Raw genomic sequence first — 72,089 nt, 5'->3', positions numbered from 1 at the left:
GTGCTGGGGCCCTCCTGGGGTCCCCTGTACCTGTTCTCTACCAGTGTTTTCATGGCAAAGGTACCGCCATGAAACCGCTGGCGGAGAAGGGGGTCGGAATCCCCCCTGCCTACAGTGCTGCCCTGGCAGATTAAGACCACCTCCAGACCCCTGGGATCTCCGATCCTGGTGGAGCTGGCTGTTCCCTGGCAGTCTGACCACCTGGGTTGTGATGTGGTGTTCGGACTTACACATTGGCGACGGTCCGACTGCCATCCACGAATTCCAGAAACAGTTACCTCAGATCCACAATGCAAAAGTTTGAATGCACCCATTGGAGTGGTTGAGCCCATCTTTAATGGTATGAGATCTGGAAATATCAGGAGAGATAGATATACAGATAGATAGATAGATAGATAGATAGATAGATAGATAGATAGATAGATAGATAGATAGATAGATAGATAGATAGATAGATAGATACCACCTCAGTCCCAGTATCTAGAACTTCACTGATGCCTCCAGCTGTGGACTCATGTTGCCCAAGCTGGGAAATTCCTTAAAATTTAGACAGCAGACTGAGTCATTGACTTCCCACAATGTTCCCTCTCTTAAGAGACTGACCACAGTGTTTGAACTACCTTCAGCTGAGAGCTACAGGAAACACCATGAGCGCTGGTTAAGAAGATATGCCTTGGGTGGGAGTTGAGAAGTAGATGGTTGAATATTTCAAAGGTAGTTGGTGGGGTTTCAAGAATGATGGAGTTGGCTGCTTCAGAATCCATGAATGATTGAAATTTGCAAAATACACAATGTAAATACAAAATGTCAGCACTTTTTAAGTTTTGCTCTAATTGTAAAGCAAAGAATACAAAAAAGTGATGGGTGGGACAGGTCTTTCCTCAACCGGAAAATAAGAAACCCAAGATGGTTCACCTTGGGCTTTGGGTTTTCAGTTGCTTGTTTCCTCATTTGGAAAGGACCAAAACTAATTTGCATATGGATTGGTCTATTACGAGGTGGCACGATGAGCAAAAAAATGATGGACTAGCAGGTGGAATCGAGTAATTATGAGTGGCTGCGATTCATTTAAAAATTCCATTAATCATTTTTTTGTATTTTTATTGTGATGCCCTAAGTGTGAGGAGTGCTGAGATGTAGGTCCAGTGATCACTGTGCCAATGAAACCAAGCTGCACCTTACTGAAGAGGCCAAGTGAGGCCCAAACTGGTCTTGAATTACTTTCTGTTTGGTTTGGAAAGGACCTTGCTTGGCTATACGGGCAGGACTGTTTCTTTTGGAGCTGGTTTGTATATGGCTGGATCTACTCTGAGGTAGCATGGTGAGCATAAAATGATGGGCTGGGATGGGGCCCGAGTAGGTATCAGCAGCTGAGATTCATTCATGTGTTCCATACATAACTTTTTTGTATTTTTATTGTGATGGCCTAAGAGTGATGGGTATGTCCAGACGTGGGTTCAGTGCTTACTGTGCATTGAAACTAAGGTCTACCCAATTAGACCAAAACCAATCTTCGGTTGTTTGTGTTCTGGTACAGAGAGGACCTGGCTCAGTAATTTTGGATAAACTGTTCTTATTGAAATAGGATCAAGGTTAATTTGCATATGGTTGATTCTGATATGAGGTGGAATGGTGGCCAAAACGGCAATGGACTGGGATATGGCCCAGTATAATTAACAATGGCTGACATTAATTTAAGCATTATGTTATATATTAACCAATCCTGGTGATTGGAATCTGGAATGTTGGATGGTGGAACCACCTCCAGATTCCATCTGTTAGTAGTTGGCCCGGGCTTTGTTATGCGAGATCTAGTTTACCGTCTCTATAAATAAATGTACCTTACATGTCCTTCGTGTGGGTGTCTCATTTAGGGAAGGACATTATATTGGCGACGAGCAAAAATACTGAAAAGAATACTTCAGCCTTGTGAATGTTGGAGGTACAGATAGCACAGTGAGCAGTGATCAGAAGATTTTGTGATCGGAGGACTCGCATGGTGAACGGCACATTTGATCGGGTGATGAATGGTGAATTTGGAACCGTCCACACCCAGCAACCAACATAAAGAAAAACAAGCATTTGCAATGCAATGGGTCTCGCATTTGCTCAAGTTAGAGCTATTAGCGTTGTAAACTCCTAAATGGACTTTTCTTGCCACACAAACTGATAATGAAAAGTAAAACAGTTTCACATATGTGAACCGACGGTCACCATGTGAAGGAGACACAGGAAAGGAAACAGAAATTCGCTTGCAGTGAAACATATCTGCAAAAGTGCAATTATCCATGTAACTGGCAAAAGTAGAATTATCCATGAAACCAGCAAAAGTAGAATTATCCATGTAACAGGGTCGATGTCATGCAAATCTCTCAACTACTGCCAGGCGAGATCGCGCTGCGTAGGAAATAAAAAGAAACAGTAGTGCAAAAGCCATTCGGAAAACATGGAGCCTTGTATGTTTTAGTAGTTTACCGGTGCTGTAGAGGAGGGCTAAACACTGGATAAGGCTTGACTTATGCATGCCGTTTACTAATGAACTCAAGTGAATTTTAAAAGGCAAGCCCACGAACCAACCAAACTGATGGGCGTGACGTGGGAGTGGTTACAAGCTCACAGAGAGATTAAAACAGGGGCCAGAGCACTTGCGCACACTCGACCGTACAAAGGTGAAGTTTATGTTGTATTTTATGTTTGGTGAGGCAAAGTAACGGAATGTGACTGGTAATGCGAGCGGGTCACGAGGCTCCTTTGTTCAAGCATTGTAGGAGTTGAAAGCACGTGACGGGTATCTCACAGCAACTAGAGAGTAACACATGTAAAAACAGAAGCGACTTAATGGCAATGCTCACTTTCTAAACTGCAAGTAAGGGACGCAAGGAACAACAAGGCGTCAAATGGTGCTGAGTAATCAAAATTGGAACGATATTGTGATGTGCACAAAGATATCTAGAGTGTGAGCATACACAGCATCCCATCAACTTCTTAAGTTAAAATATTCTGAGAAACAGATTCTCAATTTAAAAAGTAAGAAAATACACCACGGTGATTCACACACCATTGCAGTCACTGAAAATTTTTAATTTTGATCATTCGCACACCAGTGGAAACTCTTACAATAAAATACTGCAAATGATTTGGGCACCATTGGGGACACTAAATAAATATATTGTATTCAGTGGTTTACACAGCATTGTGAACTCCAACAACAAAATATTGACAGTGATTCACACACCAATTTACATATCATTACAATGTATGCAGTAAATTTCAGTCCTTTGAAAATGGATTGCATAAATACCCCTCTACACCTCTTACCAACACCAGGTGATCAAATATTAAAATGGAGACAGGGGAAGGATGGATTTGAGACATATGTAGAAGCGATAGGTGGTAACATATACACAGATAAAAGGACATTAGCTATTTTGAAGCATTATTTAGGTGCAGAAGGTGGGTGGGTTGTTTATCATTTTTCCCCATTATCTGTTGAAGAATAAAGTGATGAGGATGTAGATGTGTATGAAGCAGCGATAAAACAATTGAACAATTATACATTAAAAAGTCAATGAAGTAGTTGCACAGCATACATTTTTTTAAGCAGGGGTCAACTTCCTAAATCAATTGATGGTTTTGTAAATGATTTAAGGATTTAAGCAGTTAAGTGCAACTATGTTTGATTTCAAGATCAAATGATACGAGACCAGTTACTACATAAGATAGCTTACACAAACTTAAAAGAAAAACTATTATCAGTTGAGGATTTAAAGTTAAACAAAGCTATAAACATAGCACATTGCTTTGAAGAGAAGAAAATAGGTATGAAAGAACTGGCAGCAAAAAATACAGCTGATGAATAAAAAAACAAATATGGAAGAGAAGTTGGCAGGAAAAGTGAAATTTAAAACTCAAACTACAGTGCAAACTATGGAATGAAAAGAAATTACACATTTTAAATGTGGCTTAGCAAGTCATCAAACTAATGATAAAGCATGTCCAGCTATAGGACAAGTATGCAGATTATGCAGGAATAATGGATGTTATGTTCGGATGTGTGGAAATAGGAACAACACTAGAGGAAGTGGAGAAGAATTAATTACACCAAAAATGAATTATAAAAAGGAAGTTAGTCATGAACTTGATGATGAATCAGAAGAATATGTATTAAGGGCCAGATGTAGGTTGAAACCAATTTGCGAGTTGCAAATTGCGAGTCCAAGCGACTCGCAATTTGCAACTCGCAAACTGGTATGCAGAAAGGTGTCTCAGACACCTTCTGCGACTCGCTATGGGGTCGCACAGACCCACCTCATAAATATTTATGAGGTGGGTCGCAGTTTGCGACCCCATAGCGAGTCTAGGCACTCACGGGGATGGTGGCCTGCTGGAGACAGCAGACCACCATGTCCGTGACTGCTTTTCAATAAAGCAGTTTTTTTTTCTCTTTGCAGCCCGTTTTCCTTAAAGGAAAACGAGCTGCAAATAGAAAAAATACCGAAACCTTTTTGTTTCGGTTTTTTTCAGAGTAGGCAGTGGTCCATAGGACCACTGCCTGCTCTGAAAAAATATTACTGTGAGCATTCACAAAGGGGAAGGGGTCCCATGGGGACCCCTTCCCGTTTGTGAATGAGTTACCATCCACTTCAAGTGGATGGTAACTGCGAGTTGATTTGCGACCGCTTTCGCGGTCACAAATCAACTCTACATTGCGGTGCGACTCGCAAATAGGTAGGGAACACCCCTTCCTATTTGCGAGTCTAAAACACATTTTGCGAGTCGGTACCGACTAGCAAAATGTGTTTCAGCATCGCGTAGGGGCTTTTGCGCCTCGCAAACGCCGTTTTTCGCCGTTTGCGATGCGCAAAAGCCTTCCTACATCTGGCCCTAAGTGTATATGAAAATAATGAAAAGAAAAATGATGCTCCTTTTTGAGTGTTTAACATTGGAGGAAGGGAAATAACAGTACTGTCAGAATCAGGTGCCAGACCTACTTTGATTGGTGACGAGTGGTTAAAGGAATTTCCAGAGTACAGTTGTCACCACCTGATATTGAATTAGTAGGAAATGGCAATAAACCTATTGATGTACTAGATTATTTCCCATCTAAATTTAGTTTCAAAGGCAAATCAAATGAAACAAAAATCTCCTGCTTATTGGGTTGGCCACAACAGAAGGACTTAATGATCACACTTGACCCATATCGTCTAGATCAAGTGTTAGGGTATGATAACTGAATTTTACAAATTACTGAAGAAAAAACAACAGAATTGGAAAAATTATTTCCTAACGTTTTGTTCAGCACATTTGGGATACCTAAAAAATATTGTACATAAAATTGTATTAAAACAGAATACCATAACAAAGGTACACAAGGTTAGGAATACACCTTTGGCAAGCAGAGGAGCACTGAAAAAAGAACTGGAAACTTTGTCAACAGGAGATAATAGAGGAAATCAAGTAATCAGAATGTGTGTCTCCTGTGGTGGTTGTGCACAAACCCAATGGAAAAGTTAGACTTTGTGTAGATCTAGGAGACCGAAATGATTGTGTATGGGTAGATCACCATCCATTATCCAATATTGGAGACATGTTTACAATGTTAAAAGGCGCGTCTGTATTGTCAACGCTGGACTTATCTAGTGCGTGCCATCAAATAGCATTGCATGAAGACAGCAAACAAAACAAACAATTCATTACACCTGAAGGAGTTTATACATACAAAAGGATGTCCTTTGGTTTGGTTTCAGCATCCTCAATATTTCAAAGAGTTATGCACAAGTTATTTAAAAATGAAAAAAATGTTTTATATTTTCAGGATGACATTCTAGATTTGGAAACACAAAACAGGAACATGCAGAAATCTTGTATAGGGTGTTAAATGGATAATGGGCTAACTGACAAAGGAGAAATGCAGATTTGAGATGGAAACTGTTGATTATTTTGATCATAGCATTAACAAACATTGAATTTCACCGAAACGTAGAGTGGTTAGAGCAATAGAATAAGTCAGTGAATGTCAAAATAAAGATCAACTCAGGTCAATTTTAAGACTGGCAGAATACTAGGTCAAGTTTATTCCATTGTCCCACCTTCGCTGCGTGAAGCCCTCATTGTTACCATATTGAAGCCAGGTAAAGACCCGTGCCTGTGCGACTCATATAGGCCATTATCGCTTATCAACATAGATAATAAGATACTAGCGAAGCTAATTGCGACTCGACTGCAGCCCCTGCTCCAACCTCTGTTGCTACCGGACCAATCTGGTTTTGTGCCTGGCCATTCGACCTTATATAACCTCCGTACTTTCTTTGCGGTGACCCGAATGGTGAACCCTGATGATCACGCTGCGGCTGTGTTCCTTGACGCCACAAAGGCATTCGACTCCCTCGAGTGGCTGTACATGTTCGGCCTATTGAAATGGTTGGGACTGAGCCCTAGATTCATCCAATTAATCTGCTTATTGTACTCGGGTCCAGTGGCGAGATTGAGAATCTGTATCAAGAGGAACTCGACAGGGTTGCCCCCTCTCACCACTGCTATTCTTGGTGGTGATGGAGCCACTGCCCGCTTGCTTGAGACAACATCATAACCACAGGGGATTGGCATTCAGACAATGCCCAGTCCTGGTCTCTATGTATGCCGATGATGTTGCACTATACGTGCGGGATCCACAGCTTCATCTTGACATACTGATAGACGAGATTGTACGCTTTGGTCAGCTCTCTAGGATTACAATACACTGGTCCAAGTCAGTGGTTCTGCCCCTGTCGGCCGCTCTGACACAGTATAGCTGAAAACACCCCTTGAGATGGGCTCAGAGCCCAGTGCGCTATCTGGGCATTTGGCTCAGCAGGGAGGTGGATGAGTTGTGGTCGGCCAATTATGGCAAGGCCATTATGTGGCTGGAGGACAAAGTGGCGGCCTGGCACTCCCTTCCGCTCTCGCTGACTGGCCATATTGCCATAGCGTGGATGGTAATCCTTCCCAAATGTCTTTACTTGTTTATCAATATTCCCCTCGCTCTCACGTCCAATTTCCTGAGGCGGCATTGTTCTTCACTCATAACTCTGGTCTGGGCGAGTAGACAGCCCAGAATAGGATAGGAAAAGCTAATGCAACTGTTTGAACTGGGCGGTCTGGCTGTCCCGGCTCTGGAACTTTATTATAACTGTGCACAGGCACATTTTGCACATTTTTGGATACACCCCATAAAATATCTACTGCATCTGGCTCCGGAACACGATTCTGTTTGGCACAACAGGCTCTCTGAAGTGATTTACGGGCCACCCAGGCCTAGGGCGTGGAGAGTTGACACAGTTGCGTGCACAGCGTGGGCTTGGCGGGTGCTCCTGTGGGGTGCTGGGGCTGAGGAGCCCTTTGCACCCTCGACACCGGTGCGGGATATTGTGAACCTATGAACATTTGAGAGCGGACGGATCTACGAGCATCTGCGCAACATGAGTATGGCTACTCTGGGGTCTTGGTATCCGGAGGGCATACTCATCTCCCCGGAAGCTGTGCTTTGCGAGCCGCATGATACTGCGCTACAGCGTTTAACTTACCTACGAATCAGAGTGCTTTTGCAGGGCTAGATATCCTGGCTTCCCTGGGGCGCCCTTGGCATGTCACGCCCTGGAGCTGGTGTACAAGTCCCCGTCCCCTCGTAAACTTATCACAGGCCTGTATGTATGCATGCAGACAACTGCGCCCTCGACAAGGCCCAAGGCCAGAGCACAGTGGGAGGTGGACATGGGTGAGAGTCTTCCGGATGATGTGTGGTGTTATTGCTGTGTGCATATCCGAGAGGTTTCCCCCAATTACATATTGCGCCTAATACATTTTAAATTCTTGCACCGCTTGTACTATATGCCGAGGCACCTTAAGAGGATGGGAATCCGGTCAGTTGCTAGATGCCATAGATGTGCAACACCAGAGGAAAATGTCCTACACCTGGCGTGGAGCTGGGGGGCGTTGCAGGGATACTGGATGAATGCGCTGGATGCGATTGGGGAGATGGTCGGGCTCGACCTGGCACGATCTCCCAAATTTGCTCTCTTGGGGTATGTCAGGGAGATTCCCCCCGAACACAGGAGATTAGTGGGGCTGCTGTTGGTGCTGGCAAAGCGCAGAGTGGTGATGTGTTGGGGTAAGAGACAGACACCCGGCTGTCGAGATTGGCTGCGCGATGCCACATACTGCCAGGAACAACTAATGGCCTAGGGTGAATTGATGCTGTCTAGCTCCCGGCCACAAGATATATGGACGCCTCTGCGATCCTACCTTGACTCTCAGTCATAGTGATGTGAGATGGCAGTAGTCACATAGGATCAGATCTGACTGCGATGCCCCATCGATGTTGCGAACCAACACCATACCCCTTTAAGTAGGACGATATAGCTGCAAGGACTCCTCTACTCCATTTCCCTTTCTCTCTTCCTTCCTTCCTCCTTCTGTTCTTTCTTCCCTTCTATTGTTTACCGGTGCAGACGGTGACATGTATGGTTGAGCTATATGACTCTTTTCTGCTTACGTTTTACCTACGCGACCCTATGCTACATGGTTAGACACTGGTAATTGAACAAGGGTGGCTATAGGACCACAAGTTGATTGTAATATATGAACATGAGGCGTGCTTAATATAAATTGCTCACTGTGCGTTTTGACCGATGTCCTGGGACTGTCTTGTTATGTTTTACTTCAATTTAATAAAAAGTAATACAAAAAATTCAAAAACATTTCACAAAAAGTTTATTCCATTGTTCTCAAGTAAGACAGTAAATATGAGAAATTTGATGAAAAAGAACCAACAGTTTGTGTAGGATGGAAAGTGAATTACTGAATTCAGAAGACTAAAAAATGAGATTGCTTCAGCTCCTTCGTAGGCAACATTTGACACCAGGTGTGAATCAAATATTGTAACAGATGCAAGTAATGTGGAATTAGGAGCAGTGCTTTTTCAAGCTCATAAAAGTGAAGTGGTCACCAAAGTGTTTGCATCTAGGCCTTTGAGAGGTGCTGAGTTTAAGTACTCCACAATGGAGGAAGAAACTTTAGCCTGCTGGTGGGGAATTGAGTATTTAAAAAAATATGTATATGGTACCAGATTTAGGATGAGAACTGATCATAGGCCACTAGTAGATTTGTTTACTACAAAAGGATGTCGAAAGGCAATACATAAGAATTGCTAGGTGGCAGTATAAATTGCAGGAATTTAATTTTAAAGTTGAATATATACCAGGAGCGTAGAGCACTTTGGCAGAATCTTTATCTAGGCTACCTGAAGTTGAAGAAGAAATTGGTATCAAAGATATCGACACGGATAGGATTATATATTCAGCAGCAGCCACAGCAAATGTCAAGGGGGGTGGAGGAGATGGAGAAACAACAGGAACGGGGGAACAAATAATAGTTAAAAAAACACTTACCCTTCTCAATGCCATCTCCTGCCGCCTCCCTCCTCTGCTGTTCTGGTGCCCCAGCATTCACTGGGACACCAGCACAGGCTCCCCAGCAATCCTGGCACTGCTTGCATGCTAAACCTAGCATGAGAGCAGCATCAGAATTGGTCTGAGTGGCCTGCACTGCCACTTAGACATTGCCCTGGGGTCTGTGCAGTTTCTCCAGCCTGGCTATTAAACACTGTCTGGTTGGAGAAACCTAAGTGTGCATGTGTGTATGGTCTTCCTAAGACGGCCGGCCAAACACACATGCACACTTACTGCACTCCATTCCCCCGGACCCTCTCCCCTCCCACAGCTTAGTCCCACGCCTGAAAAAATCCAGAAGTTGTTAGAATACATGAAGTCAAAGTGGCATTTGATTCGGATGAACAATATTTGCCACATTTGTGTGTGGCTCATGAGTTGCCTGAACAATACAAGATGCTGCTGCATGATGACCAATTGGCAGTTCTGGAAGGATTTAAACAAACCGTTCTGGACTTAGCTCTTGAAGGGCATCCAGGAATGAATATTATGAAAAGGAGGGTTAGAAGTGAAGTTTGGTGGCCAGCTATTGATAGATGCATTGAAGATAAAGTCAGATCTTGTATTGAGTGCGCTGTTAGTGACAAGTCTCAAAAGACAATTAGTTATGAGAAATTGCTGGAATGAAGACCAAGTAGGGTATGGGAAACAATATTGTTGGATATAGCTGGACCAATGTCTATTGGGAGCAATGAAATATTTGCTATTGTGATGATAGATCAGTTATCTCAATGGCAGAGGTCAAATTTGTACATCAGGGGCCTCATTACGACCCTGGTGGCCATGAGACCGCCAGGGCTGCGGTGGAGGTCAGACCACCGCCAAAGCAGCAGTCCGGCCTCCACATTATGATCGTGGTATAGCCGCCATAGTCGGACCACTGACACTGCCATGTTGCCGACAGGCTGGTGGTGCTGGCGGTCTCAAACCGCCAGGACAGCGCTGCCCTGGGATTTACGAGTCCCCTTTCTGCCAGCCATTGCATGGCGGTAGCCCCGCCATGCAAAGGCTGGCGGAAAGGGGGTGCCAGGGCCCCTATGGACAGCCCCATTGTGCTTTTCACTGCCTGAATTACAGGCAGTGACAAGCTTGATGGGTGCTGTCGCACCTGATGCACCGCCACATTGCCGCCGGATCAATTATGAGCTGGTGTCAATGTTAAGGCCCTGTTCCCGGCTGAGCCGGCGGGCAGAAATGCTGTTTCCGCCCACCGGCCCAGCATGCAACTCTTAATAGGGCCGGCGGGCAGAAAACCAGCTTGGCGGTCTTCCGTGCGAATGAGGACCCAGGTAACTACAGGAGCAGTGATACAATTTTTTCATGAAGTCATTGAAAGAGAAGGATTTCCAAAATTTTTAATAGAGTAAAATTAGTTTCCAATGAAATTAAATCATACTTGAAGAATCATGGGATCTAACATATATACCTGCTTCAGTGTACTATCTACAAAGTAATGGAATTGTGGAAAGGTGGATTCTGATACTAAAAGAAGGAATACAATTGGCAATGAGTAATGGAACAAATTGAAAACATAGCATTAAAGAATTATTGTGGTGTTATATGGACACACCTAGCGCTGATGGAGATATATCTCCTTTTGAGAAAATGAGAGGCATAAAGGCAATCTGCAATTTGAATTAGACTTGGATGTTGGACATAGTAGACAAAGTAAAATGTGGAGGAGAATGTTGGGTCAAACAAAAAGGGTGTAAAAATAAAGAATGTGATGAAAGTAATCAGAGATTTAGTTTGGTGGAAAGAGATTGGGTACAAGTGAAAAAAGAGAGGGTGGTGAAATCAGGTGAATCAACATTTTTCCTCCCTCTGGAAGTAATCAGAGTAGGCAATCAGGTAGTAAAAGTATCTGATGCTGATGTTTGTAACATGAACAAGGTTGTTAAGGTACCAAGATACTTGTGGCCAGAGGATTATAACAGAAAAAATGGGTGTATGAAAACAGAAATTAAATGTGATCTCAGCAATGGACAAAAAAAGAGAGAAACTGGCCAACATAGTAGACAAAAACGTATATGGCATAAACACTACTACATGTCAAATTTATAGAGTCTAAACTTATAGATAAATGTATAAAATGCAAAGACAAATAAACGTCAAGAATATTTGAAACATATTGAAGAATTAATTAAATATAGATTGTAATGAGTTTAGATTGACATTTATCTAATGTACATTAGTTATGTAATAGTGTATAGATCAACATACATAATTAACTAGTTAATCATTTATTATTTTGTTTTGAGCATTTATTTATTACCATTGTGGTATTTTGACAAAGATGAATGTGTTATATATCGATCAATCCCAGTGTATGGAATCTGGAACGATGGATAGTGGAACAACCTCCAGATTCCATACAGCAGCAGTTGGCCCGGGCTTCTTGTTATGCAAGATCTAATTTATGGTCCCTATAAATAAATATTACTTACATTGCCTTTTGTGTGGAGCATCTTATTTAAGGGATAACGTTATGCATTACATTCATCACTTTTTGTGTATTTTTAAGCGCAATGGCATGCCTAGTAGAGGGACCCATACTCACAGTGTCTCTTGAACTGATCTACACCAGACTGAAAAGGCCCAATTAGGCCCAAACTGGGCTTTGGTTGCTTGTGTTCCGGGTTGGAGAAGACCAGGCTTGGCAGTTCTGGCTGGACTGTTCCTACTGGAGTAGGACAAAGGCTGATTTGCATATGATTGAATCTAATCTGAGCTGGCATGGTGAGCAAAACAAAGCTGGATTGGGAAGTGGCACAAGCAATTACCAGTGGTTGAGATTAATTCAAGCAATCCATCTATCACTTTTTTTATTTTCACCATGACACTTTAAATGCAACATGTATGTCCAGATGGTGGACCCTCACTCACTGTGCCACTGGAACAAAGCTGCACCCGTCTGAAGAAGTCTAACAGTGCCCAACCTGGACTTGGGTTCCTTGTCTTCCAGATCAGAGACGACCATGCTTGACAGTTTTGGCTGGTCTCTTCCTATTGGAACAGGACCAAGGCTAATTTGCCTATGGTTGGATGTAATCTGAGGTAGCATGGTGAGCAAAAAAACAACGGACATGGATATAGAACAAGTAATTACCAGTGGCTGGAACTAATTCAAGCTTTCCATCAATAATTTTTTGAATTTTCATTTTAATGGCCTAAGTGGGATCGGTTTGCTGAGAAGTGGGTCCCATGCTCACTATGCCTGTGGAACCAAGCTGCACCAGTTTAGCGGCCCACGTAGGCTGAATAACCCAGTCTTGGGTTACTTGTGTTGCTGTTCTGAGAGAACCTGGTTTGGAAGTTTGGGCTGGAATGTCCTATTTTAGTAGGACCAAGGCTGATTTGCATATGGTTAGGTCTAATCAGAGGTAGCAGGGTGGGAAAAATACAATGAACTGGGATGCAGCCCTGAGTAATTACCAGCGGCTGAGATTAATTAAAGCTTTCCATCTATCTTGTCTACCATCAGACCATCATCCTGAGCAAGTGTCAGAGTCACCAGATGCTCGGGGTCTGTGCACGTTCCCAACACTTCCACCACAAGATAGCTCCAATACTTTGATTAGATTAATCACAGAGTCTAAGAGAGTCCAAGTGGAGAAAAGGGGGTTAGGACGGGAACAGCTGGGAAGGAGACCTGTAGGAAGCAAAAGGTTAAAACACAACATCAAAATTGCATCTCATGAAATCAGTACCATGCTACAACTCTAAGCTTCGTCTTTTCCCAAAAAAAACATGAACAACCCTAGAATAGTCCTAAAACTGACTAGGCTTTAGATGACCAAATACCTGAGGAGGAAACAGGAAAAGTTAAATAGGACTTTCAGATTCAAGTACTTTCTTTAGCATGAGAATCAGGAAACACTCTGAGCAATTTCTAAACAACCATATGAATCTCCTTTCAAGAATACATATCAGGAACACACAGCATTACATCTAGAACTCTGGTATTGTTGTGTTCATCTCAGAAAAAACATTGGAAAGTGAATTGCGCACATTGCATATTTTTATATGAGTATTAAACACCATAAAGGATTGTGCACCATGAAATCACACAATGTAGATTCAAGGAATAAATCACGCAACGTGTCAACTTGAAATGCTACCAAAAATGTCTTAGAATGGTAGCGCACAGTAATTTACATTATTTATACACAAGGAAAGAATTGCGCGTCTTGCCGATTCAAATGCCACCATACAAATGCCAAGAAATGGTAGCGCACAATGAACAACATGAAAAGCTCTCAGGGAAAAAATCGCGCGTCTTGTCGATTCAAATGCCACCATGCAAATGCCAAGAAATGGTAGCGCACAATGAATAACATGAAAAAACACTCAAAGAAAGAATCGCGCGTTTCGCCGATTCGAATGCCACCATGTAAATGTCAAGAAAAGGTAGCAAGCAATGAACAACAAAATTAAATTCTCATGAAACGAGTTGCACGTCTTGCCAACTCGTAAAACATCATGTAAATGTCAAGAAATATCAGCGCGCAATGAACAACAATGTAATAACGAAGTCAAATCTTTATGGAATAAATTGCGCATCCTCCCTATTTGCAAACCACCATACTAATGTCAAAAAATGGCAACGCACAAGTAATCTGTTATTCATTTAAGAATTAAAATCAAGAATATGAAAATTCTCAATTACGGTGTTGGGAAAATGTCCAAACACCGTCTTACTGCCTGGAAACAGTGATGACCAATGAGAGATGAGTGCATAAGCCTGGAAAATCCAAATAGGCTGCCGGGACAGGAGCTCAGGAAGAAGCTGCTGCTCTGCACCGGGACCTCTGAATAGTGAGCACTGGAAGTTGGGCTGACTCTCTTTTATAGAGTCTTGGCCCAGCCTAGAACCACGCCCAGGCATGTTGCAGGGAAAGTCTTTAGAATGCCCTGGAAAGGGACCACACCCTAACACACTCTGAATGTCTGCAGCAATACATTGCAAATGTACAGTATTTATAAGCACCATAAAAATGAATCTTTTGGATGGAATTCTGCAATGCAAAAGGTTAAACAATAACATATCATCACAATGCATAAATTACATTATCTTGCGAGTGTTGGGTTTTTACATTCTAGATGCCCGTAGAGCACGCACTGTCCTGGTGTTGACAGTACTCCCCTCTCCCAGGCGCGCTCTAGGGACTGGTTTATCTGGATTGAGACGATGAAAGCGTCTCACAAGTACTGGAGCATGAACATCAGATGCGGAAACCCATGAATTACTTTCAGGGCCATAACCTTTCCTTGAGATTAAGGGCCAGATGTAGCAAAGTCCCAAATTGCGACTTGCAATTTGCGAGTCCCTGCGACTCGCAAATTGCAAGTCGCAATTTGGGATGCAGAAAGGTGTCTCAGACACCTTCTGCTACTCGCAATGGGGTCGCAAAGCCCCACCTCATTAATATTAATGAGGTGGGTCGCAATTTGCGACCCCATTGTGAGTGTGGGCACTCACGGGGATGGTGGCCTGCTGGAGACAGCAGACCACCATGTCCGTGACTGCTTTTAAATAAAGCAGTTTTTTTTTTCAAAGTGCAACCCGTTTTCCTCACTGTGAATGTCTGCAGCAATACATTGCAAATGTACAGTATTTATAAGCACCATAAAAACGAATCTTTTGGATGGAATTCTGCAATGCAAAAGGTTAAACAATAACATATTATCACAATGCATAAATTACATTATCTTGCGAGTGTTGGGTTTTTGCATTCTAGATGCCCGTAGAGCGCGCACTGTCCTGGTGTTGACAGCAAGAGAGAGAAAGGCAGAATAGAGAAAGACAAAAATCTGTGGCAAAGAGAGCAAGGAAGGATGAACAAATTATGTAAAATTGAGAAAAGAGACAGGAATAGCACAGTGGTGGACGGAAGAGGTCTGCGGTGGAATCAAGAGCAGTCAGCATTGGCATTCAGCTCTTCCAGGCTTTAGATTAGACCTGCCAAGTCATTGCTCTTTAATTTTTTTTCTAACTATGAATTTATGTAATGTGAGTTTCACAACACTAACCTGTCACCTCAAGTCCACTCCAACATGCAAATATTCATGAGGACTGGGTTGGAGTAGTCTGCAGAAGTTTATGTTATTTGTTTGGCATTAAGTAGGAGGCTGAACACTTAGGTGGTTTCAGACCATGAAACGAGGGCCGGGGCCCGCTGATCGTAATGGGCTTTAAAGCAGAGCTCAGAGGTCCCATTCTTCCTGTAGGGTAAATGGACCAGATGCCTGTGGTGTTTGGGAGAACTCTTGGAAATAGGTCATAATACTAAGCTACATCTAAAAAGTGGGATCTTCAGGCTGCTAAAACCTTAATGATATTTCAGAGTGGAGTTGACTGGCTGAAGTTAAGCACTGAGGGACAGGTGAATCCCGCTCATCTGCCCTTGATGGTCAACTAAGGACAGGAGGGGTTGATCCATGGAAAATCCTCAGGACATCCAAATAAAAAACACACAATGAATCTATATTAAAATAACTTACATGCAATAGATCAAAATGAACCTAAACAACTTAGAAACTAGAAGCCTTTTAATGTGTTTAGGTATAATAAAAATGCATCAGGGGGCCATAAATTGTAAAAGGTGGGTAAAGAATTCATGAAGCAATAGGCTCAGGTTCAGCTGCAGTAGATCCCTAGGTTCAACTGAGCTTAATCCATGCCAGATTTCCAAAATAACCGCTGACTAAAAGAGAAACAGACCATTGCTACAATGTGGGTGGGGCACAGGAGAAGTAGTTCCTATAGCAAGTAATGTTTTTCTCCTGTGGAGAAAGAAATAGAAAGGAAATTGCACCATTGAACAAAGGAGCTGCTATTTCGCAATGACTAACTGTACAATATGCACAAATACACAGATTTAAAAAAGTAATCAAACATTTTCCTGGTTATGCCTGGGAAACTGTGACTGGTGCAGGTTTTAGACATAATATGGAAACTTTTCTGAATTCTGGAAAGCCATAAATCTTCACATGTGAAATTTGGGCTTAACAGAGCCTCTTCTGCAATCCATCCAGCGGTCCAATCAGCTAAAAGGAAGACGTAAGAAAGCCACAAACCAGTACAGAGAAGTCACAGAAACACCCGTATTAGTTGTTGGCAACATCTCCAAGAGTGATCCCACTAGCGACTGTGTGTCTTGAAGTCTCGCTCGGTCTGTTAAGAAGAAGAGGAGCTCCCAGTCACTCTTCCCAAGTAACACCAGTGGCAAAATGATGTGACTTGTGCCAACGGTTGCACAAAGAGAAGAGAAGATTTTGTGTGGCGCCCAGGCACAAAAGAAAAACACGGCAGAAAATTGAGCTTTAAAAGTAAGTACCCTGTTAGACATGTGGTAGACCATGTGTATTGAATTGTATTGATATTTGTGTATTAGATCCTGGCACTAATGTAGCACCTTTATTCCTTCACTGAGTTAGGTGTTCGATTTGGGGCTGACAAGGTTTTTATTGACCATCTCAGTGTAAGCTGGATAGTGCACACAAAGTTGGTAGAGTACGTGGAACTAGTGTGGTCTAACTAGGAAAACTTGTTTCAAGAAAAAAAAAAGTTGCTGCAGAAAGTGCAGCTATAAAGCCAGTACAGATGCCAGTAGTAATTACAAGTAGATAACAAAGCTCGATGTGTAGACCTCTTGAATGACATTGGGATTTGAAGACTGGCTTCCTGTCACTGGTGTGGCTGTAGTACAGGAGAGTCTGTGTATGCTTTGGTGCAAGGCATATCTTCACCTGCAGGATCACATTGGCTGCTTCAGTGGAGCCAGATCCTTCATGACTAGAAGGTAGAGTGCAAGGATGTGGTAAGACTCATGAAGGAAGTATTCATGTTGAGTGTAAGGCCCTAAGAGGTGCTCCCGATTTGTCATCAAGACTGCATGCACACACGATTGTGCCATGAAGAATAGCTAAGGATAGCTTAGTACTGTTTGAGTACGTAACATCGCTGTTCCTTTTCACGTGTGTGATGTTCCACACTGGTGCAAAAATTGTTGTTTTGTCTGAAGCTGTGCAAGACAGAGCCTGAGTTCTTGGTTGCACAGTGAATGCACACAAACTATCTTGCTGTATACTCCTACTCACCGTATTTGTTGTTGTTGTGATGACAGACACGTGACGTTTTTCCTAAATTTCCTCCCTACGGCGAGCCAAAAATCTAGTGTTAATTTTGCCGGGCTGACAACCTACAGCCCTGAGCTGTGTGAGGTCATCAGCTCGGCAAAGACACAGAATCAAGGAGGAGTCTCCACCCCCTAATGACGTAGGGGTAAAGTTAGGTCCGGGCGTTTTAGAATCAAGCCCTGTTGTGCTAGCCCTCCACGCCAATCACATGGAGAGCATTTTCATCCTACCCTTTCAAAACATTGGAAACGTGTACCAAAACACTGAGAAGACTCACGTTGAAACGTTGGTAGAAAATAATCACTTCGAGACCAAACAACAAACTGTGTAAACAGTTTAAGAAATAATTCAACAGTTTTGGACGCATCAGCATCACTGTGATAATATGTTCATGTTTTCTTTTCTGAAATCTCTATTTGGACTGTCCGCGCTGCGTGACAATCATGGCACTTTTAAACCTATCTTCTTGATGGCCACTTGTATCTGTTTACTAGCTCAAGACGGCCACGTGCTGTGCAATGCATAGAGCAGAATGTCAGCCCAGCTCTTCTGTGTTTGAGTTCTTATCCAGGCCACGCCCACACATCTACACTCCCTAGAGAGGGCAGAGTCCTGTCCTGCAGACAGCGTATATACCCTGAGTGTGGATGTCTCCCAGCTGGACTGTAGGGATGCAAGAGAGGAGGAACGAATAGAGCGCACGTTCCTAGGCTTCCCGACAATAGGTGAGTGTTTTGAAAATGTGCACGCAGTAGGCCGAAAACAATGAGCAGAACTTGATATAAATAACTAACTAGGGGCTATATGTACGAAAGCTTTTTTCCATAGACACAGAATGGGTAAAATCATTTGGTACATCTGGCCCTAGCTATTTAGAAAACCAGGCTAAATCGTGTTTGTGAGCATACTGGACTTCTGGATGTCCTTCTTTCATTGCTACCAATATGTTTCCAACTGTTCGCCCTTCAGACGAAGTGCTCCTGAAAATTGTAGATACTACTACATTAAAATATTGTAACGTATGTTGAACTCTGCAATGAAAAATAAGGTCAGTGAGTCGGAGATCGATGGCATGAATAATTTGCCTCAAATCGCTTGGATAAATCATTGGGAAGCTCCAAAAAGCAGAATAATTTATTGCACTCTCTAATCACCAAGGAGTTAAAATGAGAGGCTGGAGATCGCACGTATATTGGAAACATTTTCCACAGAGACAACTGTAGTGCTATATTACTGTGAGCTTATGCATTGCAGTCATTGTGGGCTTTATGGTCTTGTTGAAAAATGCGTAATTAAGAGCCTTACAGCTGGGTTAAGAAGTTTTTAGGATCCGTATGAGTGCTTTATACTAACCAGTTTCAGTTTTTCACTGCCCACCTGTGCCAGCTGCTAACCACCGATGTCAGCTTCTCACACACTGCCCACCAGAAAAGTTGTGGTCAAGACCATGCCCATTCAATACATGGCCTCTTTTCTGGAATTAAGAAGGCCCAGTGCTATGCAATTGCTTTAGCCAATTTGTTCTAAAGTGTTTAAGGTATTTTTTCTTTGTTCCTAATTAGTATTCGCTTTTGAACAGGGCACGAGAGCCTCTCTGTTACTACTGTACTGTTCCTGTACATTTCTAGCACTCAAGGCTTGCTCTGCAGTTATTTTGATTGATGCCATGCCTTTATATTGTACAGGGTGTGTACAATCCGTGTGTGGCATACTGTGCAAGCACATTGTGCTTTCCCAGTTTATGTGTATATTGTCTGTAAAGTATAGTGTAAATACATGTCAATTTTGTTCCCTTTATTCAGTGGATTTTGTATATGTGGCTAGCATATACATTCTGCACACTCAATCACGCTGCATCATTTTGTCCTAATTTTGTTAAATAAGATTTGCACAGGAGATGGCAACTAGCCTCGCAAAAAATTCTGTGCCCCTCTAACATGCTCCCCACCACGCCCAGCCCCACCACTCTCAAACTACACCAGCCGCCACTGGTTCAGACCCGCATCAAGGACACCCGATTCGTATTGCTTTCTTGAATATGTTTAAGTTAGTGAGTTTCCTCATCAGTAGACTGTTGCAATGTTTACCGGTCTGAACCGGAGAAACAGCCCCAGTCATGGCATTTCCTGAAACATGAATCAACAAATAATAGGGCTTCTTTAGATCTGTAAAATAGGACTAAATCTTCAGTTAGTAGATGGAGAGCGAGTGCGGCGCATTCACCAGTGAATGCCTGATGTGCAATGCTGAGTGTCATAAAAGAGGTCCACTTGGCTACTGGGACCTAGCCTCATCTGTGGAAGGAGGAGATATTGGGGGTCATATTACGACCCTGGCGGCCGGCGGTAAGCTGGCAGTAACACCGCCAACAGGCTGGCGGTGTTCCGCCAGCTATTATGACCGTGGCGCAATAGCCACGGCCATACCGCCGGCCCCTCCAACATACCCCCAGGGCAGCGGTGCAAGCACCACTGCCCTTGGGATTATGAGTCCCCGACCGCCAGCCTGTCCGTGACGGTAAACACCGCCATGGAAAGGCTGGCGGTAAGGGGACTTGGGGTGCCCCTGGGGGCCCCTGCACTGCCCATGCACTTGGCATGGGCAGTGCAGAGGCCCCCAGGCATAGCCCCGTCGCGCATTTCACTGCCCGAATTTCGGCAGTGAAATGCGCGACGGGTGCTACTGAACCCGCTGCACATCAGCATTGCCACCGGCTCTATTACGAGCCGGCAGCAATGTTGATGTGACTTTTCCGCTGGGACAGCGGACGGTAACACTGTTACCGTCCGCTGACCCAGCGGAAAAGTCATAATAGGGAGCCAGGAATACCGCCGGCAATGGCGGTATTCTGGCTCCCGCAGCCTCGGCGGTCTTTTTGAAAGACCGCTGAGGTTGTAATGAGGCCCATAGTCCTAATCGCAATCGAAGTGGAGTCGATTTGTCGCCGTATTCTGGATCCATTCCATCTGTTCGAGATCATATTCAGGAATACCTAACTACCATTGCCTTGCCTAGATGGAGAACAGGAGGCCAAGCATCTAGAGGAGACTCATAAAGGAGAAAATTTCCTTTAAGGTCCTAAGCAAGCAGAATTATCATTTAACACATGTAGCAAAGTGTGAAAAAATGTTGACTGACTCATCCCAGTCTACGCGTTCAGGCATCCCTGTCACAGGTGGGGCCCTGCATAAACGTGTTGTGATCTGCATAGGACTTGTCAAATAATTGGCAATTCAAAAAAGAAAGATGTAATTTCTTTTTTACTTAAGTGTCAGACTACAGTGATTAAATGTATTTACACTTCCTGTGAAAACGGATTAAAAGTAAAAAGCTGAATTAGCAGAAAGTAGAAAAAAATACTGCCATCACTGGCTAGTGAACCCATTATGGATGCCATTGGTATAGCATGGATAAAGATTGAGGGCGAGGACAGCATCCACAAACAATGGAAGTGTTTTGCCACCATTCCAGCGGTTGGAGGGTGGAAATCAGTTCACTGTACTGAGGAGGATATAAAGGGCTTCAAAAATTCAGGAACTGCTGATTAGTTCTTCCTGAACCTAGAAACCTGCCTACAAGGATACATTGTCCAGGAGGAGATGCCTAATGTGATCCCAGGGTGTGAGGTGCCCAGAAGTGCCAGTCTACTGAAGGAAGTTTAGCTGGTCTTGACCCAATGACTATGTGGTCTTCCGGTCTCCAGTGACAAATCCAGCTGCAAGAAATATTCACCACTTTGTCACTATAGACATGCACCAGTTGCCTCGGCCTCCAGAGCTGCATCTGCAGTACACAAGTGTAGGAAAGTAGCCTCTTTCTAACTTGGTTACCCTCACTTTTTGCCCTGTTTGTCACTATGTTTGACTGTGTCTACTGGGTTCCTGCTAACCAGGACCCCAGTAGTTTTGCTCTCTCCTCTAAATTTGGTTGCTGGTAACTTTTTCTTCCCACAATTGGCTTACTGGTCCCCCCATGTAAGTCCCTAGTATATGGTACCTAGGTACCCAGGGCATTGGGATTCCAGGGGATCCCTATGGGCTGCAGCAGTTATTCTGTCACCCATAGGGAGCCCATGCAAAGGGTTCTGCAGGCCTGCCATTGCAGCCTGCGTGAAACGGGTGTATGCACCCATTTTCACTACAGGTCACTACACCAGGTCACTATAAGTCACCCCTATGATAGGCCCTCTCACCCTTGAGGGCAGGGTGCAGGTACCTGTGTGTGAGGGCACCCCTGCATTAGCACAGGCGCCCTCACAAACTCCAGATCCATTTTCCTGGACTTTGTGAGTGCGGGGACGCCATTTTACGCATGTACTGGACATAGGTCACTACCTATGTCCAGCTACATAATGGTAACTCCGAACCTAGGCATGTTTGGTATCAAACATGTCGGAATCATACCCCAATACTGTTGCAAGTATTGGAAGTATGATTCCATGCACTCTGGGGGATTCTTAGAGGACCCCCAGCATTGCTATCACCAGTCTTACAGGGTTTTCCGGGCTGCCCAACTGCTGCCACCCCACAGACAGGTTTCTGCCCTCCTGCTGCTTGATCTGATCAAGCCCAGTAAGGCCGAACAAAGGATTTCCTTTGGGATAGGGAGGTAACACCCTCTCCCTTTGAAATAGGTGTGACTGGCTTGGGAGGGGTAGCCTCCCCAAGCCACTGGTTTGCTTTGAAGGAGATATTTGGTGCCCTCAGTGCATAAACCAGTCCACACCGGCTCAGGGACCCCAGTTTATGCTCTGGCACGAAACTGTACAATGGAAAGGGGACTGGCCACTCCCCTGTCCATCACCACCCCAGGGGTGGTACCCAGAGCTCCTCCAGAGGGTCCCTGGGTTCTGCCACCTTGTTTCCAAGGTTGGCAGGGAACTCTGGGAGAATCTGTGGGGCCAGGCCAGACTGGTGATGTCAGAGCCCCCTCCTGATAGGTGCTTACCTGGTTAGGTGACCAATCCCCCTTTCAGGGCTTTTTAGGGTCTCTCTCTTGGGTGGGTCCTGAGATTCGGCTTGCAAGATTCCAGCAGGACTCCCCTGCAACCTCTGCTTTGACGTCAGGCCTCCGGAACTGCGACTGGAACATCCAGGACCCGACAAGCTGCTTCCCAGAAGAACGGACTCTTCAGCAACATTGTTTCCAGGGCTCCTGCCAGCTTTGCAACATTTCCCTCGCCGTGCATCCTCAGAAGACTGCAACTCTTCAGCCTGCACAAGAAGAAGAAGGAATCTCCCTTGGAGTGAAGGAGTCACTTCCCTGCAACTGCATACACCTACAACAGGCAGCGACCGGCTGTGTGGATCCCCTCTCCTGCTGAGCTGCATGGATCCTGCATCAGGGGTTGTGGTCCAGAGTAGTCCCCTTAGTCTTCACTGCCAGCTGTCCAACTTTGATGGAGGTAAGCCTTTGCGTTCCCACACAGGACAGTACCCCCTTGCACTGCATCTCTTGCAGCTGTCTAGGCTTATTTGCATCTCCTCCAAGGGATCTTCAGACGACATATAGCTCCAGCACCCAGCACTCCATCTGGCAAAGCACAGCCTCCTGTGTGAATCTCCTGCGACGTGGGATCCTCTTTTGTAGTGCTGCATGGGCTTCGTCTGCGACTCCTGTGTCCCCATCCTGTGGGACTCCTGTGGGAGCTGCCTCTGCTCCTGTGGACTCCCTGCAATGCTGAGGGTCCCCTGTGAATCCCACTCCTGGGTCGAGAGCTCCTGGGCCTTGCTGTTCCCTGGCATCACCTCTTTTCCACTAACTGCAAGTTTGCCTTTGCCAAGGCTTGTTGGTGGAATTCCTGCACCAATACCGATCTGCAATCTTCCCTCCGGCGTGGGGCTTCATCTGCATCAATCAGGAACTCTTTTCCGGCTCTAGGGCTGCAGTGCTGACCTGTTCTTCATCAACTCCTACATCCACAGCTGGGTGGGTAGTAGCTCATACTCCTACTGAACTCCACTATGACTCTTGGACTTGGTCCCCTCTCTCCACAGGTCTTCTTTCTTCAGGATTCCACTGCTGGTTTTCTTGCAGTCTTCTCTGGTTGTCTTGTTTTTCTTCTTTTCCTCCTTTTGGGTGATTTGGGGAAAATCCAGTGTTTTACGCCTGCATTCCTGGTCGCTGGGGGTACTGTGTTACTTAGCTTTGTGGTTTTCTGATATCCCATCTCCCCTCTACACATTTTACTTACCTAGGTGGTGGTACCTTGTTCGCATTCAATTTTTTTAGTATATGGTTTGTGCTTTCCCTAGGGTCACTATTTGTTATTGCTATTTGCACTGTTCTTTCACCTTTTCTATGCCTGTTTCTGATTACTAGTGTATATATTTAGTGTATTACTTACCCCCTAAGGGTGGGTTACCTCTCTATTATTTTGTGGTGATTTGTTCCAAAAATAAAGTACCTTTATTATTGTACAACTGAGTGTTTTCTTTCATGTGTGTAGGTGCTGTGTGACTACAGTGGTATTGCATGAGCTTTACATGTCTCCTAGATGAGCCTTGGCTGATCATCTACAGCTACCTTTAGAGAGCCTGGCTTCCAGACACTGCCTACACTTTACTAAGAGGGGATACCTGGACCTGGTATAATGTGTAAGTACCAAAGGTACCCACCACACACCAGGCCAGCTCCCTACAACGAGCTTCCGGCCTCCACTGGTCTCTTGGACCGCACCTGCCAAAGATTTGAATCTGCCTAAGTTGCCTCCGGGGCCACACACACATACTCCTTGGCCACAACTGCTGCAATTGGCCGTTCACCTGCATCGGCCTACAGGGCCTCAACTGCCCAAAAGTGGACCTACCTACATCAGCCTCCAGAGCTGCAATATGCTGTGATGGCCATCTCCATGTGCTGTCCCGACTGCATGATGTGTAAAAGAATGAGGTCTAGGACCCAAATCTCTGCTCAGAAGCCCGTGGTCATTGCAATTAAATGTTGGTGCACCGCATACCACATTTCATTAGAAATTGCATGGGTTATACAACCCTGTAACTGAACCCCCTTTTGAAATGTATAATATTTGAGAATATTTTGCAAGTTGAAATACTTTTCGCTTAACATAGAAGATGAGCTCTGGATGGAATAATAGTTTGATCGATTTTTGAGCTGTGAGCTCTTGACCCCCAGGCTACCGACCTGAGAAGTCTGTAACTGCTCACACTGGCCCCCATTCCCCTCAGCCCCCACTTGAGTCAAGGTCAGAAAGGGTTATACTTGGCCCAGTATGTACTGCCATAGTGGAACAGACCCCAACACGCCAGTGGCAAATGACCTCAACCACCACAGTTCTGGCCCAGTAGCCCCTCTCTGCCTAGTGGTTGCGCAAATGGGGTCTGACAACTCGACTGCTGTGGTCTGACAACTTGATAGCTAAACAGGTAATGGAATAAGTACTCAGGAAGGTGCCACAATAGGAGCCATGATGCTCACCCCTCTGTTCCTATGATCGACACTAGCAGCCGAACACTCCATGTGAACACTGTACCCCATGACAACCTCACTAGAGGCACACCTGGCGCACAGATATCACAATCTGTGAAATAGCAAGAGTATCATTAACCCAAGTGCTAGCAAGGAACATGGCCTCCTCTTCACTTTTAATTGCAAAAGACTTCCATAATTTGACTGCAGTGGGCCCTCACACCAAGGGGAGCCATGCCACTGCACCAGCGGCACAGTTTATAGCTAGGATCTTAACCACAGTTTGTCTCTTTTTACCAGTGTCCACCAAACCTTAGACCTGATTTAACATTGTATTAAAGTTCATAGTTCTTCCAGAGTGGAGCTGCTTTGTATCAATGTTCACATTAACTCCTTGGGACTCCTTGTACTCGTGCTTACATTTGCACAGTCGCTGTGATGATCCGTAACAATATTCACTGAAACTTCCTTGGCTGAGTAACTTTGTATCATTGCCACATTTCTTTTTCAGGGTGGTTTGCTTGTATCAATTTTCATACTTCCTGAAAGGCTAAGTCACTTTACCTGAGTGTTAACATTTCTTCAGGACTGAGATACTTTCCTGTAAATGGTTACACCCAGGCTAGCTTCTTTATAGCAAACTCCATATCCAAATGCCAGCCTCTATATTTCCATAGCTCAGTCACCCCCGTATTTGGACACCAACTCTCCATCTCTCTACTGGTTCTTTTCCTAATACAACCTAGCGTTCTGATGTAATTGTGAACTTTCATGCAACGCTTTACAACACTCCTTAATATGTACATAAATAGGTAACCTTATTTTATTTCCATTAGTTTTCATTAGTTTTTTATTTACCCATGGACTTCCCTCCTCTGACCGTAGGGAATTCAGATTGTTCACACACATTTGCTGGAAATGAAAACAAATACTGATCCTCGTAGATTGCACACTCCACACTTCCCTTCCAGGCTTCCTGATGATCCACAGTCCAGAGAGGACAACATTGCTTTTAAACAGTGCTTCCTTTGAGTCAATGGTTGCAGGTGGGGCCCACCAATACTCTTTGTTTGGGGACTGGCATTTATCTTTCTTCATCAGACTTTGACCCAGAGCAAGAGAGAGAGAAAAAGACAGAAGGCTAAAAGCCGGAAGAAGGATCAAGAGAAAGACAAGCAGCATAAGGCAGAATCAAGACCAGGCAGTTTTGGTATTTGACACCCGACGTTTAGTAATTCCAGCAGCGGGCCTCTGAGCAAAAGTTTGGGCTTGGCACTTATTCTTTCAGGGAGAGAACACTATAGTGGGGTTATCCTTTTTAAGGTTCAAGCTTGAACAACGTACAGACTCAAATATGGGTTTTCTATTAAGCTGAGGAGGATTAATCCATAACATCATGGACATCTTCATATAAGGTGAGAAGGGAACTCATGGGTACTTAACAGCTACTCAGGAGACCCATTAAATTAGTACCTGACCTAGCATATTGGTGGTGCCATGCTCCATGGTGCCTATGAACTAAGTAGGACTGTGTATCTGGTCAACATAAACATCAAGGTATAAGGACTCAGTCTGCACATACCATCTGGAAATGTTGACAAGGTCTCTAGCTAGCTCACCGTGCCCCATCTGAACCCCTTAACACACCAGGGTACCAGTTTTTGCACCTCAAACATGACTACTCAGGCTCCCAAGGAAATCATAGAAACAGATCTACCCTTTTGTTGTCACTTAGAGTACCCAGGATTAGACACAGGAAAAGATTTGAAAATGTGTTTTAGAGCATTTATTGCAACAGTCTTATTCTTGTATAAAACACATGAGCTGCGATTATTAAGCAAGCAAGACAAAGCATGGTAACCAGCATTACAAAGAAGGTGAAAAAGATAAACAGTTTGACCATGGTTTTGTGACTGTGTTGGTCTGCTCCTATCTGTAACTACCTACTTTGCTGAGAGCATAGTGGGAGCCCCCTCTGCAGGATCTATTGGGAAAATTCCCCCTTATACCTGGTTAAGATGTACAGGGAAGCCATGAAGCCTGTCTAATGCAGTGCAGGCTATTGGCCCTGTGAAAGATAGAGGTAAGATTTGGGATCGGCATCAGAGTCAGCCAAACTGCATCTCGGGCACTGCATGCCACGTTCCAGGATAAACCCAGCAGAAGTGCTCCTTTGCCACATATGGTGCAGAGGCAGTTTTTATAACACAAGCACCATCCATGTCACACAGTGTCAGAGGTGGAAGTTCTTCACTGTGATATGTCTACTAATACGGAGCTGTCTCCACGGACACTCAGAATGTTTAGGCATCATGTTCCGTGTGCTCAGCCTTGGATAGAGTTTACAGACTAGATGGCAGCAATGCTTATTGGGAACAAGCAACATGTACAATGATTTTACAGTACATTATCACATAAACGAAAAGCCATGTAAAAGGTTATTGGCGGAAAAGTAATGCTAAGTTAAAAGTGTGCATTTAGAAAAGGATTCTTTAAGCAGGCACTAGCATGCTTTACTACAAACCTTTATGACAAATTTAGTGTAATTCTGTTCTACTGTTTTATTCTGCATCACTTCCTAAAGTTTTCTATGGGAATTATTATGGGAAAATGGCCCTCACTTGCTGGACCACCCTGAAGCTTTCCCAGGAGGAGCTGGGGTGGATGAATGTTTTTTTGGGAATGTTTTGGGAAGATTCATAACAAAGCAACACAGATATTAGCAAAACAAAAAAAAGTGTTCCTATGAAAACTCTGACCTAACTATAAGTGCATATTACTTGTAGTAAGTTTACACTTGTAAATCTTGATGCAGGAAGCTCCACTGCCAGATGGTAGGGGGTGGAGGCAGGAAAGTGTACACCACATATTACAAATGAAAATTGGGAATAGTAAAAAAGTGTAGAGTTACATCTATGTTTAGTTGTAATAAATGCTTGACTAAATATACTATTCACGTTTGAGAATAGACCTCATGATGATTTACATTTTGGTGTGTGCTCATTATGTTCTCAACAATTACTTGGTTGCTGCACAACCACCAACATGTTTCAATTGTTCCAGAGACTTTCATGTTGTTAGTCATAGGTGCAGTATTAACTAGTTTATCACCAGTGGCTTTAGGGCTAGTAGCAATGTGTCTAGGGTCCCTCTCTTCCTTATGGTAATGTATAGAGTCCTGTGGTTAATACTTAACATTGTGGAGTGTTCAATAGACTAAATGCTAACGTAATGATATTGACGTTAATACCTGGGTATGAATACTAAGCTAAAAATTGGTAGGGCTGCTGGAATAAATATATTAGGAGTCACTGAGGTTTATGAAAAGGCCACGTTTAACAGGTGTTTAATGGGAAGCTATCCAAACTTTCCCTACCGATTTCACACCCAGCATTCATGACCATTTATTAACATCAATATCAAACTTCAATCCCTCATTACAAGTTAGGCGGCATAGGTGAAGTGTTTACCACATATGGTAAATACTACCACCTTGGAGATAGGGATCTACCACATTTGGTAAACACCTCTTATTCCGACTTTTTAATTTCAAAATGAGGCTCAGCCTGCGGTATCAGCATTTAACACACCTGATAGACCTCGCCAGGCTTGCCCGGCTGGATTTCTCAAGGAAAAAGTGGTAGGGATGGGACAATTATCACACAACTCATAATTACAGAATTTAGCCCCGCATTTATAATCAGGGCAATAGTCACTGAGTATCTCTGAGCCTAAACCTAACTAAATAATAGTGCCTGCTTAAGGGACAGATTTAAAGTTGGGTGATAACATAAAAAACATAGAAGAGCAGTAGTATTGCAATGTGTTGTTCTCATCTGCAGGTAGTAGCGTGACCCTACTCAGTGCCCAGCAATACGCTTGGGAACAATGGCATTAATACTGCAGATCTAAATGTTGTGTGTGCGTATATGTACTAAAACACACATACCAGCGGATTGGCCAAACTGACCTTTTTAAGGAATTTTAATTTTGTCTCATAACAAACATTATTTCTGTTCTAAATCAATCTTTTCTTTACAGAGTATAAAAAATACGGAACTTTTCCTAAAACATATTTATTTTGAAGGCATTTTATGAGACCAAGCCTAAAAATACTGAATTCTCCAAAGTAGAAATTATACATTCTTATAAAAACATTTCTCATGTGTCAAATCTACACAGGAGTTTTACATTCTACAACTTTCTATTGAAGTTAATACATTATTGTATTTTGCACATTATTTGCAAGAGGCTCACCTTGAAGATAAATCATTGTTTGGTCACTGCTGAAAACTGCATAATTATTATTGTATGTCTACCTGTTAGTACATAAAGTAGTTTATTTGTTGCTTCTCAACAAAGTTTTAACCAACTAGGCTTTGTGTTTAATCTGTCATTTTCAGGTGATGACAAAATACAATTTCCAAGGAGACTGTCCCCTTCCTTAGAGGCTGGAATCCGCGGCAATGGAGTCAGACGTGACTTATGCTGATCTGAAATTCAACTCCGATGTGGTGCAAACAGCGAAGCCAAAATCAGGTAAAGGTAAATGGTATGATGATGGAATGCAGAGCTCCCCAGCCTGTGGGGAGCCTTCTGAGTAGGTGATTGTCTGTGAAACAGGCAACAGATCTAGAAATATCACATCATGGTATGCAGCGCTGGTGTTTGTATGTGATGGTTATGTTATGTTATTTTTATTTGTACCGCGCACAGCTGCCCCAGCAAAGGGTGTGTGTTTCTCATTGTTTTCTAAGATTTGTGTGTGCAAGTGTATGTGTCAGTGTGTGTGTGTGCGTGTGTGTGCGTGCATGTGTGTGTGCATGTGGGAGAGTGAATGAGAGAGAGAGTGTGTGGTTGTGATGATGCTTGTGCTGGTGTGTGTTGATATAGAATATGGCCTTATTTAGAGTCTGGCAGACAGGTAACTCTTTCAAAATTTGGCAGCTAGCCGCACCAACATATTACAATTGGTGTAGGGGATAATGCACTTGTAACGCAGCTGATAGAACATCTACTATGTTTGTGACGGAGCATCCCTTCCACCAAACTTGAAATAAGGCCTTAAATCTCAAATTACACAGAAAACAAGCCGTAAGAAAAATACTTCCCTGATGTCAGCCATGAAGGGATACCCACAACCAATTATAAAGTAAGGTAAAATCTAAATGCTCTGGGTGGGACCAACACAAGATTACAGGAAGGAGCCATTGAAGTACGAGCAAGGAGTTGAAATAGAGAAGTAGACCATAAAATCATGAATAAGGGCAGACCCAATGGCCAGTCTAAGAATATGTTAAAATATTAGATACATTATTGTTTGTAGGAGGCAGCTAAAGCTGTCTGTAGTGCCAATGTAAAAAGGAAGTTAAAACTCATGACTAAAATGAGGTCTGCCCTTTCCCCTACTAGTCTGACCTGAAAGTGACTCATGCTCTAGCTGTCTCCAATAAAGAGGAAGGAGTACAAATCGACATGCAAATGTCTCTGTGATCATTGTCTGCACTAATTATGTTTTATAAATGCAAAAAAGGGAAAAATTTGAAACTATTCCAGTGTGCCTTCTAAGCAATAAATATGTGGGTTGGGGACATCCAGTGCCTGACTCATAAACCCATCTGGGCATATATATTCAATGTATATAAGTACACAAATGGTGTAACATGATTGCAAATTGATTTGAATTTCACAAAGGTAAATTTGCATTCATAAAGGGATTTCTTCATGGGTAATATTTCCCAACTATGGGCCAGATGTAGCAAAGGGTTTGCGCCTCGCAAACAGCGAAAATCGCGCAAAAGCCTCTTTGCTATTCAGAAATGCATATTGCGAGTCGGGACCGACTCGCAATATGCATTTCAGAATCGCAAATAGGAAGGGGTGTTCCCTTCCTATTTGCGATTCGGAGTGAATGCATATGCGGTCGCAAATGGAGTCGCAGTTACCATCCACTTGAAGTGGATGGTAACCCACTCGCAAATTGGAAGGGGTCCCTATGGGACCCCTTCCACTTTGTGAATGGACCCACTCCCTGCCCTGAAAAAATACCGAAACTAAAGTTTTTTTTATTTTTTTTAAGTGCAGCTCGTTTTCCTTTAAGGAAAATGGGCTACACTTAAAAAAAAAAAACGGCTTTATTTAAAGCAGTCACGAACATGGAGGTCTGCTGACGACAGCAGGCCTCCATGTTTGCGAGTGCCTAGACTCGCTATGGGGCTGCAATTAGCGACCCACCTCTTGAATATTAATGAGGTGGGTCATTGCGACCCCATAGCGAGTCGCAGTCGGTGTCTGAGACACCGTACTGCATACCAATTTGCGAGTTGCAAATTGCGAGTCGCAGGGACTCGCAATTTGCAAGTGGCAAATTGGCGTTTTGCTACATCTGGCCCTGAGTTATAATATTATGCTTGATTAAATATTATTGCATCTTGTAATTGGTTGGTTGAATTAGTCCTCTCAAGACAGGTGTGACAAAATTCACTTTCTTCTGTGGACTGGGTGCATAGGCGGGAGGACTTCTACAAATAATCTATGTGGGGAGAAAATCATTTTTAAAAAGTGCAGTTGTAATAATGTGAAGGCATTGTCACATGTTCAGCTGTGCACTATATGCAATGTCCCTATGCTGAACTGATTTTGCACGGACATCAACGGACAATCATCCATACTTTTCCAGCGTGTTTCTGGAAAGCTGCAACTGTGGCAAGTAGGCTTACATAAGTTCTCTTTAAAACGCCAAGAATTCTAAAAAATTGAAAATCAAGACACAGACACAGTAGTAAGCACCCCTGTGCAGATTTATACATATTGTAAATGATTTCCTGTATAGGGAGGGAAGGAGAGAGTGGGAGAAAGAGAGAGAGAGTTATTTTTATAGAATGTAAATTCCGTTAAAAGTGAACCCACTGTTGCACATAGGGAGAGTTCTTGGCCTATTCAAGGCTGTATATAATCCATTGCTATTTCTCATGCCATCTTCTAGAGTAACTAGAGCTGCTTCATATGCCACCCTTTCACTCTGGCCTCATCTTTCCCTCCGAGCAATGTTCCTCGCCTTCTGGTACCTGAGCTACAAAACAGGTTTTCAAATTGGAATGCGAGTTTTAGTTGGTCCTCTGCAAGCATTCCATCCTCAGGATCAGATATATATTTGAAAGCATCAAGGGGAGGTGGTTAAAGCTTCACCCTTAAAGTCACCTCTTTCTCTATTCAGGAGGGGTGTTGAACAGAATTTCAGGCTTATATCATCCATCCCTGGTGATGGATTAAGAGAAAGAAGGAAAAAATTATGGGAGGAATGTCTGAATTAATCATGGTAATTAGTTGGGTGACGTTCTTACTTCTTGATCTGTTTTTTACTAACTGTTCTCCTCCAGAAAGGGAAGAAGCACATGTAAATCAGCCTTGGGCCTGGTCCAATAGGAATATTCCAGCTTGAAATACTATCCCACATTCCCTCCAAACGGAAACACAACCAACACCATTCATGTTTTTGCCTCATTGGGGCTCTTCAGTTAGGTAAAGTTTGAAACCTGTGTAACCGACAACTTGTCAGACAATTCACACTTGGTGCTATATTTATAAAACCAAAAAAAGTAGAGGGTGGAATGATTAACCTCAGCCACTGTTAAATACTCAGGGTGGTATTTTTATACGCTCTGTACCACTCCTGACAGGGAGCTACCAAATTAAAATCAGTCCCGGTCCTGCTTCAATAGGAACAGTCCAATACTAATCACCTGGCCAGGGTGAATCTGAATGGGAATGCATGTCAACCATAATGGGTTTACCCTTGCTGGACACAGTGAGTGAGAGGACCCATTCTCTGCACGTCTAGCGCACTTAAAAAGTCACACTGGGAGAACCAAAATAGTGATGGGTGTAATACTTTATTTAATCATAACCACTGGTAATGACTCTGGTGGCATTTCACTCCATTATAGTGAGGTTAAGGGCTTTTTTGTTGATTCCGCCTCTTCCTTTATTGGGGAAGTGGGTTGAGACAGTTCAGATGCCACCCATGCCTTGGCATGGCGATGACATAATCTGTTTATGTGGCATCCCAAAAAAACAGTGCAATCAGTCACTATTGGCAAAGCTATTGTGGCAGTGCTTGTTTAATATTTTTCATTAGTATTGGTGTAAGAGGTAAATTAATCACCTACATGCAGATACCACCTGGTAGTTTTACTTATGTCTAGCGCTTCTACTACATTACTGCCAATCACCTTACTGCCATGTTTAACCTGCTTGTAGAAACTGGCACCTTTCCTCGGGTCGGTAAGGAGTCCACAGTGGATCCTCTTGTAAAAAACCTTCAGTCAATACCATGCCCTTAAAAACTACAGGTCTAGATCCCTGTTGCTGCTCCTGCTAAAATGATGGAGAAAACCCAAATCAGGAGATGAGTGGAATATGGAACAAAACAACCCGTTGGACACATTCCAATTGAGTTTTAGAGGGAGCCATAGTAAGGAGTCTACATTAGTGGCGGTCACCAATGATTGGGGGTGCTGGATTGAGGGGCCTCTGACATCCTGATCCTGTTGTACCTCTCAACAGCATTTGAAAATGTGTCCTTTTCTGTACTAGTGGCCTGCCTTCGGGTATTTAGGGAAATACTCTCCAACTTATCCATTCTTTTCTGTCCTCCTGAATACAGACTAGAGCATCTAGTCAGTTCCATTTTAAACCCTTTTTGCAATCAACTGGTGGTCTTCAGGGATCTTTCCTACAGTCTTATTCAGTCTTTTGGACTTTCAGTCCTTTCTTACGCAGATGACATGGAGATTTATTTTATGATCTCTGATGACATCCAACCTCTGATAGCCAATTTTGAAAACTGCACATGGGCAATTAGCAGCTCAATTAAATAAACTGTCTTAAGGCGAATGGCGCAAAGATGGAGATGCTGCTGTTTAGCAGAGATTTGAACTTTTGGTCCTATGCTTGGTAGCCTTAGGAAGAAGATGCTCTTCCCGTGCCTGTCAATACTGCTAGGAAGGTGGAAGTGGTGTTTGACAACACTCTGTCCTTCTCCTCCCATGTTAATAAGGTTAAAGCTACCTGTTTTGTCATTTTACAGGTACTAAGGAATATTTTTCATTCTATCCCTATCGTATCACGAAGTAGAGTGGTGCCGGTCTTACTCTCATTGAGGTTGGACTACTGCAATCCCTTGTATTTAAGGATGAACAAAACACTGCAATGTAGGCTTCAAGTGACTCAGAAAGCGTCAGCTCACCTCTTTCTAAATGTGTTTAGGAACCATTTGGTGGCCAAACTACTCCACAGAATTCACTGGCTTCCCATCTGCAAAAGGGCCATGTTTTAATTGTTATCTTTGTCTCAAAAACAGTAAATAATTCACATTGCATATTTTTGTGCCACAAGAACTGAATTGTATATTCCTCCACCTCTACTGAGCTCTAGTAACATGAATGAGCTGGTGGTGTCAGAGTTTAAACTCAGCAGATTAGGTGGTAAATCCTTTTTCACCGTCACTGAAAAATGGTAGAACTCATGGCCCATAGCTGTTGAGCTTACAGAGAACCATAAAGCATTCAGGAAACTCATTAAGATTTTTTGCCTTCTCTGTGATCTTCCCGTTCCTTTCCTCCTGACTAGTTCTTCACTACAGTTTGCAGTGCCACAATGCCTTTGAGCAGAAGTTGAGCTTTACAAGTTAATTTCATTCCAAAAGCTGGGTGAGTGCTTCTCTTGCTCCCTTTCCTGATGATTCAGACCTAACCTACTCCTTCTGGGCACCCTAGATTCTGCCACTGATCCTAGCTCTTTTCAGCCCAAGCTGTGGCTACAGTTGTGAGACTAAATTAGTTAGTTGAAGGAGAGTGTCAGAAGAAAATCAGCAGGTTGAATAATCTAACTACAGAGTCCTTGGTGGGCTTTAAGCTACAGAGAACTTCGGCACCACAGGCACTACTTTCCCTCATCCAAAATCCACAACCTTCACACTTTTGGAGGCTGTGCATATTGCACTCTCTCCTCGTCTCTTCAAAAGTCCAACTGCTGACACCTGGACCCCCTAGTCCTGTAATGGATGCCACAACACCTTGTATATTCTGGCGAGGGAAGGCCTCCATACATGAACTGTATTAGCACGTCATTCTGGAATACATCAAATGCAAGCCAGCTGTAAGGCATCAAATTAGTGATAGAATATCAACAACTGGACACATTCTGGTGAAGGAATGTCTTCCTGCATTAACTGTATGGATTCCAGAAGAGTTCACCAGAATCCCCCTGCCTTAACTGGGCATATATTTTGGTGAGTGAACACCTCCTCTAATAATTATATATAATCTGGTGAGGGAATGCCATCCTGCATTGACTGGATCTACTCTGTGCTGAATAGGAATTATGACTGAGTAAGGAATTAGTGAAGCGTGAGGAAAGACATGTGAAAAGCTTTTCAAAATGTTTATTTTTTTCTGTTTCCCATTGCTTTGAATGGTACCATAGTTTGCAACTACTTTCCATTAGTGATTTTTTAATATTTTGAACACTTTTTTATTAATTTTTAATTCACTGATTATTACCATTGATTTTAATTGTTGAAATATTTGATTTTCCATTGGGTGTCAAGTCATAACTTTTTCCATAGATTCATAAGTTAGGTTCAGCAGTGAAGCTCCTCATACCTTACTGTACTGTTTTTGTCTTTGCTTGTTAAGCAATGTAAGTAAACACAGTTGCTCTGACCTTATTGAATGACCTTATTGCAAAGCCCACAACATTAAATTAAAGCCAAGGTTGTATTCTGTACAACTTGTTTATCTGTTTGGACTGGCCTTGTGGGCATTCCTAGTAGACGTTTTGCATTTACCTTTGTTGTTTTTTTTGTTGGACTTAGGATTCTGAGCACTTAACCATGGCTGATCATTGCTAAAGTGCCTGTGCATCTCCCCTAAACATGGTAACACTGGTGTATCCACAATTGGCATATTTAATTTGTTTGCTTGTTCCATGGAAAGTAGTATACCATATACCCAGGGCCTGTAAATTAAATGCTACTAGTGGGCCTGCAGCACTGCTTGTGCCACCCAAACAAGTAGTTTTTCAAACCTGTCTCAGGCCTGTGTATGCAGTGTCACCGCCACTTCGTCCTGGCATTTAAAACCTCGTGCCAAACCTTAAACCCCCCTTTTATCACATATAAGTCACCTCTAGGTAGCCCATAAGGCAGGGTGCCATGTAAGTAAAAGACAGGACATGTATGTTTAGGTTTTACATGTCCTGGTAGTGAAAACCCCCTCAAAGTCGTTTTTCACTACTGTGAGACCTACTCCTCTCACAGGCCAGCCAACATTGGGAATTCACTAATATGCTTTTAAGCTGTAATTCCTGATCAGAAAGCATCATGTTTCAGATCATTGGACTGGTAATGATAATTCTTCTTAAATAGTAAAGTTAGATTTAACATTACTATTTTAAAAGTGCCACTTTTAGAAAGGGGGCATTACTCAGCTCTTACTGCTCTACAGTATATGCATTGCAGCCTGTCTGTAAAACACATCTGGGCTAGGTACAGCTACATTCTGTGCATTCCCTCTCCACAAACACAAACAGAGGAAGTGTAGGTGTGACAAAGAACTCATCTGCATTCATCTGCATTCTGATGGGCCTTTCTGGGCTGGACGGGTGTTGGGGAGCTTACACTTACACTTCAATAGGGAAGTGCCTGCCTCCACACAAAGGGCTGATTACCGCCTACTGGTTGTCTGGAGCCAGGACTATGAAGAAAGGATCTCTGTGCACCTCAAGGAGCTGCTTTGAAGTCACCCCTACTTTAAAGGCACATTCTGGTATAAGCACTGAGTGTCGAGACGGGGCCACTCACCTGAAAAGCAGGATGTCTGCCGGGGCGATGGTAGGCCTCGACCTCCTGGAACACCTGTTGGCACTTCCTAGTGGACACAGAAACCCCGGCAGGTGTCCCAGAAGGAAAGGGGGAGTGGAAGAGAAAGAGACAAAACACTGCCACGTCTTGCCGGTCCAGCCAGGCACCCTGTATCTTCGGGGGGGGCAGGTCGTTGTTGACAGAGTGATAGTAGAGTTAGTGCACTCAGGTTCCTTGAAACTGAATCTTTCTTTCTGATATGGGCACAGGAGCGGTAGAAGAACACCGGGATGCTCCAGCACTTTTCCTGGATAATAATAACTGTTGGCACAATTACTAACACTGCATTACCAAAAACCCAAACTGAGTACCATAACAATAAGTACTGCGACACTAGGGCTGGCTTCACAGAGATTCACTGTTGAACACTACAATTAGAACTATGGTTGTACTTATCATGCACAAGAAAGACAAACAAGGGCATTAATTATATCACGTATAACTTTCCTGCATGCATAGGGTTAAACTTAAAGGAACAAAAACAATCCGAGAAATACAAACGTCCACTCTGGGTTTAAATAGTTAGGGTGGCACAGTTTGATTTGGTTTCACTGTGTGTGTGAAAAACCCTTCAAAAGCAAATTCCTCCAACCTGAAACACAGGCATGAATGACACAATTTAAATCCAAGAGTTATGCTATTAGAGAAAGAAAAGTCACGTAAATGCTCTTTTAAAATTGCACTGTCACTTTTTGTGGTACTTGAGCTCAAGCAGATTTCCTGAAGCACATTTAGGCAAGTAACTACAATAATAATGTAGAATGTTCAGAAATGCATTTGTCTCTTCAAGATAAGCACTCTGTCATAATACGAGCTCTGAAATATACCAGCTGTTCTAGGAAAGTGCAGCGCTCAAAGAATACTAGTCACTTAGCTGCAGTCTTTTCCGGAGTGCTGGAGGAATGCCTGGTGTCAGCTGGTACAGGAACGAAGAAAAGAATTGCCTCAAAAGTCCTGAATACGAGGATGGCAGCAGGGGCTGCAGTGCCAAATCAGATGCTGAGATCAGGAAGCAAAACAAAGCCAAGCAGGGGGGCATGCTTCACTCTGCTATTTATAGCCAATCAGGTAAGCAGTTAAGTTTCCACATGTGGATGAGTCACCACACCCAATTAGAAGCACATGTCTACACCACACCCAATTAGAAGCATATGTCTACACCTGTTCACATTAGCAAACAAGCATTGGTAAAACAAACATCGATAAAACCAATTGCGTAACACAGCACATTATGTTTACTTAGAAACATGAAGGTTTAACCAAGAACAGAGATATGATTTAACCCTAATCCCTGGGGATGCTGACAGATAATGCAGGAGGCACCTTGGGGATTCCTGACACTGGGTCTCTGACCCTACCAAGTCAGTACATTGCTGATTCTGGGAAGAAGTCTGCTGGAGTAAAAACTGCTGTGCTGTAAGAATTGCCACTTTGTCTGGATTGACTGTTCCAAGGAACTGCTTCTCTACTTTGCTGATCTGTGCTGCTGCCTGCTGATCTCTGCCCTGCTGAGGACAAGGACTGGGTACATCCTGCTGAACAAAGTGTGACTTCAGGGGCTTGCTGGCTTCCTGTTCTTCTGCAGTCTCCGTCACATTAAAGACTGCCTATAACTCTCCTGGTGCTGCTGAACTCTGCCATCTGTGATTTCTACCCTTTCCTGAGGTGCTCCCTCCAATCCTGGGCCTAAGAAGTGGGCTCTGAAGCTGATTTCTGCAAAAACCTACACATCACCTCAAGTGCATGAGAGATTCTGCTGCATAACTCTTTCGACGTCGGCACAGAGGCTGTTTGATGACAGCGGATTCACAGTTGGTGCAGCCCAATGACAACGCTCTGTGTGGTTCAACGACGACACACCGCATTCACTTGAACGGAATTTGACACCGATACAGGACCCAACTGTGAGGATCAGAACGATGCATCGTGCCCTCGACATTGACGCTTTGCTCCATCAAAGGCACTGTTTCAGCGGACCCTGCGTTGGTACTGTAGCCAGCTTAACAACATTGCAGTTGGCCTGAACTTTGGATTTGCATCAGTCCCTCACAACCTCAAGTAACTTCATGAGCACTAGTGACGTCTAAGGACTATTTCTAATTTAATCTTAAAAAAATCTTATCTTGACTTCTACTGATAGGATGTTTTTCATTTTGGTCTTGTTTTACTCAGATAAATATTATCTATTTCACTAAACTGGTGTGGGGTCCTTTTGTGGTGTTTTCATTGTGTTACTGTGTGTGTGTGTGTGTGTGTGTGCATGTGTGTGTGTGTGTGTGATGCACAAATATTAAACACATTGCCACTTAATCTAAGCCTGCCTTCTCTGTGCCAAGCTACCAGAGGGTGAGCACATGTTAGTTTAGGTTGTGCAACTGACTTACCCTGACTAGATTTATGGTCCCTACTTGTACAGGGTGCATACCTCTGCCAACTACAGACCCAATTTCTAACAGTAACAATGCATGACTCACTAATACTTTTGGGTGGATGGTAGCTTCCCAAATTTCTATTGCAAAAGGAGTTGAATCTGCAATGCATTTGCAATAAAATGTATTTTGTAGGCAATGGATACTCAAACAATCATGCATTAGTAATGAGAACCCAAGGTGAGTCAAAGCTTATGTTTTCTCAACAAAAATACTGAATTTTACTAGATGAGATTGAGCATGGTGTTTGCCAGACCTAACAGAATCACAAGATAAGGGCTAAGGAGGTAAAGAGGCATACTAACAGTACTATATTCAATGTGCTATATAGAGTGACAAAAATATTGCATCCACCAAAATGATTGACTCACTGCATCACCTACTGAATGTCCGCCAGCAGATATGAAGTCACGAATAGTGACTATACACATACATTGATTTAGTGACAGGCAATATGACGGTTTCTGTAGGCTATTTCACTAAACTGGTGTGGAGTCCTTTTGTGGTGTTTTCAGTGTGTGTGTGTGTGTGTGTGTGTGTGTGATATTATAGTCCTTTAAACATTGTCATATGTCTGCTAAGAAGTACCAGAAGTGCAAAATCCACAAACAAATTGGGCAGAAGTGGCTAAAAGTGGGGAACAGGAAAACTCATTAAAAAGATGGTTTTGAGTGATGAATTGTGAAGGGCTTCTCCATTTCCAAATAAAGAGGAAAAATGTGATGAGAAAAGCCACCATTAAAGCTGCATCAGAAAGTACTAAATTGTAGGACTTTAACCAGAGTGCCTTTTCAAACACATGACTAACAACCTCTTAACATTGAAACTAATGATCGTTTTTCGGTTTCAAGGTGCCAAGAGAGACGTCCAAGCTCAAGGTGAGAAGAAGAATTCACCCAAGACCTTGATAGCTTTATTGTTGGTGATCATCCTCCTGCTGGCAGGATTGGCTGCTCTGATCACGCTCTGTAAGTACCTTGTGTTTTCTAACCAACCCACTCAGTAGCTCAGGCTCGTTTCTGGCAAAATCACCGGAAATGTATTTTTTAATGCATGCCATAATTTCCTTTTCTAAATCATGGTGATACTGCCCCCAAGCTAACCTGTCTCCTTCCCTAAGAACAAATGTGCCTACTTCTATTCTACCTAACATTTTACCTCTGTTAAGTTTAGATTTTCCCATTATTAATTCTATTTATAGCCAAAAATCCGCCAGGTTTGTACCAATTAAGGGCTGGTATGAGGGAATTCAACTATTTATTTGGAACTAATAGATGTCCATTGTGCATATTTAAAATAAAGTACTGTAATTTAATGACACTGAAACAATGTGCTCTCAAGTTACCTGTTACAGAAGGGGGCTCTGTGACTGTAAGATGTTGTTAGGATGTTGTCTGAACTGATCACAGCATGGAGCATAACTAGTAGGATGTTCAATGTTTTCCTCATGGTCTCCTGTTTTCTCTGATTAATAGTCTATATTATTTATCCAGTATCTTAACAATTTCAACTTTAGGGGTTTATTGAAATCCTTGGATTGTTGTTTCCAGTTGGACGTTGTATATCTTTGGACAATTCTTCCTGAGTGAACTACTAAAGGAGGAGAGAGGTCTCTGAAGTGTGGTAATCCCAAGGCCTCTGCAATGATGCAATTCTGAGGCTGCACTGCTTTCTGCATAATTACAGATTTGCTGCATTTGCCTCCAAGTCCATTGGGTGTATAACTTGCAGATTTTCACAAAACAAATCAAAAGTTACTAAAAACGAGTTCACACATGATGTGTAATGGAAGGCACTTCACAAAGTTTGGCTGGTACCCTTTCATTTGTTTATAGCTTCATGTTGATGTTATTCTGGTACCAACTAGGGCACACCTTTGCTAGTTGGTGCAAACGCGTAAAATGACAAACTAATAAAGTAATGCTATTACCAAATGTGCTTCATTAGATTGCAAAATGTGTCTTTTCATGCTGTATAATTTAGTTATCCCTGCTGCATATTCTGCTACTCCTTTGTTGCAGAATTTCAGAGGCCCAATAATAACCCAGCACCACAGGAGAGGAGAAATAATATATTTGATTTTATTGCAAAAAAGAGCATGCTGATAAGTCTGTGGTTCATAGCACTGATGTGTCCCCTAAATTTATTTACATCTCTCACGTGTGCTTACTTTGCCAATAAACAATGTGAGGCTATGCCAAATTCCCATAAGTCAGTTGCCAGTTATTTGCATTGTTTTTGCAGACTACAATTCACATTTATCATTGAGAGTTAGCACACCTTTTTAATAAGCGGACCTGCAGCGGAGAGCGGATATTTTTTAGATGTTTAATAAATTAATATGGGAGGCATTAGAGGGGCCAATAGTAGGAGTACATTTCTAAGTGCTGTCTGCGGCTTTTCATCAGAGAGTGTTGACACCTTTCTGTCCAGCAAAATAGGGTTTCTTCAAGGTAACAACAAAAAGTGCAAAATTCCTCACAGTGGCTTTAAACTGTCAGTTACAGTCCCAAAATGAAGCTCTGTTGGAAACTTAGGGCCTAATTTTGAGTTTGGCATAGGGGTTAGTCCGTCACAAACGCAACAGAGTTTCTGTCTGTCTGCCGTATTACAAGTTCCTTAGGCTATAATGGAATGGTAAAATGGCGGACGGGATATCCATCACATTTGTGATGGAGTAACCCCTCTACCAAACTCTAAATCAAAGCCTTAGTTTCAGAGAAAAAAGCTTCAAATTCCTCACTTCCCTTTAGTAATTCTGACACTTAAGTTAGTTATCCCTTTTTTAAGAGTTTTAGTATGTTTCCATGTTACAGAGAGCTAATCAGTGGGATACGGAAGCATACTGTAGGGTAGAATGTCAGAGTGGGAAAGTTCCCTGCTTGGAACCGTGGAATTCGGGGTTTTGGCAGTTGCTGCCTGGGGGACATCGGGGCAGTAATAAACAACATTGCTCCTACCTTCCTGTCGTTTTCTCTTCAGTGGCGACGAGTTTCAGGACTTCAGAGGAGGCGAACTTCAGCAAGCAGCGGCAGCTGGCGTGGTGTGAAAAAAATTGTTGTTGCGATAAGGTGCGATATCAACTACATTGGGCTTGGAGCAGGGGCCAGACACAGGAACAGCGGGGATCATCAGGACCAGCGTGCGGACTGTTGAGGGAGTAAAGCATCATCAGTGGGGGGCAGGCAGCTTCTAGGTTTGGGAGCGATGCTGAGTAAATCCTTGTGCATGTGTCCATGCGGGTGCGTATGCAGAGAGGCATTCTGAGCATGTGCAGGGGTCATTTTGAAGTTGTGAAGCAGGAAATAGTGTGCCCAACCACCTAAAGAAAAAGACGGAACACAAGTGTAACTGAGCATGTCCAGTAGCCACTTTGTAAAGTTGGGAAGCAAATAATAATGTACCCATCTGGCTAAAGAAATACATGCAATGCGCCTGCAACTAAAGAGACTGCAGGGAGCCCTGTGGCTTTTTAAAGCTATTGGGAAATGGATAGCATTTCCAAATAAAGGGCCTGATTTATACTTTTTTGAGCTGCATTTTCATCGTTTTTTTAATTTTATAAGTTTGCGCCGCTTTTACATAAAAAAATGACACAAATGCGGCGTTAAAAAAAGTATAAATCAGGCCCCAAGTTTATTAAAAAAAAAAAAAAAAAAACAGTCTAACAATAAAATTAAAAAAAGAGAGAAAGGAATGTATAGTCAGTTCAAACTGGGAAAATTTGAGCACAAAGGTATAAACTTTTAGCACACTTTGCGCAAGGAAGAATTTTTTTTTAGGTGTGCAGCAACTCACCCACGCAGGTCACTTAATGGATAAAATACTTGCACCATCACCATTCCTGCAGGTGGCAGGAACACCGGTTGTGACATGGCGAGTATGGAAAGAGACTTTCAAAGCATATTCAGAGACGATTGATGGGGACACTTTCATCCCATAAAAGAAAAAAGCACTATTGATATACAATTTGGGTGCAGAAGGCAGGAATATCTTAAAGACACTACCTCCGGAAGTAGTCAGTGTTTATTAGTGGGAAAAAAGGAACAGGAATCAACATCTACCATTGAAGAGTATGCGTCTATTATAAGCACATTAGATAAAAGATTCAATCCTAGAAAAAATATAGTTTTGGAAAGACACAGATTTCTTCAACGCTCACAAATTCAAGGGGAGTTGATAGACGACTTTGTAGCAGCACTATGAGCTCTTGCAACAAGTTACAACTACCAGGAGTTTAGAGATGAAATTATCCGGGATCAACTGATCGAGAGAATGAATAACACAGAAGTGCAAGAAAACCTTTGGCAACAGATGATCTAGATTTAGAAACTGCTCTACGGTAAGCAAGGAGCATTAAACATTCACAGTATTGCATGAAGGAGATGAATGATGGCCAAAGGTTGCGGAAATAAAACATTTAAAAATCAAACCAAAGTGAAATCCAACCTTGAAGGGAAGCAAAGCAAAGCTACATCAGGAGCATGATGTTTCACCACCAAGGGTAAAGGGTGAGAACAAAGAGTTGTTATGCTTCAGTTGTGACAGCAAGCTACACATGAGCAATTCAAAGTTTTGTGCAGCGATTAATCAGACTTATTTCAAGTGCGGTAAATGGGGACACTATGAGCGAGTCTGTAAAGCAAGTATCGGTACAAAAAATGTAACTCCACAGGCAGTCTGGATGATTGAAAAGCGTTATTGTGATTCAGATGAAGAAAACAGTGAGGTGCTCATGCTTTCTTCGATAAGTCCAGAGTGAAATGGAACCATGGTGTTGGCACAGAAAATAAAACCTCCATTGTGTGTTATCTCTGTTAACAACAAGGATGTGAACTTTTTGGTAGATTTGGGTTCGCCTCTTACATTGATGACCATAGCTGATTTTGGCAGCATCGATGATATTGAAATGCATGAATCTGGTATTAAAATGTTTGCATATTGTGGAAAAAGGGAGGAGGTGATGGGGAAATTTGAGGCAAATTTACAATTTAATGGGAAATGTGCTGTGGGACCTCTGTGCATTGTGGAAGATGAAACTAATCTGTTGGGTTGGGATAATTAAGGAGAGTTGGGGATCATATTAGACCCTAATCATCCTGGTATGGTACTGTCCAAGAATGGGGCTGTATGCCAGGTAAATCTGGGTGTGTGCAAAGATTGGGTCAAAGACTATCCTGAAAAATTTAGTGAGTAATTGGGAAAGCTTAAAGGGTTTCAATATCGTATAATATTAAAAAAGCTACCAAGGCTGTAGCACACAAGGTACGTAGAGTACCATTTGGATTACGATCAGAACTCAAGAAAGAATTGGACAAATTGTGTTCAATAGAAATTATCGAACTTATTGAGGGATCTGAATGGCTAGCCCTGGTGGTTCTGGCATGTAAGGCTGATAAGTCATTAAGACTGTGTGTGGATTTGAGAGACCTCAATGCGAATATCTGGATTGATTGTCAAACTTTACCAAATATTAATGAAATGTTGACGACGTTGAGTGGTGCAAAAATTTTCACTTCACTTGATATTTCCTCAGCTTATCATCAGATTGAGTTGATCAGGGATTCCAGACACTACACATCATTTGTGACTCCTGAAGGGGCGTTCAGATATGTTTGCATGCCATTTGGACTGGCATCTGCTTCTGCAGTATTTCAATGATTAATGAACAGATTGTTTGAAAGGAAAAAAGGGGTTATGTATTTTCAGGATTAAATTTTGTTATTTGTAGAGAACGAAGTGGTTCACAATGAAAGAGTGAGGGAGGTTTTGGAGATTATAAAAACAAGTGGGTTAACATTGAGGAAAGACAAGTGCAACTTTTTGCAAAAAGGTGTAGATTACTTAGGACATCATGTGTCAGAAAAGGGCAAGGAACCCAAAATGAAAAATGTGGATGCTATTCAAAATGCACCAGAACCTATTGATAAAGATCAACTACGGTTGTTCTTAGATTTGGTGGAATATTACGCATAACTTTCCTGACAAGACAGCATGACTATGTAATCTTCTGAAAAAAAAGCAAAATATTTGTGGAACGATGAGTGTACTGAGTGTTTTGAAATAATCAAAAGAAACATTGCCCCTCAAGGCTTTTGCATATCAATAATTTATGTATCATTTCAACTGATGCAAGTAACACAGGGTGAGGTGCCATCCTTATGCAGCAAAGAGGTAATAAGAAAGAAGAAACATAGCATTTGTATCAAGAACTTTGAGGGGAGCTGAAAATACATATTCCACAATAGAAAAGGAGGCTTTGGCATTGTGGTGGGGCGTGCAATATTTAAAAACTTTCTCTGGGGAAAAGAGTTCCTTTTGAGAACAGATCACAAGCCCTTGGTGGATTTATTTACAAGAAAAGGGGGAGGTAGAGCTACCCCTCAAATTGCCAAGTGGCAATATCGATTGCAAGAATTCCATTACAAGTTAATGTATGTAACAGGAGTGAAGAATCACGTGGATGATTGCCTATCCAGGTTGCCTTTGAAAGAAAATGAGAATAGTCTGGATGTGGCGGATGACTTAGAGATGGTGTGTATGGTGAATTCAGTTATGGAAGTATCTGAGGGAGGCCTTGACAGAAGTGGAATGGTTAGATGCATTAATCGACGATGAAGAACTACAAAGAGTAAAAAATGTTGTAACAAAGGTATGGCCTAATGTGAAACATACCCCAGAATTACTAGTTCCCTACAAAAGAGTTGAGGAGGAATTGTCTGTGGTCGGAAACATCGTGCGCAGTGGTAACCAACTGGTAGTTCCGAACAATTTACGTAAACTAGTATTAGATTTAGCACACGGAGGGCATCCTGGGATACGTGCTATGAAACGCAGGGTGAAATAGGATTTTTGGTAGCCAGCTGTGAGCAACACCATAGAGCATTATGTTCGGGAATGCAGTATGTGTGTGTTACGTGACAAAACTCAAGTAACATAACCCTCACCCATGAACCCAATTGATGTAAAGAATATACTGTGCTCAAAGGTTGCATTTGATATTCCAGGACCAATCAGGGTAACTGGGAGTTCACCAAAATATGCCTTAGTCATGGTGGACTACATGACCAAGTGGCTGGCCAGAGGTAAAGTTTGTAGATAATGTAAATTCAGATTCTGTTATTACATTCTTTAAAGAAGTATTTTTGAGGGAAAGTGTCCCTGAAGAAATGGTACGCAACTGGTGTCAAGAGAAATGGAGTGTTTCCTGGTAGGCGCTAAGCATGTTTTGACATCACTATACCATCCCCTCAGCAATGGCCTGGTAGAGAGACTCAACAGGGTTATAAAAGATAATCTGCAGCTTGCTCTTATTAATGGAGTACACTGGAAAGAGTAAATTGAAGAATTATTGTGGGAAATAAGTACAACACCACACACAAGTACAGGTATATCCCCTTTCACTCTACTTAGAGGAAGAGTAGCAGGTTCTAAATTAAACAAGGAATGGATGAACAAAAAGGGTGTTGATAAGGAAAAAATGGGAATTGTGGTGGATGTGAGATCTGATGTACAAAAGAAATACAAGTCCAAGGACAATCTGCACCGGAGTTTGAATGTTCAGAAAGGAAATTTGGTCAGAATCAGGAAGCCTAGTTTGATCCACCAAGGGTTATCTCACTTTTCTTCTCCTGTAAGGGTGAATGAGGTCAAGGATCATGTGGTTGTGTTGGATAATGGCAAAACATGGACAAGTTGTTCCTTTCTATTGTGACGGAAAATAAAGCTGAATATGTGGGTAGGAAGATGAGAGTGCAAATGTGGGAGTGTTGCAGAGACGGTGGTGGGGATAGAAGAATTTTGTGCAGGACAAAGTCTAGTCCTGCAAAGTTCAGAGTTTACAGCATGTATTAGCTGCAATAACCAAACCATGTGGGTTAATAGTTCTAAGGTTCTAGTAATGTCAGGTACTAGAACAATGTTTGTGTCTATATGCTAATTTGCCTCTCTTACTTTTAGGGTGTTATAATTTCCTTGTAAGTGATCTTCTTTTGTTGTCATTATAAAGGAGGGGGGTATGTAGGGTAGTTTGTTGGGGTGGGAAAGTTTGAGTTCCCTGTGTGGAACCGTGGAACTCAGGGTTTTGGCAGTTGGTGCCTGGGGAACGTCGAGAAAGTAATAAACAATGTTGCTCCTTCCTTCTCGTCATCTGTTCACATACTTTGAAGTTCCTACTTCTCCTTGGATCCACCAGGACACTTGAAGTAAGTAAAAGGAATTATTTATTTTCCAGCAGTAAGAATGTCTTTCCTTCTAAGTGACCATCCTGTTAGTGCCTTTAGTACTTGAACTAACATTCCACTCTTGATGTCTTGAACATTACAGTGACCTGCAGGTGATGTCATGTGAACTCTAACTATCGAACACATACTCTTCCCGGGTCAAGATCCCCTCTGTCCATCTCTCCATCTGTTTTCAGGGGCTTATGTCTCAAACTGAATAAAGTAGGTTTGAATCAAGATGCAGATGTTATGTACTCTCCTCATTAGTTTTAGTCTTTGTGGTTCTTAACTAGCCAAATCTGTTTTTGCTTTAAACTCTTTGAGTTCTGTAGAACAGGCACATCTTTACCAGACATTGCCAGAGCAATACCTATTCTCTTCGCTTTGGCCAAATCCCATTCTGTTTTTTTCTCAGAATGTCTTTTTGATGGACTCCATTTGCCCCTGTCGCCTTTATTTGTGATGACCAGCCTTCATGTTACTTTTTAAATGTGTTTTCATCACAACTCAGTGATATTTTTGATACTTTCGTTACAATGCATTATCAAATAAGTTCTCTATCCACTTCACCTTTTGTAAAATTGCAGCTAACTTCCTAGTTTTTGCAGGTGCTATTGAGCTCATGCAGCATTAAGTGTGGTCATAAAACCTCTGAATTCACCCACATACAGAAAGGAAAGTTGTTTAGCTTCTAGGTTTTTGACTGTATTTGAGATTTAGGGGCACATTTAAGAAAAGTGGTGCTGCATGTGTGCAGCGCCACTTTTCTTGCGCCCTTTATTGCGCCTCTACTGCCACTATGTGTGCGCCGTATTTAAAATACGGCACATCATGGCGCAGGGTAGGAGGAAATAGTGTCATTTTTCATGACGTTATTGATGTACTCTGCAGGAGTAGCGCCGAAATATTGGCACTACTCCTGCACAGTACATAGGGGCCCATTATAAGTAATGGAATCCCCCTTTTAATGCCTGCTCTAAGCAGGCATTAAAAGTGCAGTAAAAAATTATGCAAGGAAATCTGTTAAATTTCCTTGTGCTTTTTTCTCGGCCCCCCTAACGTGGGTACGCCCTTTTTGCATACATTATGCCTAGAGCAGGCGCTAGGGGTTTATAAATATGCCCCTTAGTTTGTAAAGGCGAACATTTTGAAAAGATTGGGTCACAAGACCTAAATTCTGCTTGAGAATGGAATTATGCTCAAAACATGCATTGTCTATAGTCATGTCCTCTCTAATACGGTGAAAATAAATAGTCAAAATAACATAGAAGATCAAAAGTTTCTGTATAAATGAAATATTTTTCTGGAGTGTACTGATATTGTAATTTTTTTCGAAACAGATGTGATCCAAGAATCATCAATAGATAACAGTATGACTTGCATTCTTTATAGATGTCAAGGCATCTTCAAGGCTTCCAGAGTTGGAACATCAGATGGCAGAACTGCAACAGAATCACACCAAGGCACTGGAGTACATTGGGTGCAAAAACAGATCTTCTGCTCACAATTGTAGTCGTGAGTACTCCTCCTACTCATCCCAAGCTTTCACTTGCATTTATAACATTTTGCTGCAAAATATCCCATATAATCCCAGCCTTGTTTTCTAGCAAGCAAGGCCTATGAATTTCAGAGCAAGATAATACAACACAGCTGCCCACCCTAATGGTTACACCAGGAGACCAGTTGCTATGAGCTATAATGAGCTCAGTGGAGGCAAGAGAGATTTTGGAATTGAATTACATATAATCAACAAAAGAAACAAACAACATTCCACCAGACAAATAGTCCAATAGAAACAATACAGTTAATAATCATGCAAATGTTTTTCCATGAAACCAAATCAACTGGAACTTCCCTACAGTGGTTGTGTGTCACATTAACAAACATTAAAATATCAACTGTTGTGACATAGCATTGACTCTCGAAATATGTTCAATTTAAGTGGAAGTTTTCTTTTATTAACTCTTCTGTGATGATTATAGCAACATTGACGTAATGAGGGTAGCAGAAAATAAATTCCTTAAACTTCCTTAAAGTACTCCCCCCCCAGTAATTTAGCAAGATCTAGGTATCCAATCTATCAATCCCAAAGTTTGTTACAAATTCATTATGTAATGGCTGAGGATTTTGTCTACTATTGAGCTAGACCCGTACAGGGTGGGTCTTAGAGATGCCCTGGGTAGACAAAGGGGAGGGGTGACGTTACCCTGGCTAATATACGTGAGTCATGCTCTTGATTACCTGTACTTGTCAGAGTACTGGTCTGATTCAATAGTTATCACTTGGGAGTCAGAGGAGTCGAAGTTGAATCAGTTTTCATATCTGGGATCCTTAACAATCAAATTCCTAGAGGTAAAGCTGTCTCCCTCCTCAGAGCCCTACATGGACAAGATCGATCCTCCTTTTACAAAAGCCCAAGTTTCAGACAGGATTCTCTTCCTCTTGCTACTTTTCCCGCCAACTGGAAGGGTCCACTGGAAGGCAGTAAAATGTGCCCAGCTTGCAGAGGAACTGAAAAAACGGATGATCATTTCTTGTCTTTTAGTCCCTGTTACTCCAAGCAGCATAGGTGCTGGATCGTTCAATTATGACGCTCTCTCAGTACACACCAGCTGTAGGTCACCCTTAAAATCTGTAGGTCTGATACTACCCCTTTTGTTGTGTTTTTAATTGCTAACGTTTTAGAGAGTATCTGGCCGATATGAACAACGAGTCTTCATTCCATCCAGCTCCCTTAGAACCCGCTAGTTCCAGTTACCAAATCTATTGGATCCTGGTACGATAGGCTTTATCCAGGAGAAGTCTATGGCCTACTGGGCAGGAGGTTGCACAGTTGCAGAGGGGACCACTTTCAAAACGATGAATGATCGCAATTTATGGTTGATGTCCCCAGAGAGCTTGTGCATTGTACTTTGCTATGTGGTTTTACTGCTTTTTAAAACACCAGTTGTTCTGTTTTTATGCGTAGGTTTATACACTGTATCCTGATATTATAATTTTTTATATTTAATGTGTTTTGTGATTATACTACCTATTGTATATTTATCATGTTGCTTTTATGATCACTGACCGAAATAAGGCAAAGTGAACTGATGATATGTTGCAGTCGGCATCATGATTTTGATATATGTGCAGGTCAATATTTTAACTGTATGTATAGGGCCATAAAATGTCATTGAGTTACCTAAATGATAATGTCACATGTTACTCATTTATAGTGAGACTTGATTTGTTGTAGCAAATGTTCATGGTCAAAGCTCCTTGGAGAATACTTCACGCTGAGAGGCTCACAGTCAGACCTGTGCTGCTAGATACCTCTTCTGAACTGTGAAAATAGAGGGCATATGGCAAAACTCAAATCTACCATACATTTGGGTGACTTGAGTTTGTGTAGTTTTGGCATGTGCTGGACTGGCCAACATTCCCCATTATTTTCAAGTGTTAGAAATGTCTGGATTCTGCCCTTCTTGTTTGGGTCTGTTCATTATTACATCAACACAAACACCTTAATGCAGAATTATCTGTTGATGCAGAAGAATGACCCAGGTAACAGCTAAGGTATGTTTCAGTTAGACCCATGTCATGTTGAGATACCTTTGATATCCAAGGAATATCCATGGCCAACTAGATGTATTCTTATATCAACCACTCTCTGTGTGCATTGTATACAAGAAATATTCTCACATCCACTGGAAGCATGACTTTAGATTATCCCAAACCCCATACCACAGGGACAGTGCAACACTAGCATTGCAAGCAGCTGTTTTTCATGCTGCAAGCATTGTTCTTTGGTCACCCTACCGCAAGGAACTTAGAAACATGACTGAAGACCCTATTCTGTCACAAATGTCTGCCCTTTTAACACACACATTCCTTGACAAACATTACAATTGCTCCTTGCCAAAGGCAAAATATGCTCCCCTGGGGTCACGCAAACTGGGTTGCTCTTGTACACCTAACTCCTGGTTGTGCCAATCAGTTGGGACTGCAATCTAAGAAAATGAGAGTCAAGACCATTGAAGAGTACAACTGGGCCAAGACTCAACCAGTGTATCCAACTAAGGAAAATGAAAACGTATTTATAAGATGCTTTGTAGATCACACTGCAAAGCTGTGAAGACCTTATACCAAAAGTGGTGTGAAAGTCCCAATCTTGCAAATAACAGCTTGAATTAACACTTAAGCATGTCTGAATGAATTGAATATGCCCGAGGGTCAACGCACACATTTAAGGTAACAATGACCTGCCTGTACACCTAATAGTTATCATGAGCTCAAGCGCTACCACTCTTGAGACCATTGTCTAACATGATGATAAAAAAATGCAATCTAAATGTTATCATACATAGAAAGGTACTGGAACATTGCTAGGTTGTTAATCAGCTGAAGACTTTAGGATGATTTATTCTGCAAGTAGCGTAAACACACTTGGAGTTGAAGACATCCTAAAGATGTTTAAACATATTTAATGGGCTGGGGTCTCAGAACACCAGACCACTGAAACAGCACAGTGACCCAACTATCAATCTGGTACCACCAACCCATGGACCTCTATCTTTTCATAGCCGCTTCAAAAGGATGGAATATAAAGAAAGTGATGGGCACGGCAACCAAAGTGTCTGCAATGATTGTTTCCACAAAACCAAAACAGCGGGCAACTATCAGAATATGCAAGGACATAAGACTTCCCACTCACCCCAAACTGAGAGGACTTGACCTGCACAATAGATGACATTTTGGCTGATCTAAAGAGTGCAATATGTTTTTCAGGACCCTGCATACCGCCATGGATCTCGGGTGTTTGGGAACCGCCATGAGATCCATGGCGGTAGGCGCTATCAGTGCCAGGGAATTCTTTCCCTGGCACTGATAGGGGTCTCCCCCACCCCCGCTACCCCCCACGAATCCTCTCCCCACACCCCACGCCCCCCTGCCACCCTCAAAGGTGGCACAACCCCCGTCCCCACCCTGACCCCAAACATGCACATATGCACATCCCTACACGCACACACCCCCAACATGTACATATACACACCCCTACACGCACACATACACCCGACAACACATATCCGCACACAGACATGCACACTGTCCAACCCGCACACATTTCCCATACACACAACACCCCCCGCACGCATACACTCACTCACCCCCTCTACACTCCCACACGCACACCCCATGCACGCACACAACACACAACACCCCTCCACCCCCTTCCCTAACGGACAATCAACTTACCTTGTCCGTTGATCCTCCGGGAGGGACGGGATCCATGGGGGCAGCTCCGCCACCAGAACAACGTCACCAGAACACCGCCACACCGAATCATGGGACGTGATTCAGTGGGCGGTGTTCTGTTGACGTGGCGGTGGAGGTTGAGCAACCTCCACTTTCCCGCCGTCCGCCAGTATGGCTGCTGGCGGCTTTCCATCCGAAAAAGGACGGCGGGCTGCCAGCGGTCATAATACGCGGCGCGGAAGACCGTCACCACTGGTGGTCTTCAGCACGGCAGTACCTCGGCGGTCTTGCGAAAAGACCGTTCAGGTCGTAAAGAGGGCCAGAGATTGGGCCCAAACGAAATGTAAATTACACTGGTGTAATTGAATGAATTGCTTGAATTTCATATTAATTAACCTTGTTATGCAAAATTCCTGAAATTCTTCCATTCTGCCACATTATGTAATCAGCCCACTATTTGCGGCAAAATTATATGGAAAGAGTGCAGGAACATTGTGAGCAACTAGACCGTGATCAACTGTTGTTCGCAACAATTGTGTTTTTTGTGCTTTTTTAAGCACAAAATGTATTCTTGAAGCAAAAATAGACACAAGAAGGCATTTGCGATAAAACAAAATCACTAAATGATGGATTTGCGCTTTATTTTTCCAAGATTTAGCATACTTATGCAAAAACGAATTACGCAAATTTTGCACCACTCTAAGCAGTGGTAGTTTTATTCATAGCCTAACCACTATCACAAGACCACTATGTGCCCTAACAAAGGCAAATATAAATCTACTTAGGCATTAAAAGATACTAATGAAGCCTTACTACCGAACACAGTAATAAAATATTTTGATCCTACTAAAGCTGCTGAACTGGTAGTTGGTGCTATAAGAGGAACAGCAAGTAAGCAGGGTCAGCTCCTCCGTTTGGCAGGGGAGCGCCGCCACCCACCGGGGCAGCGGCAGCTGCAAAACCTTTTCCAGAAAACAATCATAAACTTTGTTTATGAAAGTTTTCTTGTAAAGGGGCGGTGCCACAGGGTTGATGAGGAGTGAGGGGAAGTGCTCAGCACTCCCCCTCAGAGTGCATGTGTGTTTGGCCGGCCGTCTCAGTCCAGCCAAACGCACATGCGCAATCCTAAAGCTGCTCCGAGCAGTCAGGATTGGCCGCAGGGCAGGGTGGGAGCCTGTGCCTGCAGCATCTGGTGACGGAGAGGAGCTGCCGCGGCGTAGAGGAAAGGTAAGTTGTTTTTTTTCTGATGAAATTAAATAAATGTTTATTCCCTCCCTCCCTGCTCGCCACCCCACCCCTTCCGCGCCCTGCGAGCCGCTACTGCAAATAAGTCATAACATTTTATTATATATGGCAGTCGGGCCACCTTGTACACAGAATCCAGATGTTTACAAATTGAAAGAGATGCCTCAGAAATCAAGTGGGGCTGTCAAGGTTTCCATCCGTGAATAATTTCAGAGTAGTCACAGATCACTGATCTGATTGTTCCAGAAGAACTGTGCTTAACCCTGTATCGATTATGAAAAAGTGGGATCTTCAGCTTAACCAATGTCTTTTGAGAGGCAGAACTCCACTGATTACCACTTTCTGTACCCTGGTATGTCAATGAACACTGAAAGCAACATATAAAAAAATGCTTCTCTTTTGGATAGCTCAGGAATCATGGTTTAAGGGTTTGAGTATAGAATAAATTAAAAATGATTTTCTTAAAGATGCAGAAAGCTGCCACTGCAGTGAAATCAGACTGTTGGAAAAATGTCCTAGATGGACATTGACGTTTGGCAAAATGTCATAGATGGACATTGGCATAAAGATAGTGAAATACAAACATCTCTCCAGATCCTATGGCAGACCCAATATGAAGTGTGTGCCACTGATGGTTTGTACTAAGAGGTAACAGCATCTGGCTGTCAAGGGCACAAAGGTATGTTCAAGACTGAAGCAAGGCCAAAGGCATTAGTTTGGTTTCCAGGATTTGACGAGTGATGGAGAAACTCATAAGTGGATATAAACTCTGCTATATTTTGGGAGCAGATATAGAAGGAACAGAATAAAGGTTGATGTAATGTTGCAACATTTAGTAATGAGGAGATTATTTGTACTATGGATAAGTTTATGCTCCTCTGATGTTTTAAGCCTCTTCATTAGGTAGTGTGCTGTGTTAAGTTTCAGTACTTTAAAGCTGACTGATCTAAGTGTGCAGGAGAGGGAGCCATTCAAGGTTTATTAGTGGTAGCACAATAAGCTCATACTGGAAACTGATCTCACAGCGGTGCGTAGGATAGATTTTAGAAGGGCTGTCGTAATCGAAGCCTATCCTGGCCGGCTGGCTGTTCAATATTCTAGTCATGATATAACGTTTGTACAACCTCTTTCAGACATTTAGCAAGAGCTTTAGGTGGTAGTTTGCAAATGTTCACTTTTGATTCTAGTCCCAAATGATTTTGCCTTGTGAACTGTTTGGAACATGGGTCAGCTTCAAGTACTTTGAATTGTAATTCCTTTGCAGTGTTACTGTTGGGCCACAAGTGAGAAATACTGACAGTGCCTTATTCTGGTTTAGCTCGAGTTGCCAAGTGGCTATCCAATTATTTTTTTAGATTTACTCTTGTTAATGTATTAATAGATAGGTCATTGAATATTACATACATCATTGTGTCCTCTGCATATTGTTGATATGCCATGACAAGGAAAGTTAGGGAGTTCTCTAATCATTCCAGTTATCATCTGAACCATTTTCTGCTCTTTCTGCAATACTGAAGTGGAAGGATAATGTGCTAAGAAGAAATTTGCTGCATCAAGTGTAGCTGAGACGTCCAATAGGATTAGAAGAAATGCTTGACCTTTTCTGTGCATTTGATAAACATCACTAATAATGTTTAACACAGGCCCTCAGTTTCAACACAGGGCCCTGATTTGAAACTGACTGAAATTTGTTCAGTGATTTAGGGCCAGATGTAGGTAGGGAAAAATTACTGAGTCGGAAATTGCGAGTCGTTGCGACTCGCAATTTCCGACTTGCTAAATGCAATGCAAGAAGAAAACCCGGTGACAATTTGCGACTCGCAAATGCCGTCGCACCGCAGATAGCGAGTCCGCTGTTTGCGAGGTCGCTTTTTGAGACCGTGCAAAAAACGGACACGCAATTTGCGAGTGGGTGTCGCAAATTGCTACTGTGCCGCAAATTGAATGCAGGTGCTGCTGAACACCCTGGAAAACACTTCCTGGCACATGATGATGACATCACAGCCAGGAAGTTTACAAATACACCTGGGAGGAGGGAGGACCACACCCATTTTCAACAGCTACACTGCAAACACACAGAACAGCAGCTACCATGGCAGAGACCCCAAGGAAGCGAAAACTCAAGTTTGCAGAAAAAGAGCTGGAGGTGTTGACCGAGGAGTGTTGTCAGCACCATGACCAACTGTTTGGAAGGGCAGCCCTCACCGTGCCAGACTCTGAGAAAAGGAGACTATGGATGGACATCCAGGAAAAAGTTAACTCCCTGGGTGTCAGCCACCGGAGCATCGATGAACTCAAGAAAAGGTGGTACGACCTGCGCTCCCGTACCAAGGAGAGGATGGCAGAGCGGCTCCGGGAGATGAGGGGCACTGGAGGGGGACCGTCAACATTACCACCAGCCACACCCCTGGAGGAAAGGGTAGAGGAGACCCTTGAGCCTGAGGCAGTATGCGGGATGGGAGAGCTGGAAACATCTGAGCCAGGACCATCAATCGGTGAGTACCATGAGACATGCATGTACCCCCATTAATGCCATACCCCCACCCACCTTGTACACAGGAGCATGCACAACCAAAATAGCTCCATTTCAGAGTAGCAATCACCAGAATGGTGCATTATGGGCAATGTAGTCAAGTAGGCAGTTGATAGGCAACAGTTTATTAGGAAGTTAATAACAGATAGTAGATACTGACAGTGTGTTACCTATGTCCCACAGGTCTCCCACAAGACACCCCCACCAGCCAAAGCAGCCAGGGGCCACTGGTCAGCCAGCAGCCAACAGAGGGATCAGGATCAGCCACCACTGCGACCTGCACCACCAACACCCTGTCCCCTCACGAGACACCAGTTGGCATATTGGTGTGTGAGCCTGCACCAGGTCCCAGCCAAAATGCCACGGTTGACGTCACAGAGCCTCCACCGCGTCGCAGGCGATGTGGGAATTCATCATCACAGCGGCAGGCAGAGTCAGGGGATGCCTCCATTACACATACTGAGGCCGCACTCCTACGGGGTCAGCGCCTGCAGACACAAGAGATCAGGAGGATTACAGGGGCATTGCGGCGCATTGAGCGCAATCAAGGCAATAGCACGCAGCTTGTACATTCTGAGTTGCAACAGATAAATACACACATGGGCGACCTTGCACTCTCCATGCGTCAACTTGTGGCTGGACTGCTAACCAGACAGAGAGTGCACGGCGTCGGGACAGGCAGCTGTTGAACCGCCTAGACAGAATGTCAGCATCCATTGTAAGGCTGGCCGTGAACACTACTGGTCTTTCTAGGCACACGGTCAGCCTCCAAGTGGACATGGGCCACTTTGCCAGTGACGTGGCACGTGGACTGGGCCGTCTCAGCCACGCTGTTGACTTAATGGAGGCACAGCAGGTGGCCAGGGGCACAGGCGACACGCCGCAAGATAGCGAGGAGGGCTCCACCGTCAGCAGTGTCTCTGCCAGTGACACCAGGGTGCTTCGCAGTAGAAGCGCAAGGCAGGGCACTGCTGACCCCCCAAGTACCAGCCATGCTGGCCGAGGTCCGTGTAGGGTTTGAGCTCCACACAGTCCTGGGGTTGGGGCACATGAAGTCAATGTGTCCCATTCCAGGTGGACTTTTACAGCCCCTGACCTGTTCAAAATGTATATAGTTTTTTTTGTTTGCACTAATTAAATCACTTGTTCTTTCCACTTAACACATGGACTCTTTGTGTGTGACATTAGTGAGTATGGTAACAGTTAGCACGTACCTTCCAAAGTATTGGTTTGCAATGTGTTCCCGTCTCAGTCTGCCTTGATTTGCTATGCTCCTATCCCCATGATGGCGATGTGGTAGCTCTTGCTCTTCATCCTCAGAATCAGGGACTTCAGGGGTGAGAGGTAGCCCACGTCTGGTGGCAATGTTGTGCAGTATAGCGCATGCGACAACGATCTTGAAAGCTGTTATTGGGGTATACTGGAGGGCACCTCCACTTCTGTGGAGGCATCAGAATCTTGCTTTCAGCAGTCCAAAGGTCCGTTCAATGATATTCCTGGTCCTCTTATGTGCACTGTTATATCGCCTCTCTGTCTCATTGCTGGGTGTTAAGTACGAGGTAAGAATCCATTGTTGTAGTGCATATGCACTGTCACCTGTTTGGCAAAAAAAGTACAATGTTAGCTGGGCATGGATGGTTTCCACATTGACCTGTGTGTATGTCTGCAAGATGTATTCAGCTCTACCTAGGAGGTATCCATCTCCAAACTCCCCACGTTCTAGGCATTGGTGTATCCCACTGTGCCTAAAAATGTAGGAGTCATGAGTACTCCCTGGAAATTTGGCAACCATGTCAGTGATGACATAATGGGCATCACATACCACCTGGATGTTGAGTGAGTGGGTACACTTCCGATTGCGGAACAGATATTCCAGATTTGCAGGAGGGCATATTTGTATATGTGTCCCGTCTACACACCCTATGACATGGGGGAAGTTGGCAATCCTGTAGAATTCCAACTTGGTGCTGTTGATTTCTGCCTCATTCCTGGGTAGGTATATGTATCTGGACATGTGTGTGAGTAAGGCGTCTAGGAATGCCCTAAAGAACGTGAGAGTAAACTTTGGGATACCCCACCTGCCACAGCAATGACCCCCTGATAGCTACCCGAGGCCAAGAGGTGCAGTGAGCATAGCACTTGCACATGCGTAGGGATGGCGCAGCTGCGCACAGTCTGGCGTTGTAGCTGTGGTTTGAGTAATTCTATTAAATCTAGTATAGCTGCACTGCTGAGTCTATATTTGTCATAAATCTCCTCCTCTGTTTGTTGGAAAAGTGTCTGCCTGGTTCTGTATATCTTCTCCTGTCTCTGGCTCCTCCTCCTCCTCTGCTGTGCAGCGTGGGCTCTCCTCCTCATACCTATCACATATATCTCCGCCATCTTGGGTAACCCAGATGCCTTCTGGGTCTCCTTTTATACTTTGGTAATGGTTACCACCTGCTCTGAGTTAGTGATAAATTGGAAGTGCAAAATGGGCTTTTTGCGACTAGTCGCAATTTGCGAGTTGCTATTGCATATGGTTTGCGACTCGCAAATTGCGACTTCCTTTTTGCGGGTCTCAAAATGGGGTCGCAAATTTTGCGAGTCGGTAATGGCTCGCGTCGCATTTTGCGAGTCGGAAATGGGTTTTTTGCATCCCATTTCCGATTTTGCAGGGTCGCAAATTGCGAATCGGGCCATTTGCGACTCGCAAAAGTTTCCTACATCTGGCCCTTATTTCCTTTAACGTATTGGGTCAATTAGTTCCCTACATGTTGTCCCATAATCTTGGCAATTAAATGTTGACCCCAGAAGGCATTATTGTTTTCACTGCTGTGTCAATTAACTTTAGGTTTGACTGGGATGGGTCTTGTGATTTCCTTGTTTAAGGAGTTGTGGGTTAGGCACAGCTCATGGTACTTGTTGATGTTATTTTTACTGAGTACTGGGAGAAAATATCAGGGAGCTTTGGCAACGGTTGATGGCCTTCTGGACAGAACCAGTTATGCAGGGACAGGTCTCTGAACTTGAAAGGCCATTTTAGAGAGTAACTGCCTAAAATGTACATTCTGGTCAATGGATGATAAGGTTAGAAGCTCCTATGCTTAAGATCACAGGTTTATTCTTGTTGGTTCTCATTGTATGTTCTTTCTACATAGATTGCCCTTTCTCTTTCAGAGTTCTTCTACAAGGATTGTCCAATAAATTGGCTGCTTAACAATGGAAAGTGCTATTTCTTTTCTCAAACCAAGCTATCATGGGAAAATAGCAGAACCAGCTGTCAGTCAAGTCAGGCAGACCTGGTCATCATCTCTGACACGAAGGAGCAGGTAATATTTTGCATAATGCTTTGACGTGATGGGTATAAAACATCTTCCCAGGTGTACTTCTACTTCGAAAGTGTTTTAGTCTGCACCATTGTAACCTCACTTGCATTCAAAGTGATTTTTCAATCAGTGTCAATCTATAAGTCAATTGTCAATCTATACGTTTCCCTACCAGCGTGTTTGTCTATCTTTTTAGCTATACCCATACAGATACTGTTGAAATAGAAGACCTTGAGCCTGATTCACAAAGGGCCTCCGCACTCGTGGCAGGGGCTCCACAGTCGTGGGGGAGTCTCCGCACTCGGGGCAAAATCTCCACAATGAGAATTCTTCCACACTGAGTGAACAGCAGCAGTGGAAGCTGCTCTCGCAGAAAGTCAGAGCAGATCCAAACCAGTAACAGAGGTACTTCTATAGGCAGCAAGAGAACATTTTCTCACACAGGAATATGTACAAGACATGAATCATCAGTGGTTAGGGACGGCCCCATGCACTGAAAGACCATAGGTCACGCACCTCCATTCGTGTATCTTCATATACACCTGGCTCTTGTCGCCCAGCGTTAGCGGAAGACTCATCAACTGATGATAGTTGTGAGAAAGTCATCCTCTTTGCCCTGATCACCCCCATTTTCTGACTGATACTGGTGGTTTCTGACTGTGTCCTGGGCTCTGCCAACCAGACCCAGGGCCACTGCTCTGTTTAAAAGTTACATGGTAATTCGGCATAATTACAATTGGCATTACAAACTACCTGTAAGCCCCTGGTATATGATAGTGCATGTAGGTTTAGAGCCCCAGCAGATTTAATACATTTAAGTGTGCACTGCTGTGTGGCCTCCTGTCATTTAAAAAGCCATCCCTGATTTGCAGGCTGCTTTTAAATGAGGTTTATATGCAAATTCGACTTTGCAATTAAAGGTACTTCTAAAGTCTTAAACTACCTTATTAAGGTCTCCCCTAGGTGCCCCAGGGGTAGGACGTCTTGTATCTCTAAGCAGGGACATTATAAAATATGTTTTATAAACCCTGGTGTGAAAAAAACTGTCAATTTTGTTTTCCTCATTGTAGCACATTAGATCCATAGGCTAACATAGGAATACTTCATTAAAATATAACTATTGACAAGGAAGAGCTAAAAGTGTCATTCAAAGACTTAAAATGATAATTGGAATACATCCAACAACTTGCCACTGTTTTATTATAACTATCACAGAAACAAGTTATAGAACTTGCTTTTCTGATGAGCTAAAATCCAGCCTTCCAGCAGCTCTTCTCTGATTGGCCAGCCTCTGCCAGGCTGAGCCAAGCTGTCTTAATGGGGTGTGGTGTGAAATGGCCTACATTGAGACAGAGGGACATCTGGAGGGTTGAGATATACAAACTGCAGAGCAAAAGGTAGGAATGGGGTTGGATAGCCAAACTGGTCTTCAAAGAGGAAATGACAGGACACAACACAGGCTCACCCTCACTTCCTACCACCCCAGTCAGAAGGGATCGAAGGGATCCCCAGTAATTCGATTAGCAGAGTGGCTGGAGGGGGGATATTAGGGAAACATACCCACACCAGTGCGACGGCTTAGCCAGATCTTATCCTTCAGGAGAGAGCTTCTCCATTTTGGACTTTAGAACAATATTGCTTTCTGGGGGAAGAAGATGCCACACTTTGGAGGAAGTTGTCATACTTCTGGGTGTCACCCTCCACCCCATTGGTCAGGGGAGCCCCCCTGCTTGTCACCCAGGAACACTGGATAAATTTGGTAAAGTTATCCAGAAACTCAGATCCCTGCCTGAACCTACATGGAGACGAATGACTGCCCTGCTGGAATCCTGGCCTGCACCCCAAAGGACTGCACTCTAGATGACTGCACCTGCTGTACACTGAGGAACTTTGCCTTGCTTCAAGAAGTGAAGGGGTTGACTCCCTGAAAGCAATAGGTTAACAGAGCTCCATCTGAACCATGTCCATCAAGAAGACCCCAGCTGGACAGACTCCTTTGGCCTTTCAAGGAATTGGCCAGGTGCATTCTGGGAAATGTAGTCCCAACATCCCAATGACCATCTCAGAGCATCTAGACCCATGGATTTGTGTTGTGACCCTTGGAGACCCAAAGGATAACTTCTGGAAGAAGATCCAGAAGTTTGGAGAAGACTGGAGAACTTTTGGTAAGAAGCTCCATAAGGTGAACGACCCGTCGACGAGAGTCAAGCCGGTGACATTGAAGGGTGACCTGGCCTGAAATCCAGGTTTTCCCCACTGAAGCGCTAGAGCTTTTGACAGTCGGTGAGCCTCCCAGGAGTTGACTGAGGCATCGCGCTGCATTGTCAACTCGCAACCCAGCCTGGCGAGGAGCCTCACCCTACGACAAGAGAAAAAGCACCAGAAAAATGACTAAGTCCAAAGTTAAAACTTTGATCGAGGCCTCTCGCTTAGTGTATCCAGCTTGGGCTCCATCGGGGTCAGCTTTAAATTTTGACTTGGTCCCGGTCAAGCACGACTAGATGTTCCCTGTTGGTGCTATTGGTTTTTAAGTACTACAAAGTACATTTGTGGATTTATTCTTAAAAAATTAATATCTCCGGTTCCCTACAATGGATTTTTGTTGTCTTGAAGTAATTTTAATCATATAAATATTTCTTATATTTATAAATTGGTGTTGGATTTTTATTGTGTGTTGTGTCTTACTTATTTAAGGTATTAGTGGTTTTAATGCTTTACACACCTGTCTCTTGCTCATTACCAGAGACGAAGGGTTGAGCAAGGGATTAATTTATTGAGACCTTGACTGTGATTGTGGCCTTATTTCTAGTAGTGAGCACCTACCAACCCCTAATAATAAACTACCTTTCAGCAACAGCATGCAAAAGTTCACCTCTGTACTCACCACTGACAGGCTGTTGCAGATGCCGCCTCTGCAAGATTTGCTACGACTCCACGATGCGACTAGTTGCAAGAAAGAGGGAGTGACTTGGATACGGAACATGCATGCAGACGGGTGTTACACCCCTTCCCTGAACTTAGGGAAATGTCCCATTTACTGGCTGCACAGTTGGTGACTTATGGGGCTATCTGCCATGTGTTAGCTTTCACATGGGGACGTGAACTAATAGAACCTAAGACCATACCCCAGGACCACTCTATGCTGGCATACAAGGGTACATGCAGGATTATTACAGCCCTATACACAGGGACAAGAGGCAGTTGCTATGGTCAAAGAATGCTGGATAGCAGACCCTCACCTTCCACTCATGAACAAAAAATGGACTCAAGCCTTTTTGCTTTACCCAATTCAATTATTTACATCAAACATACCTTACACCGCACAGCATGTCACGCATGTTCCCCACAATTAATCCAGGTTGCCCAAGATGCGGTAGCATTGAAATCACCAGCTGCACCAGATGCGAAGACCTGGCTCCACGTGATGCTGAGATGGGCAAAAACTGAGTCATCAGCATTTGCAGAGCCTGACACAGGGGTGGGACAAACCAAGGGATTACGATATGGGACATATGCATGCAAAAGCTACAAGTGAGAGTATTAGAGGCGAAAGACAATACAAGACCACCATATAGTGGGCAGACCAACACACATTCACAATGCTCTGACATCAGTGATGGATTAGGACACACCCACAGAGGGGGACAGGTGGGAAACCCACCAAATGTTACAGATACCACCCTAAACTGTACCCAAAGATTGCATGCTAACAACAAACTTTCTGCAATATGGATGCCCTGATTTGGAGGTCTCCTTGGTGAACTGGTCACCACAGGTGAAGATTGTAATGTATTATTATTACTTGACTGTTGTTGTATTGATGGCGCCTGGCATGCATACTTTATGAGCTCCCTCAATGCTCCCTCAATGCCCTTATTTTGTTTTTGTTTATATACTTAAAGACATTAAAAGAAAAAGAATGATGACCGGCTATTCTTTACAAAGAAAGTTGCATCTTCCTTCTATGTGTGGAGACTCTCAAGTCCTCTCAATGATAGCACAGTGCAGGAATGCCTGGGGAGAAGGGCAGAAAGAGAAGCTGCCAGGTCTTCACAAGTGGGTGTTTGGAGAGGTGTTCGGCATATGTTCACCACTAGGTAAGCAGTGATGGGTTTCAATGAGAGAGCAGCAATGGTGTTATTCTTTTAATGACACCCTCCATGGTTCCATAGGCTCAACACTCTGCTGCCAGGCACTCTAAAGTCTTTTGCAGATGTGAACCCTGCTGCAGTCTTAGAGCTGAGGACCACTGGAGTTGAAAGATGGAAGGTGTTCTAGCATTTATGTATCAGGAGCAGCCATTCACCAGGACACTCTCCACTTCTAACTTTTAGGCTGGCTTTCAAGCAACCTGAAGCTCAGGTTTCCCACCTACTAGGACTGCTTGGCCTGGAAGGCCCCACAACAGAGCCACCCCCTAGGTTAGGCCCAGTCCTTTTACAGAAAATGTGCACCACCGTTCAGCCTGAAGTCACAACCTTTGCTCCTTCATAAACAGTAGGCTCTGGACTGTAGCTTCCTTTCCACACAGTCTAACATCCGTGCTAGAACTCTGAGATCTTGTCGAGGAAAGTGAGCACTGAGTCCCAGGGCATTGTACCACCTCAGACAGGCTGACACAAGCACAAATAGTTGAGTTGGCGGACCAATGACTCCACAAAACTGTGCAGCAAGCTAGACTACATGGAGTCGGGAGGTGCAGGGCTCGGTGTAGTGTGTGCTAAGTCATAGACCCAATCATAGCCATTACATCTATCCAATCCTGTACCCTCGGTCTCGAGAATGTCCTGACATAGAAGAAAGACTACAACAAGTTTCACTTTTGTGTTCCAAAATGGAGTGCATTCTGTTGCAGGATGGTAAAGTATCCCTCTGTATAAAGAGGATCACTGGGCCGCACTTATACTGAATGAACACCTCATCAAGAATGCACAGGAGTGTAAGAATTTCTTTGGCCCATGACACATATGTAAAGCTTCACTTGCTTCCTGACCTGCTCCATATTTACTTTTATCATTGATTCTGTAGCACCCCGGGTCAGACTGGAAGCTTAAATGTTTTAAACATGTCCACACGGCAGTAGGACACAACTAGATGGGAGCTCTGGGTGCACAGTTGGATCATGGCAGTCTTCACTGATGTCAAAGCAGTACAGGAGGAAATGCCAGGATGGCCAAATGGCCATGATAGTCACCTACTACCACAGATGTGCTGAAACGTCACTACACCCAAATGTAACAAAGCAAATGGTGGGGTGTTTCTTTTCGCAAAACATATCTGTGTACATTTCTCTTAACATAGTCAAACGTGGATCCGCGACACATCGCTAGGTGACCTCAAAGAAGATGTCTCAGTGTAAATTACGAGCAATGTGCTAACTCTAGTGAAACTAACACAGATGTTGCATATCTGATGTGAGCTGGCCAATGTGAATGTGCTTTTACAGAAGTAGATATGTAGGCTTTTTTTTTAATGTCTTGGCTGCATTTACTGAGGACTAGCAGGTTGGAAACATTAAATGAGACCCCACAAGTGCACAATGTGTAGACCTGCAAGGCACATCAGTTTGTACAAAAAAATGAACATGCATGAGAGCATGGGAGGAAATCCATGATTTACAATAGGATAAAGAGTAAATGGAGGCAGTGTGTGGACAGTGAATTGCAGTGTCTGTGCGTGAAACCCATTTCATGCATATTTATGAGAAGTCTGACAAATAAATGAACTGCCCGTGTCTAAGCTAGACCACAAACATTCAAAGTATTCTTGTCTTTGTGCTCTCTTACAACATCTCTTACCTTTGCTCTCCTGCAGCTGTTTATCAGAAGCTCAAAAAACGCTTCCTTCTACTGGATTGGCCTGACAGATCAGGATCAAGTAAATGGCTGGAAGTGGGTGAATGGCTCTAGCTTACAGCAGCAAGAGGTGTAAGTCAGTCGCAAAACAATATAGCTTCAACGTTTATCTATTCCTAATCTATATAACAGAGTTTATATTCTTCTGTTTTTTTTACCTGATTTAACATAATTTGTATCCAAAGCAAATAAAGATAAAATCATTAATAACACTAGTCAGACCACCATATAAATGATTTAGTGGAGTTTTTTGGGACAGAAATATCTAGGTAGAAAAATAGATGGAGGTTTGAGCATTCAACCTTAATTGAATAATAGAGTAGGAAGAAGATTGGACACCATGGAGATAAACAAAATGTAGAGTAACAGTGAACACCACACAGGCCCATATTATAAGTGTGTTGGATTTTGGTGCACAAATAAAGGTGGGCTGGAATCTTTCATTATCAAGGTGGGCTGGAATCCCTGATTATAAAGGTGGGCTATAATCCCTGATTATAAAGGTGGGCTGGAATCCCTGATTATAAGCGGATTGGTGGGTGGTGGTTCAGGGAATGCCGGATCACTGTCGGTTCCCCAGTATTTATCAAGGGGTGGGCTAGGACTGGGCGCTGATGCTTCTTTCGGCCTACGTTGTCTCTAGCAGGTCCAATAATTCGGGGCCCAGAGACATTTGTGATTATAGTTGTTGGAACTGAACTTGGAGTTATCACTCTCAGGGAAACTCTCACGCAGAACGAGGGCCTAGTTGGAAAAACAAGCAGGGAAAGGAGTCCAGTAAAAATATGGGAACGAACCAAGAGGGAAATTAATTGTCGAGAGGAAATGAGGGAGATAGGAGGGGAATCAGTGCCAACTTAGTTAGCTAAATGGAATAATAGACTGGAAAAAGGGATGGGGAGACCTGGAGACGAAGAATGGATATATGAGCAAGAAGGAGGAATGTTAAAAACAAAACACATTCTCTGAAGCTGGGAGAGAAAGGATACAAATATGATGGACCCATCAACGGATCCTCAGACTGAACTCAAGACTAAGAAAACACAAGATATCCTTAGAGAGGCATAAAACGGTGATGTAACTTGCAAAGAAAACGGAAAGTGGCTTGAATTGCAACACAATAGTTTAAATTGAAGCACAGCACATAACAAAACATAGCGTTATTGTAACACATATCACACCTGGCTGGCCTACGAGGTTGGGTGTTATCACATTAGATTGACTGGAGGCAATAATTTTGGGGAAACACCATGTTGGTGACTTCTTATACATTGTAGAACAGGAAACATGAGCCTGACTGATTTAAAACCAGGGATGTGCACTCCTCGAAAGTCCCATCTTCAAGATGCAGTAGAGGTGATGCTCATTGGAGCTCAAGCCTTCATCCTTCATCAGGTATTCTTCAGAAGCTATCTGGCAGGTGCTTAAACAATTTAGGTAATTGAAATACATTTCTTAATCCTATGTTTCAGATTTTGGAACTGTAATCAACCTGATAACTTCGAAGGGAAAGAACATTGTGCTACAGTGGGTTCTAATGAAAATTGTGGATCTCCGAAGGACTGGAATGATGACAGGTGTGAAAAGGAATACAAATTCATATGCGAAAAAGAACTTGAAGATAGGAAGATGGATTTCAACCCGTGAAATACAGAGCTGGACAATGGATAACTTTTAATGTAGCGCTTTAATGTTTAAAATACGCAACGTTTATTTAGATACAAAATATTGCACAGTTCCTAAGGGGAAACAGGAGTTACTTTGTGAAAACATTAATGGAAATAGATAAGCCCAATTCTCAAGTGTATGAGAATGAGAAAGATTTTCTTGAATTAGAATTTGTAAATGTTTTTATTTGATTTGCTTTTTTAAAAAGGGAAATCTAAAATGCAATGCATTGTAAATAGCTGATAAATGTTTAAAATGAAAACGAACAGTCAAACCCATGTACTGCACTGGTGATGGTGGACATTATGGAGGAAGGGGTGTGAGTTGAAAGAAGCAGGCACCAATCAATAAGCTAAATAATTTACAATATTTGTGACAAGAAAGTGTTCTTCATGAAAAGTTATAAAAAATAATGCAATATAATAAAGGCTGTTATCCTTAGGCTGGCATTCTCAATGGACATCTGGAATGAATGCTCTTGGCACTCCCATGTAATTATGTCACATTCAAATTACCAACACCACGGACTGAAAAATAACTGTGGTAATACCACGTTTTCCCTTTGGAATGGAGAATGTTCGTGGACAGTAATGTTACTGCATGGATTCCCACATCTAAATTCTGAATTCTGACCAGTTCCAAGTTTCACCTCTTCCTTTATTAGAACAAAGCAAACTACAGCATTATTTTGTAATACCGATTGAAGCTGAAACTTCTGTTGCAAACCAAATTGCTATTAGAATGAACCTTTGAACCAGTTACATTGTCATCCAGAAAGCCATGGACCAGTCATCTTAGTTTGGCCGTAACTGGGTAATGCCTCATGTGACTGGAAACAGGTCATACACTGAGACACATACATATAGATAGCCATTGTTTGGTACTACCCCCCTCTGTCTTTGTAACAATATCTATGTAAACTATTAGCCAAAGTAACAACATACACAGGAATATTTTTAATATCCTCACTCTAAGGAATAACTGAAGACGTTTGGAAGTCTCTAAGGTGGGAAAGAAGAGTATCCTGAAAAAAAGCCTAAATAAATCCTCAAATGGTTATACAACAATCTGAAATATATGTATTTTTGCTGAAGGGACATTATGTCCATGTTTCTTAAGAATGGATGACACCTAGATGTTACTCCCAACCGTTGTCCTTAGGTACTGGCTGAGTAAGTGAACGATGGCCCTCTAATGCTGGGTAAGCATGACCCACCCATCGAAAGAATGACTACTATCAGTTACTAAAAAATACTAGAATTATCAATGTGTAACGTGTGCTGGAGCTGGGGAAGGCAGGATATTTTATTAATTTAATCATCCACAGAAGCAACCAAGGAGAGGGTTTGACCAATTGAGAACATCCTTAGCTAATAAACTGAACAAACAAAAATGCAGGACTCACTGGCTTTTCTGGCTTGAAAGACAGAGAAGAACACTTAGCTAAAATATTGGGCTTTTTATATGTAAATGAAGAGGTATTTAGTAGGGGTGGGTGTAATTCTCGTATTTCTGTGTAGTTTAGGGTAACTTGTAATTACCCAAAAATTCAGCAAGATTACGCAGAATTACACAAGAAGAGTAATTCTGTATTTAGCTCCAGTGGATGCTAGGATCCATTTTGCACTAAGAAATAGCACTAAGTGCAACAGAAGATGAATTACAAGCAAGAGCAGCCACTCCTGTTTGCTAAATGTGAATTTAGGGATTTCCCCCAAATTACTATTAATTACATGAGCGGATGTAATCATGTTATTAGCGGTAATTTTTCATCAAGGAGTAATGCGGAATCACCAAAATTACTCCGATTACTCTGGTGTGATTGAAATTCCGCACAAGACATAGGCCCTCATTACAACATTGGCGGTAAAAGCCGCTTACCGCCGTGCAGAAGTCGCCAACACACCGCCGCGGCCACAGAATTCCGCCACAGCTATTATGACCCACAGTTCGGAATCCGCCAAAATTCAGACACCCACACAAGTCCGCCACACCAAAGGTCAGTGATAAACTGGTGATAACAAAACCTCCACCGTCACGCCAACAGAAATACGCACACACTATCACAACCCACGAATCCACGTGGCGGTCTTTCAACCACAGTATTCCATTGGCGGTACACACCGCCGCGCTCAAAATACACACACATTTACAAAACACAGCCACATTGGACAATTCCAAATACACACACCTGATACACACACCACTCCCACACACCCAATACAATATAAAACACACACCCACATCACCCACAAACCCCTACTACCATAAATTCTGAAAGAAGGCCAGAGAGAGACAGCACCAGCAAGAACAACTGCATCCACAGGCACACAACACCATTACCCACAGAACTTCCATGCACCTCACACAACACACCACTACATGTCAGCACACTTATCACCACACACTCCACCCCACACATCACTTAAACCACCCCATGGCACAGCAAAGACACCCCAGGTTCTCGGAGGAGGAGCTCAGGGTCATGGTGGAGGAAATCGTCGGGGTAGAGCCACAGCTATTCGGATCACAGGTGCAGCCCACCTCCATTGCAAGGAAGATGGAGCTATGGTGAAGAATCGTGGACAGGGTCAACGCATCGGGACAGCACCCAAGAAATCGGGAGGACATCAGGAAGAAGGGGAAGGACCTACGGGGGAAGGTGCGTTCCGTGGTCTCAAGACACCACCTGGCGGTTCAGCGGACTGGCGGCGGACCCCCACCTCCTGCCCCACAACTAACAACATGGGAGGAGCAGGTCTTGGCGATTCTGCATCCTGAGGGCCTCGCAGGAGTAGGTGGAGGAATGGACTCTGGTAAGTCAAATCTTAACTATTACATCCCCCACCCTACCTGCATGCCAACACATACCCCCACCCTCACCCTCACCCCATCACTCTAACTCCTCACAAATGTCCCTACATCACAAACCACACATCCTAACACCAAGCCCTGCATGTAACAACAAAGCATGGACACCCATCACCAAAGCATGCCCACTGCACATACCCATACAACCCCCTAAACCATCATCACACAAGGTCCCACACAGGAATGCAAGCACTGGGGTACACGGTCACCCACCCATTGCACACCATGGCACACACAGATGTAATAACCATCCTTTTATACCCCAGCAGGACCCCTACCCAACGTCACCGGACAGGAGGGTCCACACATGTCCACACCACCAAAAGAAGAGGCCCACAGTGATGACAGCACCTCTGTCCAACTGGATCTAGATGACCAGCCCGGGCCATCGGGGACCTCTGGACAGTCGGTTCCCCTGACACAGTCACAGGCCACTACAGACCTTCCCCCCTCTGAAAACACCAGCACAGCACCCACCCAGCGGGCCCATACCTCCGTCCCCAGGACACGTCAATCTGCAGGGTGTCCACCACTACAGGGAACCCAGGCTAACCCACCACCCCAACAACAACAGGGACCTGGGGGCAGGGGCAGTGGGCACACGGTCCAGGGGACGGAGGCCCAGGAAACAGGGAAACTGGGAGGGCTGCTGTGCGACGGGGCGGACAGGCCAAGGGAACCCCCTCTCCACGAGGCCCTCTCCTCCATCATAGGAGCCTACCACCACTCCCAGGAGACGATAGCAACAGTATCGGGCAAGTTTCAGGAGACCCAGCGCCTGCAGAAGGAACAGTATATGGGCTTCAGGGAGGAACTCAGAACCATCAGCTCCACCCTGGGCACCATCGTAGGGGTGCTGAAGGAACTCGTGAACACCAGGAGGGACACTGTGGCACAACAAGGGGCCCCTGACATTAGCATGGACGATGAACTACCCACCACCTCCGCCGGCGCTAGTGGACAGGATGCCCCGCCACTGGACCACCACACCAGCACCCCAACCCTTGCAGAGGGAGAACCACCCCGCAAACGGTCCCTGAGATCCAGGACAAAGACAGAGCACAATGCCAAGACCACCGCCAAGAAATTAGACCACCCTGATTGTCATCCTACTGTCCCACTTTGTCACCCTGTCCATACTTAAACTGCCCCAGCTCCACTTCCTATGCCCATATGGGCAATGCACCTGTGAGACTAATAGACTGGACTCTGCCATGGACATTCCTCCGCCATCACCCCTCACCATTTTACTACCCCCTCCAATATTGAGCACTTAAATAAACACACTTAAAGCACAAAACAATCTGGAGTCTGTCTGTGATTTCAAAATAGTGTATTAGCAATTACAGTGACAAAATGCTCTTACAATTGTAATGTCAACATACCTATGTCACACAGCTCTAGGCCATGAGGAATCTAAGAAGATGTCACACAGTGGGACCCACATCTGTGAAATCGTAAGGGAAAGTGACAACTCAGTGCGAACACACTGGGTGAAAAGGACAGACAATAGAAAGGTTGTAGTGTTAAAGTACATGTAGTAGGCAGGTCTGCACTCTTACCTGTGTCTCACTGGAAATATTGCTGGATCACTGAGTCCCTGTTGTTCATGTCTTCTTCCTCTGCTTCCTCGTCTTCACTGTCCACAGGCTCCACAGCTGCCACAACACCGCCATCTGGACCATCCTCCTGCAGAAAAGGCACCTGTCGTCGCAAAGCCAAGTTGTGAAGCATACAGCAGG

At 43.5% G+C, this 72,089-nt stretch overlaps 1 protein-coding gene across 2 annotated transcripts; it reads left to right on the top strand.

Annotated features, from left to right (window-relative positions):
* The first annotated feature begins 16,394 nt into the window (after nucleotides 1–16,394).
* On the top strand, nucleotides 16,395–67,917 carry LOC138268174 (CD209 antigen-like protein E). Of its 2 annotated transcripts, none has more exons than XM_069217593.1 (7): nucleotides 16,395–16,817; nucleotides 29,459–29,594; nucleotides 40,259–40,375; nucleotides 49,022–49,144; nucleotides 59,805–59,956; nucleotides 65,768–65,880; nucleotides 67,281–67,917. In XM_069217593.1, the coding sequence occupies exons 2-7, from the start codon at nucleotides 29,522–29,524 to the stop codon at nucleotides 67,453–67,455; spliced, it is 753 nt and encodes a 250-aa protein (XP_069073694.1). In that variant the 5' UTR covers nucleotides 16,395–16,817; nucleotides 29,459–29,521; the 3' UTR covers nucleotides 67,456–67,917. The 2 variants fall into 2 exon arrangements, with proteins under 2 accessions (XP_069073694.1, XP_069073695.1); XM_069217594.1 differs by lacking the exon at nucleotides 16,395–16,817 and adding an exon at nucleotides 18,221–18,352.
* The last annotated feature ends 4,172 nt before the right edge of the window (nucleotides 67,918–72,089 follow it).

This window comes from Pleurodeles waltl, chromosome 12, assembly GCF_031143425.1.
Source record: "Pleurodeles waltl isolate 20211129_DDA chromosome 12, aPleWal1.hap1.20221129, whole genome shotgun sequence".
Lineage (NCBI taxonomy): Eukaryota > Metazoa > Chordata > Amphibia > Caudata > Salamandridae > Pleurodeles > Pleurodeles waltl.
This window is presented reverse-complemented; position numbering and strand designations above follow the sequence as displayed.

Excerpts from the sequence above, each read along its gene's own strand:
- LOC138268174 (XM_069217593.1), top strand. The coding sequence starts at position 29,522 with ATGGAGTCAGACGTGACTTATGCTGATCTGAAATTCAACTCCGATGTG. Across the intron at positions 59,957-65,767 it reads TCTCTGACACGAAGGAGCAG|CTGTTTATCAGAAGCTCAAA; the intron begins GTAATATTTTGC and ends GCTCTCCTGCAG. Across the intron at positions 65,881-67,280 it reads AGCTTACAGCAGCAAGAGGT|ATTTTGGAACTGTAATCAAC; the intron begins GTAAGTCAGTCG and ends CCTATGTTTCAG.